At 38.1% G+C, this 72089-nt stretch overlaps 1 protein-coding gene and 1 long non-coding RNA gene across 4 annotated transcripts; both read left to right on the top strand.

The window, feature by feature from the left end:
* Positions 1–46808: 46808 nt before the first annotated feature.
* FTSZ1-1 (homolog of bacterial cytokinesis Z-ring protein FTSZ 1-1) lies at positions 46809–51961 on the top strand. Of its 2 annotated transcripts, none has more exons than XM_086556953.1 (6): positions 46809–47178; positions 47919–48018; positions 48124–48353; positions 48729–48896; positions 49171–49404; positions 51492–51961. In XM_086556953.1, exons 1-6 carry the CDS (start codon positions 46951–46953, stop codon positions 51759–51761), a joined length of 1230 nt encoding a protein of 409 aa, XP_086413079.1. In that variant the 5' UTR covers positions 46809–46950; the 3' UTR covers positions 51762–51961. The 2 variants fall into 2 exon arrangements, with proteins under 2 accessions (XP_086413079.1, XP_086413080.1); XM_086556954.1 differs by lacking the exon at positions 51492–51961 and adding an exon at positions 49646–49933 and having other exon boundaries at positions 46820–47178.
* Positions 51962–66188: 14227 nt separating this feature from the next.
* Positions 66189–68112, top strand: LOC147503715 (uncharacterized). Of its 2 annotated transcripts, none has more exons than XR_015220242.1 (3): positions 66189–66469; positions 66545–66676; positions 66779–68112. It is a non-coding gene; the product is annotated as an uncharacterized LOC147503715 (long non-coding RNA). The 2 variants fall into 2 exon arrangements; XR_015220243.1 differs by having other exon boundaries at positions 66262–66469; positions 66548–66676.
* The last annotated feature ends 3977 nt before the right edge of the window (positions 68113–72089 follow it).

The following is a 72089-nucleotide window of genomic DNA, read 5'->3' as shown; positions in this document are numbered from 1 at the left end:
ATATGTTAGTTAGAATTATTGCTTGTTAAGAGTTTCACTCTAGTAGGTTAGTTGATTTGTCATGAGAATGGATTGAACTTCCTCACATGCTAATTATTAGTTGGCAGAGATTGCCATGAATAATTAGGGATCAAATACTTAATCTTAATTGGTTAAGATTGCAATAATCCACACTAGCATATTAGGAATAAATCAAAGTGGAATCAAATCCCCCTAATTTCTTCTCCATATTTTATTCAAGTCATATTCAATTGTTTAGTTAAATTAGTATAAGTAAATTCATATATTTAGTTTCATAGTATAAATTCACCTCTATAAATATTACTCTCACCATTGTTTTCTTATGTTTGATTAATTGGATTCTATTATGTCTTGGTAGTTTAGGAGTGGAACAATTCCGTACTCTATATATTGCATGAATATACATGTGAGAGTAGGAAATAAATAATTGATACCGTAAGAATAAAGTTAGAGTAATCTAGTTGAGTTTTTATGGGTTATCAATAATCAAATCATCTAAAGATACACATGTATGCTATGAACTATGTTATGAAATGCAATGGCAAGTCCATTTCTGAAACTTTAAGAATAACGTCCTTAAGTAGGTCCTCACAATTTGTCAAGACAAAAATACTCTGATTTTTCCACTCAAATTAGCTCACTCTAGTGTGTAGCGAACACATGTTTTTTCACAATCTCAATGACGTCCAAAGGAGCCAAGGTAGATCAATCACATCTACCACTTACTATCATACCAAATTAATCTTAATTAAGGTAGAGGTCTTTTATTAGGTGATATGGGTCTGAGGTGATGGTTTTAAGAAGAAATGGAATGGATATTCAAATAAAGAAGTCTGAGATAATAAGGTTTTTAATTACATATAACTAGAGAAAACCTTGTTCTTACTTTACTTCAACACTTAGTTTCCATCTTTAGCCTTTTTATTTTGGCTTTTTGACTCCTTTTATTCTATTTTTTTTAAGTTTTTATTCTATTTTTATTTTTCTTTTTATTTTTCTTTTCTTTTCTTTTCTTTGGATGGAAACTTCTTTTCTTTTTCTTTTCTGAAGCAATTAACTAATTTTGGTTTTCCACAGGTCTTTCTCTTTATTTTCTTTACTCATCCTATTTCTCAGACTCATTCAAGATAGGTAGGCTTATTATTATTTTTATTGGTTTAAAAGATGGGTAAAAGATTTGTGGTTATGAAAAGGCTAATGAAAGGCTTAGTGGGGCGACTAGTGGATAATTACTTATAGGTATGAATTTTTAGCTATATCGATCCAAAGAGGGCCTAAATTCTCGCTTAGGATATGGTATGGTGATCAAGCAAGTGGATGTGTGATTTCTCTACTCAGATTATATGTCTCATTTGTGTCATCACTCAAATACTCACTCATATAAGGCTTTTAGGCTAGAATCTCACAGGATATATAAAATTTAGGCTAACCTAGTTCTCAGAAAAATACTGTCAAATACACTTATACATGCTCATGCAAGATGTTAATGAAAAGATGTAATAACTATTACCTACGTATTAACCTAAGTTTCTAATAACTACCCTTAATTCTATTGCTACTTGAGATTTTTAGACTAATATCATCATGGAAAATGAAATAATACCATTATCCTAAGTGCATAGTATAAACTATTTTTATGCTTTTTCTATTTTTATACGTAATATATAACCTAATATGTGCTTAAACATTTACAGCGTGTTTCTATACCACCCCCAAACAGAATCATGTTTTGTCCTCAAAGTATGGAATGAAAATAAAAGATAGAGAGTACCATAGAAATGTGCTAGTAAATGGGAGCACATGTAAAAGAAAGTTAAACGATACAAATATAAAGAAATAAATTGCAGACGCAACTCCTATATGAGTTCCATCTATTATGGAGATAACAGGAAATAAATATCGCTTGGGACATAAGCGGACACTAACATGAAATTATAAATATTAAAATATATAGTTGAGGTAATCAGGCATTATCCTCTGTTTTCTCCTCACATGTGAAATGAGGCTCCTTTAAGTCTTGACTATCCATGACCACTTTCCATGCCTTCATCCTATTTTCATCTACCCTAGCCAACCTATTTAGTGTAATTTGGTCGGACGGGGTATATGGGTACTAGGCCAAACCATAGCACGTAAAGAACGGACTATAGCATTGGTCGTGCGCATTGTATCAGCCTTGACCCAATCGGTGAAATGTGTACAAAATTCCGAGAAAAAGAAGGTCATTATACAAGTGACTGTTACTGGCATAAGAAGGTAATGATGCCTTACAGTCTGTGCTCTGGCAAGACCAGCCACTATGGTTTTGGATATATCATAATACCAACGCCCCTCTGCTAAAGCAATGAAGGCGTTGCATGCGTGGGAATCCGCAAATTTGAAGTGCCAATCTCGTAGGACATTAAGCTTAAAGAAAAGCATAGTAAGGCCCGTATTAAGGTCCATGCTTCCTAAGGATACATTAAGTTGGTCTTGGTGTTCTACTTGGAATATACCCGCACCATAGGTCTCGTGGAAGTTTACCCAGTCATAATGGTTGTCATTATTAGCTATATAATCAATGTGGGTATGTTGGGCAGCAGTTGGTATTCCTAATGAAAAAGCAATTAAGTACTTAGTCAATTCAAAGGGTTTGTTATCTAACATCACTCTAAGAGCTTGTTCTCCATGGGAGTGTGTAAAGAATTCAACATGCTCATAAAAATATTTAGTAAGGGTAGGAGAATAAGTTTGATCAGGTCTTACTAGTAGGGTTTCCCATTCGTGCTCCACTACCATATCATCAAAGTATGTACCGTACTTATCATTGAGAAATAGGTCCTCAAAAGACTGTTCCGATATAATTTTTGGAGTAGACATAGTAAACAAGTAATGAACTTAAGTACTGGATGTTAGAGAAGAAAAACCTGGAAATCCGAGCCTGGAAGCTTGCGGTGGGGGCATGCGCACGCTTGAAATATACCTTCAGAGGGCACGGTGCGCAATTAAGAATGCTGATACCAAATTTATATGAGCGCGGTGCGCGCTTAGTTTGCTGTTGGGTAGGGAATTTAGGTATGGAAAAGCATGCTTAGAGATTATTTTTATAGTGTTTGGTTTCTAAGTCTAAGGCCGAATGGTTGCTAAATAAAAAGATGTGAAAAAACATATTTTTAGAATAGTTTCCTACACATAAATTCTATTTTAGTTTTTGGAATTTCTATATATGATTAGCTTTTGAAATCCCCTGAAATTTTGATATTCCACAAAATTTAAAATTCCTAATTACATTATGGATCCCAACTGAATAAAACAATGCCCATGGGTTGCATAAAATGGGTTATTAGATTAGCTTCTAAAATTCAATGAAACTTTGAAATTTTTCGAAATATCAGGTACCTAATTACATTGTGGATCCCAATTAATTTAAACAAGGCCCAAAGTTTCATATATTTTTTGCCAAAAACTTATAAAAATGTGATTAAGGCATGCAATTTCATACGTGCACATACATTGTGATAAATTAAAATATACCACCCCCAAACAATTTGAGAGGAGGGGTTCAGCTGATGTCACTCGGCTTTGAAGTGCTACTAAGGTTCTTGCCTAGCCACTGTGTCACAGCCAGCTGGTTAATCCTAAGTGACTGTTGCCTAGCACTGTGAGAACGATCGTTGTAACAACCCTCGAGCAGCGTCTCTAGCATCAACTTATGCACACCATCAAAATGGGATCTCTGTAAGGTCAGGGTGACCTGTTTCGCGGGTATCCCAGTGATGGATGCTAGCAAATCGTGCGTCACATCCATTTGAACTCCGACCAAATCCACAAATATCCTCCCTTAAGGGAGTATCCTCTTATTCCGATAAAATCTCAACACCAAATCCTCATGGTAGTACTCATCAGTAGAATACCACATTCTATCCCACCCTCTAGCATGCATCTCAGTACCGTAGAATGGCTGGAATATCTCCACATTAAATGCGAATTCCGGCATGATTTTTGCTGGTCGGGCCATTGTTTGGTTGAAGTTTGAATACGGGTTGGGGTATAAGTAGGGGATGATTAGGGGAAAGTGTTGTAAAAAAACTTGTTAAGGTTTGTTTCGATGAAGGCGCGTGGCGCGCTTGGATTTAGGTTTGGATAGGCACGGGTCGTGCTGGGATTAATTTAGGTCAGATCTAATTTTGTTGGGGAAGATGAAGTGAATGGATCGGTGCGCAAGGTTAAATAGGATGGTCGGTGAGGTGTAAATATTGTGGGTTGGGTGGAAAATGAATTTTGGCCCAAGCCCAAATATTTTCTAAAATACCCATCCTGTCCTGCTGCCTCGTAAACTTAAAACTAAGATTCCTGATTCGTTAGCGGTCCAATTTTTGCGAATGAGCTATGAAAATGATCAACATGAAGAATAGTATCTAATGATCTAGGAAAAACTCAAATCTAACCGTGGGTGACATATGAAATGGTGGAAGAACACCTCAAAATGCGTAAATGGAATAAGTTATGTGGGTGAAAAAAATTCTAGAAGAAATTGCATCACACGAATCTATACGATTAAAAGGTAGCAGAAACAAAGGTAGGAAGTTGAGAGAACAAGGTGGGGTGATTACCTACCCCCCAAACAAAATTTTGGAATAGGATGAAAAAAATTTGTTGTGGTAGAGAATGAAAACTTGATTAAAAGAAACTTGATTGAAAGGAACTTGATTGAACTTGAAATAAGAACTTGAAATCAAACTTGATTGAATAACTTGAAGAACAATAATGGAAAATGCAAATAAAGCAAATAAAAGAAAATAAAAAGGCTTTTAATTAAATGACTTAATGTAAATTTGGGTTACACTACTCCTAACAAACCAAATGGTTTGGACCCTAAAACATTGGATATCTAATTCTCTACATCTCTTTGCTTTATATAGGACACCATTTACAATTATACCCTTCCTTGGAAACAATCTTATGGGCTTTTGACCTAAGCCCACACAATATAAGTCTTGATTTTAGCTTTAGGTCCCTGAGTCCGTAGCTTTTATCATTGAATCCTTGAGTCTTTGACTTTTACAGTTGATTTGACTTTCGACTTTGACTTTCTGGCACTTTTGCTCCTAAGCTGGAATCTTCTCAAGCAGTGTAAATATCCATCCTTTTTGTGCTAAAATGCACATATTAGGAATATGCGTCCTAAATGGCATGTATCCTGCAAACGGTAGCAAAGGCTATAAGTTGTATGTTCATTAAGCATAAGAAAGGCATATTTGAAGCATTGTAAATATAATAAAACGCAAATTTGGGGACTGATCACTGCCCCAAGTTGAATTTGGTTTTCCAGGCCGCGGAGGGCTTATCCCTCCCCGCTGTCTTTGGCAGCTGTGAAGCTGGTTAAGGACAACTCAGTTTGCCCCCAAATTGGATCAAATTAGATTTGGAGCTCTTCGTCCGCGAAGAGCTCATCCCCCCCCCCCCCCCATCGGTCTTTGTGGTTGGGGGCAGCTCAGTTTGGCCCCAAGGTGAATTTGGACCTCATCGTCCACTAAAGGTTCCTCCCCCCCCGGATGTCTTTGTGGTTGGGCGTAGCTCAATTTGATCCCCAGGTGAATTCGGACCTCATCGTCCATGAAGGGCTCATCCCAACTGTCTTCATGGTTGGGGGCAGCTCAATTTGCCCACAAGTTGAATTCGGACCTTATCATCCACGAAGGGCTCATCCCACCCGCTATCTTTGTGGTTGGGGGCAGCTCAGTTTGCCCCCAAGTTGAATTTGGGTCTCATCATCCGCAAAGGGCTCACCCCTCACCCCCCGTTGTCTTTGTGGTTGGGGGCAGCTCAGTTTGCCCCCAATTTGAATTCGGACCTCATCGTTCACGAAGGGCTCTCCCCTCCTGTGTCTTTGTGGTTGGGGGCGGGGTCGATTGCCCCAAGTTGAATTTGGATCTCATTATCCGTGAAGGGTTCATCCCCCCTGCTATCTTTGTGGTTGGGGATAGGTCAGTTTGCCCTCAAGTTGAATTCGGATCTTATCATCCGCGAAGGGCTCATCCCCCCTTGTCTTTGTGGTTAGGGACAGGTCAGTTTGCCCCCAAGTTGAATTCGGACCTCATTGTCCATGAAGGGCTCATCCACCCCGCTGTCTTTGTGGTTGGGGGCAACTCAATTTGCCCCCAAGTTGAATTTGGACCTCATCGTCCGCGAAGGGCTCATCCCCCATTTGTCTTTGTGGTTGGGGCAGCTCATTTTGCCCCCAAGTTGAATTCGGAGCTCATCATCTGCGAAGGGCTCATCCCCGCCGCTGTCTATGTGGTTGGAGGTAGCTTAGTTTGCCCCCAAGTTGAATTCGGACCTCATCGTCCGCGAAGGGCTCATTCCACTGTCTTTGTGGTTGGTGGCAGGTCAGTTTGCCCCTAAGTTCCAAGTTGAATTTGGACTTCATCGTTCGTGAAGGGCTCATCCCCCCCCCCTGCGCTGTATTTCTCTTCATCCATTCACAAACAAACAATCGTAAATCAACTAGAAGAAGTTTGCTATCTCTTTCATTGACATAATATGTGATTCAAAACATCACTACAAAGCTCGATTTACAATCTCATGAAACAACTGTACTTTCCTTTAATTGACAAGTTATACAAAGAGTCACTCATGGAACTTCTTCAACATTATGATGTTCCATGGTCTCCCGATGTCCTCTCCTATTGGCGTCTGCAACCTGTAGGTCCCGGAAGTCCCAGCTTCTACCACGGTATATGGTCCCTCCCAGTTGGGACCCAATTTTCCATCTGTCTTCTTCTTGGTGGTCGTGGTCACCCATCGAAGAACTCGATCACCAACATTGAATTTCCACGGCTTTACGCATTTATTATATTGTCTCTGTAACCTCCTGTGGTACTCTTCTAGCCTAACACGCGCGGTGTCTTTCCTTTCCTCTGTAAGGTTCAGATCCCTGGCTAATATTGTCTCATTAACTTCTCCTTTAACAGCTTTAGTTCTTGTTGTTGAAACTACCATCTCCAACGGAATCACTGCCTCCACTCCATAGGCCATTGCAAAAGGCGACTCTCCGGTAGATGTTCGCGGGGTCGTGCGGTATGCCCACAGTACATGGTTTAATTCCTCCGCCCAAGATCCCTTGCATTCCTCCAACTTTTTCTTTAAATGATCCATTATGGTTTTGTTCGAGGACTCCGCCTGTCCATTCCCCTCGGGATTGTAAGGGGCCGAGAAACCTTGCTTCACTTTGAACACTTGGAGAAATGCTTGCACCTTCCCCCCTATAAACTGAGTATCGTTATCCGCGATGATGGTATGTGGCAGCCTGAACCTGCATATAATATTCTCCCACAGGAATTTCCTCACCTGTTCCTCCTTAACCTGTTGTAGAGCCACGTCTTCAACCCATTTTGTAAAATAATCTGTCGCGGCTAGCATAAACCTCCTTTTGCCGCTCGCCATAGGCAGGGGTCCGACGATATCCAGTGCCCACATGGCGAATGGCCATGGGCTAAAGACCTTGTGCAGGGGTTATGCTGGTACATGGATTAGCGGTGAGAAGCTCTGACATTTCCTACACCTCTTGGCATATTCGGTTGCATCTCTCTTCATGTGAGGCTAAAAGTACCCCTGTGATAGCAGTCGGTGAGTCGTCGCTCTCCCGGCCGAATGGCTTCCACAATCTCCTTCATGGATTTCTCCCAATACCTCTTGCACCTGCTGTGGCCCCAGACATTTTAGCATCGGTCTGCTGACACTTTGCCGGTATAAGTCCCCATCCAGCAAGGTGTATCTTTGTGACACCTGCCTCTTTTCTTGCTTGTTCTCTACCTCTATTCCTGACAGGAAACTCTTGATGGGTTCCATCCACCCTAGCTCTTACTCAGTGGTTAGCCACACCCCTTCTTCCTCTATGGTACTTGGCTTGCTCAATACCCTGACTTCAATAGATCTTCCCTCGGTCCCAGGGAGTATTGCAACCACATATGCCAATGCATCGGCGTGTCTATTCTCTCCGCAGCCTAGATGAGCAAAATTGATTTTCGCGAATTTGCTGGCCTTTCCCCGCAATACCTCCATATACCTCACCATCCTAGGGCATCGAACCACAAACCCTCCATTAACCTGACATATTACCAAGTTAGAATCAGAATAAACTATCAGCTCACTCACACCTAGATCATTAGCCAAATCCAACCCTGCTATCACTGCTTCATATTCAGATTCATTATTCGAAGCAGCGAACCCCAGCTTTATTAACTGCTCCAGGCGAGTATTCTCTGGTGTGACCAACACTATACCAATTCCATTTCCTGTATCGGTAGCAGACCCATCTGCAAAGACTCTCCATCCATTCTGCATGTCCCAAGGGTCCAAAGGGTCGTGGTTTTGGTCACCTTCCTATTCCATAATCATCTCCTCCCCCCAGGTGGGGTCCTCAGTAAGAAACTCAGCCATAGCTTGTGCCTTCTATGCGGTCCTGATTTGATACTCAATGTCATAAGAGCTCAGTATCACGGCCCATTTCAACATTCTCCCTGATTTCTCTACCTTCAAGGCCTGTTTAAGTGGCAGGTTGGTCACCACCACCACCGAGTGAGCATCAAAATAAGCTTTCAATTTCAACGCAGAGAAAATCAAAGCTAAGGCAAACTTCTCGATTCTACTGTATCTTGTTTTGGTGTCCAACATCGTCTTGCTCTGGAAGTAAACCGGCCTCTCTGTCTTGTCTACTACCCTTATTAACACTAAGCTGATTGCGTACTCCGATACCCCCAAATACAAATATAGTTTTTCCCTTTACCCTGGGTGCAATAGGATCGGGGCCTTTCCCAAATAATCTTTTAACTCTTGGAAAGCCCTTTCACATTCTGCAGTCCACTGAAAATCAGTTGTCTTTCTGAAGAGAAGGTACAAAGGTTAGCACTTGTCTGACGACTTAGATATGAATCTATTGAGAGTTGCGACCCCCCAGCCAATCTATGAACCTCTTTCACATTCTGCAGAGACTACATTTCCAGCAATGCCCTAATCTGATTCAGGTTCGCTTCTATTCCGCGGTATGTGACAATGTATCCCAAAAACTTTCCAGACGTCACCCCAAATGTACACTTCTCTGGGTTTAGCATCAGCTTATGTCTCCGCAGTATAGAGAATGTTTCATTCAGCCCCGCCAAATGTTCTTCCTCGGTCATACTCTTTTCTACCATGTCTTCTATGTAGATTTCCATTCCTTTTCTCTCGAACATCTTCTCCCCCACTCTCTAAAACATTGCCCCGACATTTTTCAGTCCGAAAGACATTCTGGTGTAGCAGTACGTCCCCCCTTCCACTATGAATGCGGTCTTCTCTTGGTCGGGACCGTACATCACCACCTGATTGTATCCCATCGAAGCATCCATGAATGAGAAGATCTTGAATTCAGCGGTTCGGTCTACTAATTCATCTATCTGCGGCATGGGGTAGCAATATTTCGGGCACTTCTTGTTGACGTCTGTGAAATCAACGCACATTCTTACTTTCCCATTTTTTTTTAGGACTGCAACTACATTTGAGAGCCATTCAGTAAACTTACATTCATGGATCATCCCAGCATCTTTCAAGTTCTAGATTGTCTGCATTCGTGTAAATAGTACTAACTCTTATATATCTGCGACATGCGAACTCTGGATCTAATCCCGCCAAGTCCTCGATTGTCTATGTAAACACGTTGTTGTTTTTTGTTAAGAAGGATGATAAGAGCCCAAAACTGTAGTTTTAACCCCTTAATAATATTATATTTAGATCAATTATGTGTATAATAAATAAGAGTTAGTACTGTTTACGTGCTTTTCTGTATTTCAGTTATTTGAGTCAAATATGTAAAGAAATACGTCACTTTTGCAAGAGAAAGGAGCAAAGGTTGGTTGCTAAGAAGTTCTATGGTTAAAGCCCAAGTTTCAAGGAGAAAAAATCTTTTAAAAGCCTAGTCAAAACTGAAAAGTCAAAGTCAACGCGGGTAGAAAAATAGCAGGAAAGTCAACATAACTTCTGCAAGCTGTATCTTTGGACTCATACCTCAGAATTGGGCCTATTATATGTCAAAACGACCGGCTCGGAAATAGATTTCTAATGGTTCAAGCCTTGACCCAATCCAGAGTAGCAAAAGTGGAAAAAATGTATATTTAAGTAATTTTGTGCAGAGAAACCCTTTTTGGACATATGTAATTAGGTTTTGGGCTTGATTTCATGGCCCAAAACATGGCTCGAAAGCCCATGCACAAAATTGTAACCTAACCCTCTCCTATATAAAGAGGGTTAAGGCTAAAATAAAACTTGGCTACTCCCACTTTAGTTTAATATAGTTTAGGGTTCTCTCTCTCTCCCTTTTTAGTTTAGTTTAGTTTTAGTTAATTAGTTTAGTTTGTAGCCTCTATTAGATTAATAAAAGTCAAGTAATTGTTTTTTATTATGTCTTCTTCTTATTCTTTTATTAATGATAGTCTAATGACTTCTAGCTAAACCTCCATTAGAGGGGTTTGATGAAGCTTGATGAAGACTTGATATGTGAGTTAGAATTATTGCTTGTTAAGAGTTTCACTCTAGTAGGTTAGTTGATTCGTCATGAGAATGGGTTGAACTTCCTCACATGCTAATTATTAGTTGACAGAGATTGCCATGAATAATTAGGGATCAAATACTTAATCTTAATTGGTTAGGATTACAATAATCTACACTAGTATATTAGGAATAAATCAAAGTGGAATCAAATCCTCCTAATTTATTCTCCATATTTATATCTTAGTATTGAATTGCCATAGTATAAATTAGAACATTTTAATTAGTATTCAATCACCATATTAGTATATTTTCATTTCATTACTCTCATCGATTTTGTTAGAATTAATTAAACTAGGAAATCTTAACGTCTAAATGATTAAGAGTGGAATGAATTCTCTACTCCATATATTTCATGATAACTGATAAACGTAAAAAGAATAAAGTTTACCTACGAAATGAACGATAAAACTCAAAACGTAAGTAAACTAAAACTCATTACGTGCCTAATTTATCAAAGAATTCTACTCTCAATCCTATGAGATATAGTGGAGTAGATGATTCGTTCCACTCCTAGTCCTTCCGCATGCTGTGTTTTCTACGTATAAATAATCTTAACTAAAGTCTAATGAGAGATTTACGAAATGATAACTAGACTACGATGCAACTACCCACAAGATGCAACTAATTAACTATTTGAACAACTATGGGAATGCTAAACGTCGATTCTATGATAAGGAGTTAGAGGGGATTGATTCCACCTTAACTCGACTTAATCCTACTAACAAAGAATCGTAAGTAATCCGAATTGAACTGCCAGAGAGAACAACTGTTACTCCTAATTCCTAATTACACATGGCATTTCTACCAATTCATAACTAGCATGTGAACGATTACACCCATTCTCATGGTGAACTAATCATTTCTAGAGTGGAAAGGAAATTATGACGACTCTACTATAATCGGAATCAAGCTTTCATCAAGGCTTCTCAACCCCCTTTAATGGAGGTTTAGCCGAGAATCATCACGCTATCATTCCAAATCAAATTCGAATAAGACATGATATAAAGATTTGAACTTTACTTGTTTAAACTCAATTCAAAACTACTCATGCAATAATTGAATTAAACTAATAATGACAATTAAGTAAATCTAAGGATTTAAGCTAATAAATAAATGAAAATGAAACTAGATTATCAAGAACACTATTTTATTAATCTAATGAATAATAAAACAATGATTCAAATACTAAATTAATAATCTACTTTGTTCTAAAGTAATTAATTAAACATGAAACTAGATTTAAAACAAGATATGAAAAACTAATTAATTAACTAATTGAATTCTAAAACTAAGTTCTAAAACTAATTAATGGAGGCAAACTAATCTAGGTCTAACTATCTACCATTAACAAAGAGTCAAGCTCTTGTTTTTATACTTTCAGATCCAAAAATCGTGCATGAGCTTGGAGCCATGTTTTGAGCCAGAGAATCAGGCCCAAAACCCAATTCTTTCAGTCTAAAAAGGTCTCTTCAGCTGCAGTTGGCTTGAATAGAATTTTTGTCCACTTCTACTCCTCTGATTGAGTTAAGTCTTAGACCATTGGAAATCTCTTTCCGAGCCGGTCGTTTTGACATAAGGTAGGCCCAATTCCGAGGTCTGAGTCCAAAGATACGGCTTTCGGAAGTTCTGCTGACTTTGTGTGCTGTTTCTGCCTGCGTCGACTTTTCAGCTTTTGACCGGGCTTTAGAAAGCCTTTGTCTTCTTGAATCTTGGCCTTTAATCACAGAACTCCTTAGCAACCGACCTTTGCTCATTTATCTCGCTAAAGTGGCACATTTCTGCACATAATGGACTATGAAGCCTGAAATGCATAAAAACACGTAATCAATATTAACTCTTAATTATTACTCACATAATTGGTCTAAAAGTATGATGGTTAAGGGGTTAAAACTACAGTTTTGGGCTCTTATCAAACCACCCCCAAACAGCATTTTGCTTGTCCTCAAGCAAAGATGAGAAATTAGAATAAGTGACCAAAAATGGAGTTCTATCTACAACAAGGCCTTAAACCACTAGGAATTCCCTAGTGGACGAGTTATAGCCTCGTGAGAGTTTTCCAGTGAAGGTACTCACAAACTTCATCTATACTACAACGACTAAGAAATAAAACTATTGTTTCCTTATTTATGCTCTAAATTAACTATACCTCTCACTAGCAATGCATATAGAGTAATCAAGTCGAAACCTAAGCTAATATATGCATAATAATCAATCATCTACAATAAATATATATACAATGAGTAATACTATGAAATGCCTAGCAGGTTCGTTTCTGAAACTCGAGATAGCGTCCTTAAGTAGGTTCTCACAATAATAGTCAAGATACAACACTCTGATTTTTCCACTCAAGTTTCGCTACTCTAGTGTGCAATGGGCACACTTTACCTTACAATCTCAATGACAACAAGGAAGCCGGAGTCGATCAAACACATCTGCCACTTACTATCACACTAACCTATTCCTAATTGAGCTAGAGGTCTTTATTAGGTGTTGCGGGGATTAGGAGATGGTTTAAGAAAGAAGAAAATGGATATTCAAAAAGGACAAGTCTGAGATAATAGAGTCTTCATATTATGTAACTAGAGAAAACCTTGTTATTTATTTTTGCTTCTACACTTTGTTTCCATCCTTAGCCATATTTTTTTCTTTTTCTTTGGCTTTTGACTCTTTTTATTCTATTTTTTTGGAGTTTTTATTTTATTACTATTTTTATTTTTCTTTTCTTTGGATGGAAACTTCTTTTCTTTATTTTTTTATTTTTTTATTTTGTTTTGTTTTTGTAACAGGGTAAAGGATTTGTAGTTTATGAAAGGCTAAAGAAAGGCTCAGAGGGGCGACTAGCCCAAAATAATTCATAGGTTTGAATTTCTAGCTATATCGATCCAAAGAGGACCTAAATTCTCGCTTAGGATATGGTTTAGTGATCAAGCAAGTGGACGTGTAATTTCTCTATCCGGATTTTACTTCTCCCTTGTGTCATTTCTCAAATGTTTCGCTCATATAAGGCTTTAGGCTATATTCTCACAGGATTTGTAGAATAAGTACTTTAGCCTAGATTTCAGAAACGTACTGCTAACAATCATAGATACTCATGTAATATATTTATAGATAGATGTAAAGATTATTACCTACATATTACCCTAAGTTTCTAAAAATTATTCTAATGCAAAAGCTACGTGAGACTTCTAGATTATTAAGAGCATAGAGAAGGAAAACAATACCAATATTCCTAAGTGTATAGCATGAACTTATTTATTTATATTTTTGAAATTTTGAAATTTTAACTAGAAAACAAATGCATATTATACATATCTATATCCTAACAGATGCCTTAATTACACGTGTTTCTATGCCCCCAAACAAGAAGCATGTTTTGTCCTCAAAGCATTTAAATAAAGAGGGTAGAAAAATACCATGGAAACGCGTGAAATTCTGGAACATCTGCAAAACAAGGTTAAAACATACTAATATAAAAACTTACACAACTCTATAAGAGTTCCACCCATTATGGGGTTAACAAGAATCAAATTGCTTGGGACATAAGCAGACACTAACTAGAATTAAAACTTACCTTATCTCCCGCTCTATTCATTATCATCCTCATCCTCTTCTTCTATAAAGAAGTGAGGTTCCTTCGCGTCCTGCCATGCCATGATAATTTGTCAGGCTTCCCGCCATTTATCATCTATTATTGCTAACCTATTAAAGCCACTTGGTCCGGACGGGGTGTAGGGTGCAACCTGATGAGGTTGTATCCTCCACCTTTGCCAAGTCATTGCACGGAAATATCGAATAATACTATTGGTGGGTCGCACAGTGTCGACCGTAATCCAATCCGTGAAACGTGTACAAAAAATAGGAAAGAAACATAGCATAATACGGGAAATTAGAACAGTCATAAGAAGGTACTTATGCCTCATGCTATGGGCTCGTGCTAAACTAGACATCAAGGTTCTGGGAAGGCCATAGCACATACGTCCCGTGGCTAAAGCAAGGAAGACGCTGCAAGTGGCATCATTCACAGAAGAAAAACACCATTCCCCTAAAATGTTTAGCATGATCGAAAACACAACAATTCCAATGTTCATGGACAGGCTACCAAAAGCGACGTTATAGTCCCCTTGGTCCTCGATACGGAAAATGCCTGCCCCATTCGACTCATGCAAAAACTCATAAGTGTAGACATGGGGTCTTGTATTTCAGCGGGCATAGCAAATCCAAGAATAAATGCTAGCAAGAACCTGGTAATTTCCATTAGTTCATCATCAATGTTGATGGAGAACACTTGTTCTCCATCTGGTCTCTCAAAGAAAATGCAGTTATCGTAAAAAATAAGATGCTAGTGTTGGAGAATAAAGTTCGGCCAGGTCTTACCATAAGCGGTTCCCAGCCTCACGTATGTGATCGCCTCATAAAACCAAGCACCATAAGTAGTGCTTTGGAACAAATCTTCAAAAGACTGTTACGTATTATTGTAGGAGATGTCATCTCAAAACGATGCTCTAGAACAGCTACAAATGATCCGGGAACAACCCGCATAAAACCGAAATTTTTGTGTTTTACGGAGGTCGGTATGCAGTGCGCTTCCACTTAGGCGCTTGAGTGCGCTCGATGATTTTTGAGTTCCGATGGGCGAAGTCGCTCACCTTGGGAAGCGCAGTCGCGCTCGTGCAAAATTTCGACAAATGAGTAGGGCGCTGAAAAGCGGTCCTCTCAAGAAAATGAGCGCCCGAGGTGCCGATGATTGAAAAATGAGGCTAAAGCGTGGGAAACGTGGGAGTGAAAGGTGAGTGATGGAAGTTAGGTGTAGTGTGGGTTGTGAGTGTAGAATAAATGAAGTTTATATAGGTTTTAAGTTGCTAAAACGGATCGAAGTTGCAAAAAGTTTTTACTGGTTAGTTTCGGAAATACTAAAATTTCCAAACCCAAAACGGAAACAACTCATATTCTTGATTCTAAAACAACCCTAGTATCTTTTAGGTTGAATTTAGGATAGAACCTACCTATTTTATCGAGATTTCATCCTAACCAATATTTATTCATAGATATGCCTAATCGGCCATATTCTCACCCCGACTCAAATAACTTCTAAAAATGAGGGTCATATAAAAATCATCTTTGAAATAGATAACACCACCCCCAAACAATTTGGGAAGGTGGGATCAATATTAAACAACCACGCGACAATGAAAATAACCGCATTATATTAAATTTTTCATTCGAAGTACATTTCACTACAAAATTCAAATTACGGAATTAAAACTTACATTAAAATAACTAACAATAATAAAACTACAAATAAAAATCATCAAGCTATACTATCCCTAAACACGTCGGTACTGGTAGCGGAGGGTACACGCTCAGGAGATGGCTCTTGAGCTCCCGATGGGCCAGCACCATTCGTCTTTCGGCGACGACGCTCGTGCCTCGATGATGTGTCCTCAGAAGGAGAATCCCTGTGAGGTGGGAAGCGTGCAAGCATATCGGCCCGAAACTGGCGCTGAGCTTCTAGCTTAGTCCTCATCTGTTCCCACCACTCATCCTCTCATTGGGTACGGATCTCGAAGTTATGGTGGATACTAGCATGTCGAGTCCGGAGGTCTTCGCAGATAGTATTGAGTGAACGCATGCCACGATGAATCACAGCCATGCGTTCTGCATCTGACCAACACCTCTCCAAAGCATCAGCATCAAAACAAGTCAAGTCCTCCTCATCCTCCGAGTCATTCTCATTTCCACCATCCTCCTCGTCCTCTACCCTATCCTCAGGCAACCTCCAAACTCGTTGGATACAATCCTTATAAATACGAGGATTTCGGTGTAGGGTGAGGTAAATCCTATCAGACGTCGGAGTCGCTCTCAACTTCAGCATGATCTTGGTTATCAAAACAGGGAGAGGTGCAATAGACTTCCCTACTCTCCTAATCTTGTTAAGCCAAAACTCTAAGATACAGAACTCGTACTTCTGCTCCTGGAGTATCCATAGAATGTGGAGGCAGTTCAGACCGATGTCGCTGACCTTCTCCTTCCCTAGGATGTTCCGACCAATCCATTGAGCTGCAGCCAGCTGGTTGGTTCTGAGGGATGCCTGGCGAACACAATGCGAGCTCGCATTGTAGTTCCCTTCGGTAACAGTTGCGTTCATCAACGGCTCTACCCCATTATATTGGGACTCCTATAACGTGGCATCCAGATGGATTCTAGGCGGAATGCTTAGAATCTCAGCCAACAACTCAGAAGTAACTTCCTTCCTCCTCTTTGCCACCGTAACAAAAATTCTACTCCCCTCCAACTCCCTCGTGTTGTAAAACCGTCGGACTAAGTCTTCGTGGTAAAAAGCTTCGGTCGAGTACCACAAGCTATTCCAATCTCTACTAATCATTTCGTCACCGTAAAACGGCGCGAAGTGGTCGCCAGTAAATGCTTGCTCCGGCAAAATTCGACGTTGTTGAGCCATTGGAGTGTTTGGAATGTAGTGGGGAAGCAATGAGGGATAACCTCACAAAAAAAAAACGATGGTGGTGGTGGTGTGGTGGCGCGGCAGCTTGAATTTTTTTATTTTCTGGTGGTTTTTGATGATTTAAATTGGTGGAGGTGGTGGTGGTACGGTTTTGAGAAGATTTGGAGTGGATTTTTGATGGTTGGCGTGGGTTAGTTTGGTTTTCTTTTTAATTTTATTTTTTAGGTTTTGAATTTTTTGTTTTGTTTGTAAATGGCGGTTTGAGAAGATGAAGAACGCGACTGTTGGTGCGAAGGTAAGGGAGCTTGAGTCTTGGCGGCGCAGTCTTGTCTGGGTTGGGCCCAAGCCTAATTCGAATTTTTCGATTTTTAGCACGACTTCAAACTAATATTGCCGCTTCGTTACCGGTCTAATTTTTGCGAATGAGATATGGAAATGATCAGGAGAGAATTTCCAATCCAATGATCCATAAAACACTTTCTTCCGACTGTGGATGACATATAAGATAGTGGAAAATGCCTCGAAGTGCGTGCATAACGTACGTTATGCGAACGAATGAACTCTAAATTTATAGATTATGTCAACCCGAATCGAAATACAATTAAATGGCCTAAACAACTCTAATTGGACATAAAACATTCGAGGACGGAAACACGAACACCCCACCCCCAAACAAATTTTTTTTACAACAGAGTTTAGAAAAAAAAAAAAAAAAGTGGGTCTTTTAAAGTCAGATTTCCGAGACTTCCTAGATTACTATGTTTATTATTTAATATTTTTTTTACTTTTATAAGGAAAAACAATAAGCAACAGGGACATAATTCACCCCATAGAGAAACATGACTCAAAAATCCGAGAAAACATGGAAGAGTGGAAAACATGAATTATGTTAAACGTGGACTTAGGATCCGGTACTTACAGCCAAATACTCCATAGGGAGGGCCCGGTTACCTTAATGGTGCACTCACCAATATATGGAAATGAAAGGAAATGCACCAAATATAAAAAATTGAGTCATTTATAGTCAGATACTCGAGACTTTATCTAAATATATATATGAACATACAGTTTATCATATATTAACAACCGAAATAGTTGAGGACCATTCCATAAATAAATATCACATAAAACATATCCAAACACAATCAAGCACCAAGATTTCCTATGACGCAACCTAGTGAACTGAAAGCGAAGTCGGATAGACCTATAATGTAACCTAGCATGCACCTTCTTTTTCATCTTTGAACGAGAGGGTGTCCTAGTGAATAAGTGTGGAAAAGTGAATGGTTGTGGAAGATATGGTGGATATGGATAAGTTGTAGAAGGAAAGCATGTAAACAATGAAGATGTGGGTTTAGCACAAAACTCATTCATGGTGTAGGTAGGGACTGTCTCAAGTCTGAAAATGAAGGTGTCAAATGGTTTGTCCTTCTGAAGTATTTGTTTACTAGGTGGATTTAAAAAATTATGAAGCAGGGAGAAACAAAAGGATCGAAAGTGCAAACTCGAGATTCCTTTGAAAGGGTGGAAGGAGGGGAGTCGAGGTGGGGCGTTATGCAAAGTAGTTTTTGATAGGGTGAATCATCACCGCTCTAAGAAACTCATCGAATTCCTCATCTAGATTGGTCATATCCACATTACTATGGTAGTCCTCTATATCTTTGAGAAAGTCATCTATCTCGGCCCTCATCCATAATATGTGTATCGACTAGTGTAGGGATGAAAATGTTGGTGTCTGAACTTCCAAAGGAAAGAAATTTGAGCATATGATTATCAGGGAACGTGTTGTTGAAATAATGTCGAGCGAAGCTCTCGATCATGCTAACCTCTACATCCATAAACGAATCGGGTAAATGTGTCTTTATTTTAAAAACATTTACTTCAACAGCAAGATGGCCAAAAGACATGGACATTGAACCATCGCGGCAATTAATGAGCGCATTGGCAGTTGCCAGGAAAGGACGCCCTAAGATGATTGGGACAGAGTCGTTAGCGACTTCTGTATCGAGGATGACAAAATCAGCAGGATAGTAGAAATCCTGAACTTTGACCGGTACATTTTTACCACACCCTTAGGATACTTAATAGACCGATCAGCTAATTGCAACGTCATTTTAGTGGGTTGCATCTCGTTTAGACCTATTTGTCTATACAAATAAAATGGGAGTAAGTTAACACTAACCCCTAGGTCTAATAACGCGGTCGTCGTATAGGAATCTCCTAAGATGCATTGTACAATAGGACAACCAGAGTCCTTGTACTTAATAATTCCATTATGTTCAGATAGAGTTGGGAATTGTTCTGTTAAAAAGGCGTCTTTTGGTATATTGGTCTTACACCTAGTAGTACACAACTTCTTAAGAAACTTAGCATGGTGTGGTAGCTTTTTAATAGCTTCGAGGAAAGGAAGGTTTATAGTTAGATTCTTGAAAACGTCCCTAATCTCCTCATAATTTGTATCCCTAGTTAACATGGCTAATTTTTGTGGAAACGGTGGTTTCTCTCTATATTTAGCAATGGTATCACCTGGATGTTTAACCTTGGCTTTCTGTTTCTTAGGTTGTGTTGTAACTGGTACCTCTACAGTGGTAGGCTCTTCAGTTTCTATTTTGGTATCTAGTAAAATAGCAGGTGTAGGGGATACTGGTGGGGTAACTATAAGCATAGTTACTTTGTTATCAACCACTCTGCCAGAACGGAGAGTGGTGATGGCATTTAGCTCACCTACATTTTCATATTCATTACTAGTATTATTGGTTACCTCGAAGGCTGTGTTTGTTGTTTTAGGATTAGGTATTGCGTGACCTGGAAACACACCTCTGGGTTGGGCTTTATCTTAGGCCAACTGTTGGCTTAAATTATTAACGGATTGTAGAAGTTGTTGGTTAGATTGAGCCATGGTTTGGAAAAGTTTTTGGCTCACTTGTATGAAAGTGTCAAGACGATCCGGTTGTGTGGGTGTAGTAGTCACGAAAGTGGTGGATCGAACTATCTCGCGTGAATTATTTATGGGCGGATTTGGATAGTTATTATTTACCGGAACGATACCTCTATTAGCGTTATAATTATTATAACTACCTTGACCTTGTGCTTGACCTTGTCGAGGTTGCACTTGGGTGTTATAATTATTATAATTACCCTGACCCTGTCCTTGTCGTGGTGGAGCTTGGATAAAACTGTGTGTTGGCCTAACATATTGATTATTGTACCCTGGAGGTGTGACGTGTTGGGTATTTCTCCAACTGAAGTTGGGATTTTGTCTCCAAGGGGCGTTAGGTTCACTATTAATGGAACAAGCTTGTTCATAGGCTATAGGACAGTGGAAGTCGGGATGCTCAGGGCTCCAACAGAAACTACATGGATTTGAATTTATATTCATGACGGGGATAGGCTTTTGTTGAACAAAAATGGCCTCTACCTTTTTAGTGAGTGATTCGATTAGAGTTTTAAGCTCGGGATCATGTTTAATTTCAAACATACCGGCGGACTTAACTGTATTAGAAGAACTAGCGGAGCGGTGGATATCGTCACTACCCCCAGTTGTTATTTCGCTTAGTTTGATCCTCTAAAAATTTATAAGCCTCAGAGGCTCCTTTGCTTAAGAAACTACCCCCATTCATTATGTCAAGGGCTTCTTTATGGTGGTGTAGAAGTCCTTTGAAAAAGGCACGAACTAACGTGTCTTTCGCTAGGTTATGATGTGGACACCCTATAAGGAGATCGGTGAAACGATTCCAAGCCTCTGAAAATGATTCATGAGGATTTTGTCGAAAGAAATGAATCTTGGAAAGCATCTCATCCGTCTTTAGGGGTGGGTAAAAATGTTCCATAAAAAGCTGAACAAGTTTAGCCCACGAGTCCACAGAATTAGGCGCTTGGGCAGTTAACCAAGACGCCGCCTTATCGGCTAAGGTGAAAGGGAATACCTTCAGTTTAATTTGTTCCACACCAACCGTAGGATGGTGGAATGTTGTTATGACTTGTTTAATCCTACGCATGTGCTGATAAGGTTTTTCATGGTCTAAACCATGAAAAACAGGTAACAAATTAAAAATATTTAGGGGGATTCGAAATCCCTAATCGGTCTCCGCTAGAACGATGCAAGATTTGGGGCTATCGCTCAAGGCTTTGTAGAAGTTAGAAAAAGGAGTCTCTCCTTCTTCAGGCATTATATCAGGTGGTGTGTGTGAAATAGTAGCTAGAGGTGTAGTGGGTGGTATACTAGATAGACTTGTTTGTTGACGTTGTTGTGTAATTACGTTCGTGTTTTGTTCGACCGGACCTTAATCTCATACAAGGCTAAGACCAAACTTAGCTAAACACGTCAACACTCCAAACAATTCTGATATACTAGTATAAACCTCTAACAGGAGATGTGAGGTGTGGAAGAAAGGAATACTTGATTGCGTCCTTGCTTCGCTTATGAATAACGTCTTGTTTACGCGTGTTCAGTGTATATAACAAGTTAGAACACTGAAAAACTTGAAAAATCGACGTTCGAATCAAACCTGTGGAAATCCGGCAAAATTCAGCTCAGGGCGCGGGTCGCACTCACTTTGGGCGCGTGTCGTGCTCAGCTTAAACTTCGAGTTACAGTGTTTGAGCGCTGGTCGCACTCGGTTTGGGCACGAGTCGTGCTTAGCTTCCAGTAACTTGAGCGCAGGTCGCGCTCCTTTGGGGCGCAGGTGAGCTCCGTGCAAATTTTTTTTTTTTTTTGTTCGAGGAAGTTTAATGCTGAAAAAGACAACCATAGTTAGAATCGAACTAGGGTGGGTGGGTGAAATGGGACTTTAAGAAGAGTACTTATGCTACGAAAACAATGCGAAAGTGAAACTAAGATGGCAGCGGCGCCATTTGATAAAACATAAAAAGATAAAAGTTTACCTACGAAATGAACGATAAAACTCAAAACGTAAGTAAACTAAAACTTATTACGTGCCTAATTCATCAAAGATTTCTACTCTCAATCCTATGAGATACAGTGGAGTAGATGATTCGTTCCACTCTTAGTCCTTCCGCATGCTGTGTTTTCTACTTATAAATAATCTTAACTAAAGTCTAATGAGAGATTTACGAAATGATAACTAGACTACGATGCAACTACCCACAAGATGCAACTAGTCGACTATTTGAACAACTATGGGAATGCTACGTCGATTCTATGATAAGGAGTTAGAGGGGGATTGATTCCACCTTAACTCGACTTAATCCTACTAACAAAGAATCGTCAGTAATCCGAATTAAATCGCCCAGTGAGAACAATGCAGTTACTCCTAATCCATAATTACACATGGCATTTCTACCAATTCATAACTAGCATGTGAACGATTACACCCATTCTCATGGTGAACTAATCATTTCTAGAGTGGAAAGGAAATTATGGCGACTCTACGATAATCGAATCAAGCTTTCATCAAGGCTTCTCAACCCTCTAATGGAGGTTTAGCGAGAGAATCATCACGCTTATCATTCCAAATCAAATTCGAACAAGACATGATATAAAGATTTTAACTTTACTTGTTTAAACTCAATTCAAAACTACTCATGCAATAATTGAATTAAACTAATAATGACAATTAAGTAAATCTAAGGATTTAAGCTAATAAATAAATGAAAATGAAACTAGATTATCAAGAACACTATTTTATTAATCTAATGAATAATAAAACAATGATTCAAATACTAAATTAATAATCTACTTTGTTCTAAAGTAATTAATTAAACATGAAACTAGATTTAAAACAAGATATGAAAAACTAATTAATTAACTAATTGAAATTCTAAAACTAAGTTCTGAAACTAATTAATGGAGGCTAACTAATCTAGGTCTAACTATCTACCATTAACAAAGAGTCAAGTTCTTGTTTTTATACTTTCAGATCCAAAAATCGTGCATGGGCTTGGAGCCATGTTTTGGGCCAGAGAATCAGGCCCAAAACCCAATTCTTTCAGTCCAAAAAGGCCTCTTCAGCTGCAGTTGGCTTCAATAAACTTTTCGTCCATTTCTGCTCCTCTGATTGGGTCAAGGCTTAGACCATTGGAGGGCTCTTTCCGAGTCGGTCGTTTTGACATAAGGTAGGCCCAATCTCGAGGTCTGAGTCCAAAGATACGGCTTTCGGAAGTTCTGCTGACTTTGTGTGCTGTTTCTGCCCGTGTCGACTTTTCAGCTTTTGACCGGGCTTTAGAAAGGCTTTGTCTTCTTGAATCTTGGCCTTTAATCATAGAACTCCTTAGTAACCGACCTTTGCTCCTTTATCTCGCTAAAGTGGCACATTTCTGCACATAATGGACTTTGAAGCCTAAAATGTATAAAAACACGTAATCAGTATTAACTCTTAATTATTACTCACATAATTGGTCTAAAAGTATGATGGTTAAGGGGTTAAAACTACAGTTTTGGGCTCTTATTAATAACCGAGAGTAAAACTTTGATAGTTTAGAGTAAATTCGAATGTTTACTGCTGTTTAAGTTTAATTAGTTAAGTAGGAGTAAACCATAGTTTTTACATTTATCAAATGGCGCCGCTGCCATCTTAAACTCATTCAGGACAAGAATTCAATTGGTTGAATCCAAGGGGCAATCCCCCATTTTCAACCCACCCACCCTTTTAATTTTTCTTTCTTATTTCTTGCGTTTTCAGTACTTTTCACTATTTTAGGCACAGGGGCGCACGCCCTCCATTTTGCCTTGTTCAGAGCGCACCCACCTTCTCTTGTGTTTGCATTTTCACTGTGAAGAACACTGCAGCAAAAGTATTTGTAAATTTCAAAAAATTCTGAAAATTTACAGGCATAATCGTTAAGGTGTTGTTGATTTATTGGAATATTTTGAGATTTTTCCAAGTTATTTTACCTAGCAAACTAATACCATCTTTACAGTGCTACATTTCAGCTTCCAAACCGTAAGTTTCGGGAAATACTGACGAGTAAGGTTACTTATCCAGTTCCAAAAATTCTAAGATGTTTACAGGAGTATCTATCATAACTCAGGAGTTTACAGTAAAAAGTTTAAGTGTTTTTTATTTGTTTTAACCACCTAACTAGTGTATTGTTTCTAGTGTATTTCTGCAGTTTTGCAATACTTAATATCTAGAACAACAACCGATAAGGAGAATTTGTAGTACTCCAATTGCTCTAAATTTGTTACAAGAATACACATGATCTGTCAGGATTCTCCAATAAAAGTTTGGCGATTTTTGGCTCTATTTTGATTGGTTAACCATTCGGTTGTTTGTGTTGTGTCCGAAAACTGTTTTACAAACTTTGCAGGGCAGTAGAAGGACTTTCATAACTTTTTTTGATCTGAAATTTTACAAGCGACTTACTAAACGTCTTTGTAAACTACTGTAAAATTTTCAAATTTTTTGGAGCGTGCACCCGTTCCCTATTAACCCTATCATTTGAGCGCGCCCGCCCTTAAAATACTGGATATCGTGTCAGGTAAGAGCGTGCCCGCACCTTTATAAGCCTGTTTCCAAGCGCGCCTGCGCCCCTTTTGAATGAAGCCTAATTTTCCTAGGTGAGTCACCAACTCTTGTTTTGTTTATATTTTTATATATATTTAGTGTTTCCATCTTTTTAAATACACTAGGATTGCGTATACAAGACGTTATTCATACGCATAGCAAGGAGGCATTCGGGTACTCTTTCTTTCACTCTTCGTCTCTTCTGTCAAAGGAGTTTTAATTCTAGTACATCAGGTTGTTGTTTGATTGTTGTTCATATTTCTTACATATTGGACTTAACCTTGTATAAGATTAAGGTCTGGTAAGAAATAAACCATCTAGCGTTATATATCGTAAACGTCAATGCACAAGCCTATCTAGAAATTTATAGTTTGAGTTTTGTTTGCATATAATTGTCATTTCTAAAATATATATTCTTTTTAATGAATATATATATATATTAAAACCATTATGGCATACCAATATGTAGACGAACAATCATGTGATTCTTATACACACTATTCACCATGTTCATGTTGTGGTAATCCTTACCATTAGGCTTCTCATTGCCCATCATATCAAGAGTTTGAGCCTATTATAGGATATAATAATAATTATGAAAACCCTTCACCATGTTCATGTTGTGGTAGTCCTTACCATTGGGCTTCTCATTGCCTATCATATCAAGAGTCTGAGCCTACTATAGGTAATAATAATTGTGAGCCTCAATTTTCAAATTTTTATAGTGAACCATACAATCAAGAGTTTTCTAGTTATCCAAACAGTACATGGAGTCAACCAGTGTCGTCTACTTCTAGTTCCGTAATTTGTGTGTACAACAAACCAAACACTTTTCCGTGCACAATTTGTTCAGATCCAAATCACACCGCCCATTCATGTCCCATATTTATTAAGCCTCAACCTAACCTATCACAGTACGATATCACCCAGAGTTACTCAAACACCAATAACTATGACTATCAAACACCATACCAACCATACCCTTCCCCCATGCCAGAAATCACCCACCCATCTAGTGCGCCACCCAAACTTCCCAACAAATGACTAACGCACAACAAACATTTATGGAACAAATAGCCAACCATGAAAAAATGTTTCGAGAACAAATTGCCAAAACCTAAACTATGCTTCAGAATCTAGCCCAAATGTTTTTCGTGATCCCCTCACCTAACACAGAACTTTCAACCTTGCCAGAGATCGACCCACAAGTAGAACAACCTATTCCCATAGCCACACCATTCGACCTAGTTACGACCTACCCTGAATTTTATGAATCATTACATTCCCATGACCCTCCCATTAACCATTATGTTGACTCCACACCCCACCTGGATGAGAAAATTCTGGAAGACGACTCTTTAGGACTTGTTGTGGATGACCACTCAAATTTGAGGGATGCCTCCGAGGAACCTCCCACTAATCCATCTGAAGATGAATATAATGATGACACATTAGAAGATATTTATAAAGATGTGACAGAGGAAAATTTTGATAACTATTAGCATTCTCTTAATATGGACCCTTCTGTTGAGCATGTCCAGGCCTTTGTGTTTGCTAACCGCACTCAGCTAGATGATTCCTCGACGCATTAGAATGATGCCATTGAGAATACTTATAGTGTTTTAGAGGAAGAGGGTGAGAAAGTAGAGATTAACAATTCTAATCTAAGGTATGAACAAAGTAATATGCAGGAGTTAAACGATGTAACTTCTTTAGCGCAATGTGAATCTAAATTTAGTTTGGCAGCTGAGAAAACAACAATGGAAGAAATAGATGAACTTCTTAAAGATAAAGCCACGAACCACAACTTTATGGATTCAGCTAAGCTAGATGAAGATTTCTATGATTTCTTAAGAGCATGTGAGGATCCACCAACTGATGAACCACAAACTAACCACCATCCACCTGAGTTACCACCACCTAAAATTCAACCATCTACCACAACTAAGCCATCCATTCACCCACCATTTTAGACGAACCTCGAATTTGCACTTGAGCCAATTGCCTCAGAGACCCTCTATAATTTTTTCAACCTTTACGGTGAAGAGTATTTGCCTAACACACAATCCCATGAGTACATCATTCCTGTAGTTGAGAGTCAAGCTTTGACCGAGTGCAGTGAGAAACCTAAGTTGTCTTCTTTTTCCTCATCTGAGCTTCATGAAAGACATCAGGATCCAAACTTTATTCCTTTCTCACCTAAAGTATCTCTAATTCATCTTTTGGGTCATTCTAACTCTTTAACACATCTACAATATGATGGTTTGCATATGTTCTTTGATGGGATGCATAAGTTTTCTTTTATTCTTCTACATGATTGCTTTTAATTATACAACTCCATTCTGTTTGGGGGTGCATATAGTATCATATTTTTATGGCTAGACCCCCAACTTTTTTAACTATTAGTTTATAGTTGACCATGCATCATCCATTTTGTGCCACCCTAATTTATTTCTTGTTTTGGGGTATGCACAATCTAGGGGAATCTAACTTAAAACGACCCCACATTAAGTCTAGGGGAATCTTACTTAAAACAACCCACATCAAGTCTCCGGAATCTGACTTTAAAACGACCCCACATCAAGTCTCGGGAATCGTACTTTAAAAGACCCACGTGTTTAAACAAATTTTCTAACCATGTTTTCAAAAATTTATTTGGGGTTGGGGCGGGTGGTCTTTCCATTCTTGATCACTCAACTTCCTATTCTTATTCCATTCTCGAAACGTGGCTAGTTTATTTTGTATTATTATTGTGTTAAGACTTGTTTTCTTGTTTTTCGTAGATTTTGATTCCGAATTGTTTAGTTAAGTAGTTAATATTTGAATTCTGTAATTGTTTTTTTTAAATTTGAAGTTGTTTTAGTTTTCGGCATATGCTATATTTTGTATCGTGAATCCCACCCTTCCAACTTGTTTGGGGATAGAATTATTTATTTAGCAATGCCTCTAGTCATATCCATGTATTTTTGTTGAAATATTATTGCTTGCTTGATAATGATTGGATTATGTAAGAATGTTGCTAAATTGGTGTCGCTAGAATTAGCAAGTGTTGTTTGGTGCACCCTCAAGGAGTCATAATTAGATGATTGCTATTTTAATTCCAGCCAAAAAGCTATTGGTTTGGTTTTGGAGCATGCCTCTTGTCTAGTTCTATTTTGGATTTAGAAATGTCTTTTTCCATCATGTTGCCTTAACTAGTTGGGAAACTTGTGGAACTTATAAACTAGTCCTCTATAAATACAGGGTTCACTCTCAACTTCACATCACACTTCTCACTTTGCATCTTTCACTTTACCTTTGATTTTCACTTCATATCACTCATCATACACGGAGTGCGCACGCCCTCTGTTTTGCTTATACTAAGAGCTTGCGCGCCCTGAAAACACTGGACCTCTCGTCAGGCAAGAGCGCACCTGTGCCCTCATACATGCAAAATTGAGTGCGCCGGCCCTCAAAACACTGGAAGTCGAGTCAGGCAAGAGCGCGACCGCGCCCTCCCACAGGCAATCTTGAGTGCGCCTGCGCCCTTCACCTCCACAGCCACTTCTAGTTCTGATTTTTTGTAGGTTCTTCCAAGGTTGTTTCTAGCAGTTCTAGAGTGTGTTTGTTTGATATGAAGACTCCTCGAATCATACCGAAACAGTCTTTAGAGGATTTGTTCGCAAGCAACACCTATGGGTCTTGGTTCCGCGACTTGATCATAACGGCGGGATGGCAGCCTCTAATGGTAAGCTTTAATAAACTTTATTCTCCTGCACTTACTTCATATTTCTATGACCATTGTAAGTTTTTCTATCGCATGGATGGAGAACAAGTGTTCTCCGTCACCATTGAGGATGAAACAATAGATATAACCAAGATCTTATTGGCGTTTGTTGTTGGGCTTTCTATGCCTGCTGAGATTCAAGACTCATTGGGCTATTTGGTTGATAATTTCTATGTCTACAACTACGAGTTTTTACATGAGACCTATGGGGCAGGAATTTTCCGTGTAGATGACCAAGGGCAATATAACGTAGCCCTTGGTAGCTTGTCCCTTAACGTGGGCACGGTGATGTTTTTTATCATGCTAAACATATTAGGGGAATGGCGTTTTTCTTCTGCGAATGACGCCACTTGTGATGTTTTTCTTGCTCTAGCTGAGGGACGTATGCTCTATGACTTTCCCCAGACTTTAGTGTCTAGTTTATCCCGAGCCCATAGTATGAGGCATAAGTATCTTCTTATGTCTGTCTTAGTTTGTCGTATCATGCTATATTTCTTTCCTGAGTTTTGTGCCCGTTTCACGGATTGGGTTGAGGTTGACATTGTGAGACCCACCAACTGCATTATTCGCTCTTTCCATGTAATGACTTAGTCGTGGTGGAGGCTACAACCTAATTGGGTTGCCCCTTACACCCTATCCGACCAAGTGGCGCTTAACCGGTTAGTGATTGTAGATGATAAATGGCGTGAGGCCTGGCAAATTATCATGGCATGGCAGGATGCCAATGAACCTCAATTCTTTATTGAGGAGGAGGAAAACGATTAAATGCTGGATATGAGGTAAGTTTTAATTTTTGTTCGTGTTTGCTTATGTCCCAAGCAATTTAATTTTTGTTAACCCTATAACGGTTGGAACTCATATAGAGTTGCGTCTGTTTTTATTTATCTATATTATTATGTTATAAATTTGTTTTGCAGGTGTTCTTCAATTTTCATGAGTTTCCATGGTATTTTCTACCCTTCTTATTTTAATACTTTGAGGACATAACATGTTCTTATTTGGTGGTGGCATAGAAACACGCGTAAATTAAGGCACCTATTAGGATAATACATGTATAATATGCACTTGTTTTATAGTAAAAAATTCAAAATTCAAAAATATAAATAAAAAGTTTATACTATACACTTAGGAATATTGGTATTGTGTCCTTCTCTATAATGATAATAGTCTAGAAATTACGTTAGCTCTTATATTAAAATAGTTTTTAGAAATTTAGGTTAATATGTAGGTAATAATCATTGCATCTTTCTATAAATATATTCAATGAGTATCTATGATTGTTTGGCAGTAAATTTCTGAAATCTAGGTTAGAGTACTTATTCTACAAATCCTGTGAGAATATAGCCTAAAGCCTTATATGAGTGAAATATTTGAGAAATGACACAAGGGAGAAGTAAATTTCGAATAGAGAAATCACACGTCCACTTGCTTGATCACTATACCATATCCTAATTGAGAATTTAGGCCCTCTTTTATACAAAACAAAATAAAAATAAAAATCAACCTACCCATTTTTTAATAAGTCTGAGAATAGAGATGAAATGAAGAATAGAAAAGAGAAAGACCTGTGAAACCAAGAATTTGTTAGTTGCTTCAAATAAGAAAAGGAAATTTTCATCCAAAGAAAAGAAAATAAAATAAAAAGTTAGAACTCCAAAAACATAATCAAAGGAGTCAAAAGCCAAAAGAAAAAGGAAAAAATGACTAAGGATGGAAACAAAGCGTTGAAGCAAAGTAAGAACAAAGTTTTCTCTAGTTACATATTTTGAAGACTCTATTATCTCAGACTTGTTTTTTTTATAGTATTCATTTCCTTCATTCTTAAACCATCTTCTAATCCCCGCAACACCTAATAAATACATCTAGCTCAATTAGGAATAGGTTAATGTGATAGTAAGTAGCAGATGTGTTTGATCGACTTCGGCTTCCATGTGTGTCATTGAGATTGTAAGGTAAAGTGTGCCCACTGCACACTTGAAGTGAGCAAAACTTGAGTGGAAAAATCAGAGTGGTTTTTGTCTTGACATATATGTGAGGACCTACTTAAGGACGATATTCCAAAGTTTCAAAAACGGACCTGTTATTGCATTTCATAGCATAGTTCATTATATACATGTTTATTCGTAGATGATTGATTATTATGCACGTATTAGCTTAGATTTCCAATTGATTATTCTGTATTCATTGCTAATGAGATGCATATAGATATCTGAGAATAAATAAGGAAACAGACATTTTTATTTCTTATTCATTATAATATAAATAAAGTTTGTGAGTACCTTCTCTGGAAAACCTCTCACGAGGCTATAACTCATCCACTAGGGAATTCCTAGTGGTTTAAGGCCTTATTGCATATGGTCAATGCAATTGCACTCAGCAAAACAAGATTAGTTAGAACTCCATTTTTGGTCACTTATTTTTAATTTCTCATATTTGCTTGAGGACAAGCAAAATGCTATTTGGGGGTGGTTTGATAAGAGCCCAAAACTGTAGTTTTAACCCCTTAATAATATTACATTTAGATCAATTATGTGTATAATAAATAAGAGTTAGTATTGTTTACGTATTTTTGTGTATTTCAGTTCTTGGAGTCAAATATGTGAAGAAATATGTCACTTTTGTAAGATAAAATAGCGAAGGTTGGTTGCTAAGAAGTTCTATGGTTATAGCCCAAGTTTCAAGGAGAAAAAGCTTTTTTAAAGCCTAGTCAAAGCTGAAAAATCAAAGTCAACACGGGTAGAAAAAGAGCAAGAAAGTTAACAGAACTTCCACAAGTCGTATCTTTAGACTCAAACCTCAGAATTAGGCCTAGTATATGTCAAAACTACAGGCTCTGAAAGAGATTTCTAATGGTCCAAGCCTTAACCTAATCAGAGCAGTAAAAGTGGACGAAAAGGGTGTCGAAGTAATTTCGCACAGAGAAACGCTTTTTGGACATATGTAATTAGGTTTTGGGCTTGATTTCATGGCCCAAAACATGGCTCCAAACCCCATGCACAAAATTGTAACCTAACCCTCTCCTATATAAAGAGGGTTAAGGCTAAAACAAAACTTAGCTACTCCCACTTTAGTTTAATATAGTTTAGGGTTCTCTTTCTCTCTCCCTTTTTAGTTTAGTTTAGTTTGTAGCCTCCATTAGATTAATAAAAGTCAAGTAATTGTTCTTCATTATGTCTTCTTCTTATTCTTCTATTAATGATAGTCTAATGACTTCTAGCCTCCATTTGCTCTTTTATCTCACAAAAGTGACATATTGAAGGAGACATTTAAAGAAGGTTAAGGCTAAACAAAACTTGGCTACTCCCATCTTTAGTCTAGTTTTAAATTAGGGTTCTCCCTCTCTCCTTTTTTAGTTTAGTTTAGTTTTAGTTAATTAGTTTAGTTTGTAGACTCCATTAAATTATAAAAGTCAAGTTATTGTTCTTCATTATGTTTTCTTCTTATTCTTATATTAATGATAGTCTAATAACTTCTGTCTAAACCTCCATTAGAGGGGTTTGATGAAGTTTGATGAAGACTTGATATGTTAGTTAGAATTATTTCTTGTTAAGAGTTTCACTCTAGTAGGTTAGTTGATTTGCCATGAGAATGGGTTGAACTTCCTCACATGCTAATTATTAGTTGGCAGAGATTGTCATGAATAATTAGGGATCAAATACTTAATCTTAATTAGTTAGGATTGCAATAATCTACACTAGCATATTAGGAATAAATCAAAGTGGAATCAAATCCCCCTAATTTCTTCTCCATATTTTATTCACGTCATATTCAATTGCTTAGTTAAATTAGTATAAGTTAGATTCATATATTTAGTTTCATAGTATAAATTCACCTCTGTAAATATTACTCTCACCATTGTTTTCTTGTGTTTGATTAGTTGAATTTTATTTATGTCTTGGTAGTTTAGGAGTAGAACGATTCCGTACTCTTTATATTATTTCATTATATGTGAGAGTAGGAAATAAATAATTGATACCGTAAAAATAATGTTAGAGTAATCTAGTTAAGTTTTGGTTTATCAAAGGCAATCAAACTCACTTTCCAATACTCTGACAAACTTGCCCCCACATTCACAAACTTCTCCTCCTCTGCTAGTCCTATATTTACCACCTCAATCTCATCCATCATTTTGGCCCTGACAGTAGCTCCTTCTCATCGACCGCGGCCTGTAATTGCTATGCTAGAGTGTCACCCTTTCCCAGCGCATCCGTCTCTAGTGCGCGGACTAAACTTTTGACTGTCACCTGGTGGATGTTTTGTGCCATGACTTAATCACCCCTTATCTCATACATTCCCCCATTAGTTGGGAAGCGGATCACTTGATAATAAGTGAATGGGATTGCCTTCATATCATGAATCCATTTTCTTCCCAAGATTGCATTATATTGCGAGTTTGTGTCTACTATCATAAAATGCGTGAAGACAGGCACCAGTCCTGCAGTCACCGGCAGAACTAATTCCCCTAACAGCTTCTTCATGCTGCCGTTGAAGTTGAACAAGTTAGCTTGAGGGGGTTTCATCTATTTCCTTTCAATGCACATCTCTTCCATCGCGCCCTTGAATAGCAAATCCACTGAGCTTCTGCAGTCTATCAACACCCTCTTCACCATGTAATTACCCATCGCTATTGTGATTATCAGCGCATTCTCGTGAGGAGAGATTACTGATTCCAGATCCTTTCGGGTGAACTCTATCTTGTCATTTCCCCTGGCGGCTCCTGGAACTGGCCGCGGAATACTCAGAACCTCATTTATCTGCTGCAGGCTGGCTGTCCTCCTCACTTTGTCTCTGTGGGCGTTCCTCCCTAGTGTTTCTCCACTAAAAATGACTTTGATTGTACCAAGGATCCTGGCCGCGGCCGGAACCCTTTCGACCGGCTGCACTTCCTTGATAAACTCCTTCAACTTCCCTCTTTATATCATTCTTTCCACTAACCATTGCAAAACGAAGCAGTCATTGGTGGCATGATTCCTGACCTGATGATATGCACAAAACAGCTTTCCCTCTATTTCTCTAGGCGTATTCCACGGACCTTCATAATATTGTTGTCCTTTGATTAACGGCAATATTTCCTCCAACGACTTGTTCAGTGGTGCTTGCTCTATTTTGCGGTATGGTTTTCTCTCCCGGAAGTCTCTCCTGGCTTGATCCCTACCTCTTTATGCTTTCTATGCAGTGTCTCCCCCCTGTAGGTTCCCCCCTCTCTTGCTGCAGTTCTTTCTCTATCTCTTCGATCCTCCATCCCCACGACTTGCACTAACTTATCAAACTTCTTGTGTTCTTTGTTATTTCTCTACAATATGTCCTCGTATCTTATGTACCACTCCACCTTCGGATACAATGCGTGTAATGTAGTAACTTCGATCTTAGACACGGACTCGTGGACTCTAGTTCCCTACTTCAATCCATGCTGGAACGCTATGGCCATGGTGTGCTCATCCAGATTTTCCACTCGTAGTGTCTCTTCCTTAAATCTACACAAAAACTCCCTAAGTGTCTCGGTGGACTTTTGCTTGACATTAAAGAGATCCGCGATGTCGACCACCCTCCTTTTTTTATAGATGAAGTGATCCATGAATGCCTGCTCCAGCTCCTCAAACTTTTCTATACTCCGCGACTCCAGCCGAAAATACCAGTCCAACGCTCCCCTTTTCAAACTAGCGGGAAACATCATACAGCGGAGCCATCATACTTTCTCTCTTGCCACAGCGGCATCTGCTGCCTAAAGTGATGCAAGTGGTCCGCCGGATCTCCCTTCCCGTCATATCTCTTTACCGTGGTTGCGTGAACCTCTTAGGTACTTCTGAATTCCAGATTGAATCAGCGAGTGGGTTCTGATTAAGACTTGCCACCACCTTCTTCGCTGCACCTTGGTTTTCCTTTTCCGCCGCGCGGTTTACCTCTCTGTCCCTTTTGATCATTGCTTGGACTACTTCCAACATGATGCCTCTTGGGTTGTTTGCTTCAGGTCCATGAGGAGGTTCCTTGTCCTGACCCTCCACTTCACAACTCTTGGGTTCTTCTGTTTCCGCTCCCCCCTGAGTGGTTTCTCTTTCTCTCCTCAGTTCATCATTCTCCTCTCTAAGCCTCCCTACCTCCTCTTGAAGCAATCTGGTAACTTTCGCCACCATATCCTCGACCTCCTCCTCTTCCATCTCTTCACATACTCTCAATACTCACTATTTCTTTCTCAATGGCTTCAACCCTCACCTTTTTGGGTCTCCCTCTTCCTCTCTTAGCTACAGTAGCCATACTCTAAACTTTTATCACTAGATCGTGGGCCAACTCGTCCCCACATATGGCGCCAAATTTGTGAACGACTATTACACCTCGTAAACTTCCTAGTCTCTTACAATTCCTCTCCTCTCTTTTCTTTCTTTTTTCCTCCTTTCCTTCCTTCCTTCTTTTCTTTCTTATAGTCACCTCTCTTCTCCTTTTGTTCGTTGATCATCTATCCCATCCCTCGATCGCTACATGTCCACCTGTCGCTTTAGTGTTCCGCGGCTTGCTACAGTGCTTCGTGTTCCCATCTCCTTATTCTACTTTCCTCCGGGTCACAGGAACCCATCTGGTCCCATGTCCTTCTAGACACACATCTCCTTAGGGTTTCGCAGACTAGATCCCATGCTCCCGGTTCTTCATCCCTTAGTCTACCCTGGGCCAGAAAAAGTGTCATCTCGTAGGTCATAAATTAGGCCAATACAAAGACCACAAAGATCGAGGGGTACACAACCAATTGAGAAAGTTGATTAATCATACATGTAATTAAGTTTAATTCGTTGCCCGTATAACCGATCCAAGGACTTGATTATCGAAAAAAAAAAAAAATCCAAGGACTTGACTAGTTAACAATACTTCTTTGGATCATTCTTAAAAAAATCATCAGAAATTTATATCCCACGTGTGCATCAATGATTTTGTAAACAACAAAGTCAACAAACAGATTTCAGCTTCTTCTTGGGAGAAATGTGAGCTGTATAATTTTGAAAAAGAAGGGACATCTGACACGGTCTGCTAAACAAATTAGAAACAAACAATGGAAGATCCGGAAAAAAAATTGAGAGCAAAAAAGAAAGAAAAATGGCCTGCATTAACAGCTATCTTTTGAAGGAAATGGTTACATTATTTCTTGACCAATGTCATATCCATTTTTCACGAAGTTATAGTTTTATAAGAAAATTGGTTTCATTATATGCATGTATATATTGTGGTATGGGTAGAGGACCTCCTGAGATCTCAAGTACACTTTCCATTGGAAGTTGACTGAACAATGAACATCCACTTCGCAGCGAAAATTTGTAATGCAGAAACATATCAACCATGTCACAGCGCCGTTAGAGTTGCAATAATGGCACATAAGATGACCAAAACATTAGGAGTTTAGTCATCGGAACAGTCTTATATTTGAGAGTAAGTATTTCCCACATGGCAGCGTCTATCTTGTTTTGTTTACCTTGGACACACGTCCTTTTGGTGCAATTGAATTTTACCCCCAAACCGACACAAGTACTTAGGGTGCAGTCGTTGAACAGTTGAACAGCCACACACAGGACTTTATTTTTTTCGATAAACCGCACACAGGACTTTGGAGTCTTGTCTCGGTGAGTCAGTGGCACTGTGGCACTGATAAATTTAGCGTTTGAAAGAGAGTAAAAATTGGTTCGTTTGTTCTTCACATGTGAAGCTTAATAAAGTGGCCAACAAAAGAGCATATATATCATTTGACGAAAGAAACCACCCTGAACTTCAACTTCAAACGACAGTGGAATTCAATATGTTCTTCACGTACATTAATTCCACGGAGTGAAAAGGAACTGGTGTCATTCACAGTAGTGGTATCAATGTATCATCCCACTGGTGTTATTTTCGAGCGCTTTCATCTCACTTCAATATATCTTGTATCTAGATTGTTTGCAGTAGTGGCTAGCTGTAAGATTTTCCTAGATATCATTCACTAGATTTTAGCATCTCCACAAACGGAAAATTCAATATTGAATCATCATAAATTAGAGAATTTAGATGACTAGGTCCACAAAGATCGAAGTAAGCAAAATTGAACTAGTGCATCAAAAAATGACTTGCTGATTTGACTTGGTTGGCTACAAATTTTGCTCTCCAAGCCTAAACACCAGATTCTTTCTCAGATATTTACATCAAACTAAAGATTAAAATATATGAAGTCTAAAATAAAAGGAATCTATGATGGGATAATGTTGGTCATGAAAATGAAATTCTTCTGTAACAAGACAAAAATCATTCTAATAGATTTTCTAATGTGCACTATGTGGCCAGTCTTATTGTAGTTGGATTTAACATAATAATTCAAACAGTTAGAGATTATATCAACATCATTGATGCAACCTGTTTTACAAGTAGTTAATGTAAGTATGTAACCATCCAAACTTCTTTCAGATAGAACATGTCAATATATATATACATTAATTACATGAAACAAAATTTGTATTAACACCAACATTTTTCATTCAAATGTGTATGATATGATGAGATCTAAGAAGCAACTAAATGCAAAGTGTAGAGCAACCTTTTAGTAAAAACATTACGAAATGGAAAGAGAGAGAGACCTGGAAACCAGCAAAGTTTTATTACAATTCTACACCTTGAAAGTCTTTTTTCAAGGCAGTTTACATATATCTTCAGCTAAATATTTTTTCCTTTATCCCACCAATCTCAGTAACAAAATTATACAGAATAGTTATGTAAGACAGATACAATCTAAAACGAAAGAAAAACAAGAAGATGAAAAGAAAAGAGAAAATGCCTGGCTTCCCCATGTACGCCACTACCAAACCTTGGAATGTTTCATCAAATACCAAATCATTAATATGGCGAAAGAATCAAAAGAAAGCTTCATATATATTTTCTTGATCTTTCTTCTTGATATATATTGATCTCTCTCTTCTTCTTTTTCTTCATGCTAGCTAGTTTGTTGCTCTTGGATGGTGTTGAGAAGTATGAGTGTGGTATACAGGTAAGAGAGGAGAAATGCAGGAGCTGAGGTTTTAATGAAGAGAAACAAAGACAGAAGGCCGGGTTGAGTATAAAAAAAGGTAATGAGAGGGACCAAGAAGCGTTATGTAAGGGTGAAGGGGGGAAGGGTGTTCCCAAGAAGATGACGATGGTTTGGTTATAATTTTTGTATCAAAGCCTTTAATTTCTCTGAGTGGGCCATTACAGGCCTCTTTTATGTCTCACATTAGAGAGCCTTCTCTTTGTCTTAACCATTTGCAGTAAGAATTTAAGTGTTCTAATTGAGCTCGTTAGTTCTCTGCCACAAATCATGTTTGTTGGTGCTTGTAGTGTAATCACAATATCAATCCACATATTGATTCGGTACTATTGCACGCCCTATGACACTTTTGCTGTTGGAAAAGTGTAATGCAGAGTGTGTCTGAGCCATAGGTATAGGACTAAGGCAGTATGGATGCTAAATCGATAAAAATATTCATGGACGAGGATAATTTTTTTTCTAACGAAAAATAGATGCATCTATCTACATGAGACTAGCTAGCTTGAGAGTCACTGGTAAAACGGTTTCAATTGTGGAGCTATCAAAATTATGCTCAACCATGAATTTCTATACCATAACCTTTAGGTGAAAAGTTTTCTAAACTTCAAAAGTGGAGCTATCAAAATTAGGTTCGGACCCCTCAGATTTTTTGTTTATGATATGTATTAATGTATATATGTCCTTTTATGGATCAAGCCACAGTCTACATTTCTATACATTCCATATACGCGTGGTAAACTGGGGACTTTGAGAGCAGGCCGAAGGATCTATATGTATTGACTAATTAGTATTATCCATGAAACAGAATAAATTGAGGAGTAATCTACACTCTACAGTCAAGCAGCCAAGCAGGTCTGGAATCAGCTAATATTTATATATTGCGTTCTCCTTAGTTTCAAATATTTCTAGAGATCATACTGCCCGGATTAGAACAATTAGTAGTACTCCCACTATGAACAAATCACTGAGTCAATGTGATACAATCATAAATAGATATATCCATATATTTATTAAGCACATGCACAATGGTTAGTTTTCTATATACATGTACTGTATGTTTTTATGGACTTTTAAGTCTAGCCTCTAGCGTATCATTAATTCATTAAAGCTAGATTTCATTTGAATTTTAGAGAATGGACAGATGAATCCTAAGCTAATATAAATTTGATCATTGGATCAAATACATGGTTAGCAGTTGGATAACTTGATTTCAAACTCCATCATTTTCTACATATCAAAGAAAATAACGCAAAGGCACAATTTTATCAAAATCCACTTGATCTCAATATGCCAATATGTCCCATGTGCCCAGTACGTAAAACGCTAATTTTTCAACATGGAGATTATTTGGTCGTTTATTTGCTTTTTCAAACAATTGAATAAAGTAGACGTGTGAAATGATCAAAATGTCCTCAAAGCAATCAAAACTCCAGATTGGTTCAAAAGTCCCGACATGATTCCCAACAACGTAAAAACAAATCCCAAGGACAACAAATTTCAGCAGTCAAACAGGTCCTCAGGAAATTTCTGGAATCCCAATCAGGAATCAAATTCTAAACGATGAAAAGTTTGACCAAATTACAAGGTGAGATGGGGTAGGGTAGTTTGAAGAATTTTCTGTTATATATGTATGGCCCATTCTCCATATATTTTCCACCATCCACTTATAAAAACCACTTGAAAAACTTGTTGATCCTGAGTCGTGATCCAATAACTGTGCTTTTTACATAGAGAATATATCCTCTATTCCTGTGGCTTAGGCCATTCACACTTGACAGGCAACTTCCTTTAGAAGAATATTGTTTAATGTTCAGTGAATGAACAAAAAAATGAAGGACATGCTGAATTGAGCAAATTTAACCTTCCACATCCTTACATTTTCGATGTTGCCAACTAGGGTGCTAACGGGTCGATTTTGGGTCGGGTCTTAGCAGTTTCGATTTGGGTTTTATTATTTACAGTTTTATCGGTTTCGGTTTTCAATGGTTTTAGTATGAGAATTATAGAACTTAGCCCAAAACCATAAAAATTCATGGGTTTTTATCGGTTTCGGTTCTAATTCGGGTCTTTATTATTTATTATGATTATTAAACAATTGCAATCATTTAAATACTAAAACTTACATTATTTTTATTTTTATTTTTTTATTTTCCTATACGATAATATTATATATATAATTAGTGATGTATCAACAATCATATTTACATCAATTTATGAATATGTATCAATCATACACGTTAAAATATTTACTATTCATGTGATAATTTAAACATTTGATATAGAAATTAAAATAATCAAATATCTAACCTTATAATTTTGATTTTTTTTACGTACATACACATATATTTGTTTCCTTGTATTAACTTGATCGTGTACACGTGCAATCACATATATTTGTTACATTGATATATTTTACGTGCATACACATATATTTGTACACGTGTATTAACTTGCATTTTAAATTGAACATGCGAGTACATGCATCTTACAATTACATCTCATCACTAATTTTTAACATGAACACTATATATTGGTTTATAATAAGTGCGTGTACCACAATATATCAAGCATGTGTATCCTATTTAAATATACACGTGCATAAGTTAATAAATATAAAACGTATTAGTTAATTCATAATATACACATTGATATTATTATGGGGAATTTTGAGTTAACCCCCCACAGATGAGTAGCGGTTTGACTAAACCCCCCATTTTTAAAATCATTTGAGTTTGCCCCCCACTCCGTCAATTTTGTGTGTAACAGACGTTGGTATTTTAGCTATTGACCATTTTACCCTTATGAAATATTGCCACCCACATTTAACACGTTAAACCTAGCTTTGCGAAAACCCCCCAAACGTTGCCATTATTTAATTCTTGCACTCTCTCTCTCGTATTTTACATAATACCCATTTTGCCCTTATGAAATAGCCGTTGAGTTTTATATAAATCTCATCACCTCCTCACCCCTCACCTCCTCGACGGCTCGACCCTTTAGTCTGCAATCAACACAAATCTCATCTCATTTTTATGGGCGGTGGCACTTACGAGGTTAGCAACACAAATCAACCATCTCAGGTTCTATTATTACACTTAATCTTCTTCCTGACCTTCTTCTTCTTCTGCTTCTTCTTCTTCTTCTTCGTTGACTGTTTACTTAAACATTGGGGGGTTTATGCAAATAACATATTGACGTTTGGGGGGTCTACACTAACTAATATTAAACCTCAACCTTAATTTGTTTTGTTCTGTTTTCAGATTGCAATGTCATCATCAAAAGCAATCAACTATGGGTCTTGTTTTGTTTTGTGGGGATGCGGGCCTTTGGAAGGTTGATTGTCGTTGGCTTGATTATCCCCTGTGTTTTAGGATGTCCGGATACTATGAGGGTTATTTGGAGTGGTCAAGAACACACTAAAGGATTGAGATTCCTCAGATGTAATAGTGCACCAAGATGCAACGGTTACAAATGGATAGATGTACCAACTAAAGCAAAAGGGAAGGCTGTGGAAGTGGAAGTGGAAAGGAGTGAAGTGAAGAACAAAGAGAAGTCTAAAGAGGAGGGGAAACTTAAGTTGTGTATTGATGGTGTTATTAAGATGAATATTGAAGGCAGTGTGTCTGATGTAACTGAACTTGTGAGGAAATTAGCATTTTAATGTAATGGATATATTCAAGTCTATATTTAATTCTGACATAGTGTTCAAGTCTACATTTAAGTCTGACATGTTAATATGATAAAAAATGCATAACAGCAAACATGCCTTAAAATGATCAAAACACAGCACTTAAGAAGTCTTACAACAAATCCATAACACAACACTTAAGCATACATAACACTTCTCTAACACTTAATAGAATAACAAATCAAGTACATTTTACATAGCACTTGACTCAGGTCTGACACAACAAATCAAGTACATTTTATACAAATCATTAAGTCTTACAGCAAATCATTGAAGTCTTACACATAACACTTAACTTAACCTCAGTCTTACAACAAATCCATAACACAACACTTACAAAACCCCATAAAAAACATAGCATTAATGTAGTCAAGACTCTGCCTGTGAAGAAGCTTGAGAGGATGTTGTACCCTTCCTGGACCTCTTTCTTGGAGGTGGCATTGGTGGCATTGCGGGTATGTTCGGCTGGCCTCAATGGAGCAACACTTTCTTGAGTTTGAATAGGTTGGTGGCTAGGTTGTGGACCTTGTGAACTTCCAAATAAAAGTTCGGATGGATGATCTTGATTAGAAACATTTCCCCCTCCTCCTACCCCTAGCACCTCCTCCTCTGCCTCTTCCTCTTCTACCCCCATCCTCACTTGCAGTCCCCTCTTGGCTCCCATCGTAGCATTTCTCCCCCCTACCCCTACTCCCCGCTTCTACCACCTCTACTTCCTCTCCCACTTGCGGGCGGTTGACTCCCATCTTCACTTGCGGTCCACTTGGCTCTCATCCTCACCACTTGTACCCCTACCCCTACCTCTAACACCTCGCCTCTACCTTTGGCGGCAAATCACCTTCAACAACTTGACTCCCATATTCACTTTGTAGGCAGTTGGCTCTCATCCTCACCACTTGTACCCCTACCCTACCACCACCTCTGCCTACCTACCTCTTGGCGGCAAATCACCTTCAACAACTTGACTCCCATCTTGTGCATTGATTGGTGCGAGAAGAAAGGGGTTTGGGAGTGGCCTTGTTCTTGGTCTCGGGCCTTCCTCTTCCTCTATGAAATTTCTGGCGGCAAAATTGGTGCAATGGCAGTGCTTCAGATTGACATTATCTCCCACCTGACCTCCTTGACAACCTCGGCATTATGCCCATAAACTTGGCACCTTGAACACCTTACCGTTAGATTCATCTGCACCTCTTCTTCTATTCACCCTTGGCCCGCCAGTTGTCTTTGTCGATTGGTGGATAGATATACTCTTCTTGAGTAGGCATTTACAAAACTACTACTATCGGATAACATACTACAACTATAATACCAAACATGAAATGGAGTGCAACTATACTTACAATAGGCCATTCATCTTCATGCAAGTAAGGTACAATGTGACCAGCACAAGCTCTTTTGTAAGTTGCTGCAGAGAAATAAGGGCTACAATACCTAAAACAACACAAATGGAGGTATAATGATTCACAGAAAAGGCGAAATGATTCACATAAATGACTCACACGAAGAAGAAGATAGAAATGACCCCTTCACAGAAAGACAGACATAAATGATTCACAAAAAAGACATAAATGATTCCACAGTATAGCAGAAATTATTCACAAAAATGATTCATAGAAAGACAGGACATAAATGATTTTTAAAATGGGGGTTTAGTCAAAAACGCTTATCCAACTTTGGGGGTTTAGTCAAAAACGCTACCAAACTTTGGGGGTTTAGTCAAAACGCTACCAAACTTTTGGGGGTTAAGTCAAAATTCCCTTTAACAAAAAGAGAAAAGACAGACGTGAAAAGGATTCACGTAAAGACGTAAATGATTCACGAAAGAGAAATTCAATGATCTTACTCAATCCATTGTTGCCTCCTTGGTTTAATGACGGCTTACAAAGATGAAGGCAAGGAATGCCGGTGACTTGCCATTCATGACAATCACATGTGTGTGTCTCTTTAAGTCCACATTCCACCATTTTCCGGTAAAGACATTAGTCACTAAAATGTGCCTTCAATTCTTTGAACCACTCACATTCAAATTTCCAATTTTCTTTGCTAAGGTCAATAATAATATCCTTAACCCTTGGCACTAAATCATTATCATTCCATAGCTCACATTTCTCTTTCTGTCATATAATAACTTCATTTGCAAGATCATCACTTGTGAAATCATTTTGACAATGGGTTTGTCCCTAGCCATCAATATATGACTATTCCATGCTTCTGAAAAGTTGTTAGACAAATGATCGGACTTACACACTTCATCAAAGTATGATCTTGCCCACAACCTTGGGTCTTCAATCCCATCGATAGTCTTTTGCTCCACTGTCAAGCTTTTCCAGCTCATCCATCAGTTTTGTAAACTCTGACTCTGAATATGTTTTGGCAGCACTCCAGGCTTCAAGCTCAACTCCTCTGTACTTAGTTTTCATGTTCTTGACCATGTATGCGAAACAATACCCGGTTACAACAACCGGGGAAAACGGTTATGCTAATTGCAGAACCACGATCCTTTACGCTCTGTCGGAGATAATAGTCAACTTCGAGGGTGCCTATTTAAGTGTGGTGCCATCTTCTCTAGAAAATCAGTCCATGTCTCTCAGTATTTTCAGCAATACACAAATAAAAAAGCAACAGGGGAACAATCCATTGTTACCATCCAATGCAATAATAGATAGGCGGACACCTCCATGCTTCCCCTTCAAGAAACAACCATCGAAGTCCTATCATAGGCCTCTGACCTTGCACAAAAATATCTAGACTAGCCTTGAATGCACACACAGTCGTAAAAGTATGGAAATTTTCATGTCTAGAGTGCTTTGCAACACTTCACGGGTTAGCTTGCAAAAAGCCTACACAACTCGTAATTTTGCATAAGAAGTATCATAACAACCATGGATCTTCTCCATTGCCATGTTCTTTGCATGCCAAGCTTGCCAATACTTAATCCTAACCTGATACTTATCCATCATTTCTACCATAACATCATTAGGTGTGTGTACCCTATAATGAAGCCTCATTTCTTTTCTCAAGTCCTGGTTGCTATCCACCTGATTTGCCATTAGATTCTTGTCTTCCCTATCGGACTCACATGTATGTGTGTTTACCAACTTCCTACACTTCATTGTATGTTTATTTGGTAACACCCTCACATAAATCATCCAGGGACGACCATCAGACCTTGCATTTCCATTCAATCTTATTACTATCATTTCTTGTGTATTCAAGAACAAACTTATTACTAATAGCATAAAGTCGACATAATCCCTACACTCATACCTATCCTTCCAAAGATCGCCCCAACCTCCAACTTCAAAGATTGTGGAACCCCAACCCTCCTTCATCGGTTGGTATGTTGTATGTTTTTCCAAGACCTCATTTATCCTACCAACATCCCTTTCATCTACAACATTATCATTTCCTCTCAAGTTTTCTTCAACCAACTGTTCTCTTCTTCACTATCACTCTCTCATCGTGCATCGGTATGTATTCTTCATCCGATGAGAACTCACTATGGTAAGCCTTCTTCGCATCAATTTGATCCACATTTAATCTACCCTTCTCAGATGTCTCCACCAGTTTGGGTTTCATCTACATATGAAATTAAAACCAATGTAATTAGACACTGTAATAGAAAAAGGTTACATATGAAATTAAAACCAATCTAATTAATATACCATTATCAGTGGTCACATTAGCAGTACCAGCAGCATGGTCATCCACTCCAAAGTTTAGAAAATCCAAGTTGAAGTAGTCATCAACAACTTCATCTAATGAATAAGGGGTAATGAGATATGTAAGAAGAATAAATGAAAAATAAGCTCAGAAGTAAACCCAATAAATGAAGATGTACCTGCAACTTGAGAAGAAGAGGCTTGGGAAGTATAGTTTGCCTTACTTTTCTTTTGACTCTGTTTAGAGCTGCTTTGGGACTTAGAGCTTTCTGGTCTTCCTTCAGTAAACCAACTAGTTTGGGTTTCCACCTCACCCAAATGGTCCCCTCCAAGTGATTCACCACTTAAAGTCTGGGGCTGAGACCCACTACCATCAATATTGTACTCTAAAAGTTTTCTACCTTTACATGAACCACTTGTTAAGTCCACAATCCTATTAACTTCTTCCACAGTTGGCCACTCATCGAGATCAAATTCAATCCCCTTCTTATATTGTTTCCCTCCTACAATTACAACATCATCATCACTTACTTCTTCCTCATCGTCACTTACTTCTTCCTCATCAGCACTACTACTCGACAATTCCTCAACCTCAGTAATTTTCACATACAAATTAGTATATCCACTTCTATCGGCTTTTGCATAAACCCACATATACTTCAAATCATCATCGGAAACTAGTCTGCCTTAGATTTCCTCGTTCATTCCAATTAATCTCCAATATAGGATTACAGGTTAAGTCTAAATTTTAAAACCCAAAACCAAAATATTCGGAAAACTTTTTTTTGTGATCCACTCAACTAATTTCGCCATGTTTGCCTTCTCGCCATCAATTAACTCTCAGATTTAGTTCATGCCCCCTAACCCAAAATATATACACATTCGCCTAACACCATCCCTAGTAGCTTCTCTCCATTCACTATTAATATGCAATTTAAGAACTCGATACCTTAAAGCAGCCATTTTCTCTGAAACTACAACATACAACAAAATGAGAATTAGTAATCTCCACATACAGAGATCGAGAGAATCAAGAGATCGAGAGAAAGACTTACCAAAGAGATCGAGAAATGAGAATTAGTAATCAAGAGATGAGAATTAGTAATCTCCACATACTCGATACAAAGAGAGAGAAAGACTGTGAGTACAAAAAATGAAACAAAAATGTAATCTCCACATACAGAGATCGAGAGAATCAAGAGAGAGAGAGAGAGAGAGAGAGTTAGATTAGGGCAATATTTGGGTGGTTTTCCCAAATGGGTATTACATTTTAATGTGGCGGAAACCCAACATAAGGGCAAAATGGGTATTATGTAAAATCGAGGGAGAGAGAGAGTGCAAGAATTAAATAATGGCAACGCGTTTGGGGGTTTTCGCAAAGGTGGAGAAAGCTAGGTTTAACGTGTTAAATGTGGGTGGCAATATTTCATAAGGGTAAAATGGTCAATATCTAAAATACCAACGTCATTACGGAAACATAATAAAATTGAGTGAAATGTGGGGGCAAACTCAAATGATTTTAAAAATGGGGGGTTTAGTCAAACCGCTACTCATCTGTGGGGGGTTAACTCAAAATTCCCCTATTATTATTAACAATCTATGATACACTTATTTAACGTATAATTATAAAATATACATTTAACAACACACATTCACTATTATGCTATATATATTTAATAGATTTTTACACGTAAAAAATATATTTTATATTATGATGTATGAGTTTGATTATCTTAAATGTAATATAATATTAAATTTTATATATCGAAATGATAATAATCTGTTTTGATGGAAACAGAGGCAATAGAAAAGAATGGGTTCGGTACCCAAAACTGGTTTTTACTATTCGGTTTAATGGTTTCTCAGAAGAATTCTTTATCCGGAAGTTCATGGTGGGTTTTAATGACCCATTTTAAATAAGTCTAAATTTTTAAAACCCAAAACCAAAATATTCGGTTTCGGTTTCAGTTCGGTTTCGGGTAATCGGGTACCCATTGGCACCCCTATTGCCAACTTTCAACTTCTAAAATTATGTCGTTCAAGAAAAAATATAACACTGAACTCGGGCTTTTATTGGGCTGGATTTCAATTTGAGTTTAAGCCCATCTTACACGATTCGTGCCAACCGGACAAACAAGTGCACAACCAATCTCCAAGACTCCATGGTCCACCCAATCATCTAAAAAACTCCCCTCCATTCAATTTCAAAGTTTTCTAAAACCCTAAACCCTTCCTCAAAATATCACACGAAGGAATTTTTTGTTTCCCATTTTACCCTTTTTTTTCAAAAAAACAAATGGCTACACTTAACTTAACAAACCCAACCCATTTTAATCCAATGAAGCAATTTAAGGGTGACATTTCTACAATGGGCTTTGCTCAAAAAGCTTCTAGAAGAAGATTAAAGGGTGGTATTAGCTGTTCATTCTCATTTGCACCTATGGAGTCAGCTAAGATTAAAGTTATTGGTGTTGGTGGTGGTGGTAATAATGCTGTTAATCGAATGATTGGTAGCGGATTGCATGTATGTTTTTTCGGTTCTTCACATTACACATTTCTCATTTGTCTTGATTTTTTTTTGTAATTTTGGTGTTATAATGTAGGTTGGGTTTCTTGGTTTTAGTCTAATCGTTATACCATAGTTGTTAAGGTGACAGCTAGATTTCTAAGGGGTACTGTTGATTGTGCCACGAGATGCCCCCAGAGTTTAATATAAGTTTGAGGATTGTGTTTGGTATGGATCTGGAGTCACAATCGATGAATGTGCATTCGGCATTGTCTCAGTGCAAACATGGTTAGTACCAAAGGATATTTTAGAATATAATAGGTTCTGTAAACAGTTGTGGTACAGCCGTGTTGAAAATCTTATTGTAGCTATTAAGGATTATATCTGATTCTTTGTGTATTAGATATGAGTGCAAATGCACATATCTTATATTTGTTATAAGTATCAACTTCTGGAATGAGATTCTGGTTTGATTTACCCTTATCTGGTTTAGAAATGCATGTTTTTTTAGCATTAGGCTTCTCTATGGGTATCTGTTTGTTGCAGAGAATTTAGGAAGTTCATTGGAGATGAATAACATGTTGTATCGTTTATTATAATGAGTCATGACAATATACATTGTGGACCGCCACTTGATCGGTGTTTTTGAAAAATCCTCTGCTTGATCCAAACTCATTTGACGGGATAGATGTTCATTATTTGGTTTCTAATTACAATTAAGAGATCATAATGTAAGTGTTGTGTTGTTTTGATGTTAGGGTGTTGAGTTCTATGCTATAAACACAGACTCTCAGGCACTATTACAGTCTTCTGCAGAAAATCCACTTCAAATTGGAGAGCTTTTGACTCGTGGACTAGGTTTGACACTCTTAATTTTAATTCCTAAGAACTCAAATTTCTACATATATTACCAAATGTAATTTTGTTATACCATAACTAAGCTGTATGACTTCGATTTGGCAGGTACTGGTGGTAACCCGCTACTTGGGGAGCAGGCCGCAGAGGAATCAAAAGAAGCCATTGCTACTGCACTCAAGGGCTCGGACCTTGTGTTTATAACAGCTGGTATGGGTGGTGGAACAGGTTCTGGTGCAGCGCCTGTGGTTGCCCAGATTGCGAAAGAAGCAGGTTATTTGACCGTTGGTGTTGTTACCTATCCCTTCAGCTTTGAAGGCCGTAAAAGATCTCTTCAGGCAGGTGCCTTGATAATATTTATATATCTATATAAATCTATACTTAACCAATAAAAAGGGAGAGAACGAGGTGACAAGTTTTATTCTACCTATGATTGTGTAAATTCAAAAAGGGATCACAATTCAGACACTTTTGTTATGTCAAATTGTCAATCATGAAGTGGAAATACAAAATTACTGTTTTATGGCTTTATCTACCGAAAAAAGGGTGGTTAGAGCCATTTGTGATATTGTCATTAACATCTAAAGTATCTTTGGTAGATAGCTTCCCACTTTAAACATTGTTAGTACAGTTATACTATTGCAATTCAAAGTTCTGCTACTCTACTTTCTTCTTATGCTTTGAAATTGCGCTTGGTTTTGTCTTCTTTTCAGGCATTGGAGGCAATTGACAAATTGCAGAAAAATGTTGACACCCTTATAGTAATCCCCAATGACCGTTTACTGGATATCGCTGATGATCAGACACCCCTTCAGGATGCTTTCCTTCTTGCTGATGACGTTCTACGCCAAGGGGTGCAAGGAATTTCTGATATCATCACGGTTAGTGGTGTGCCAAACACATTGGTTCTTCACTACAGCTTTTGGGTTTAAAATGCTTTTTATGCAAGAGTTGACGAGTTGTCTATTTATTTTACTTGTTGTTGTGATGGATAGTCACGTGATATTGGCGTGTATCTTGTAAGTGTGCAAAATTAGTGGCCAACTGAAGACTTTATTCTTCATTTTAGTGTATAGGTATACTTTTCAACAGTCTGGCAGTAGCTTATTGTTCTTTCATCTACTCTTTAAAGTACATGGCTTCTGTATTTTGCAGATTCCTGGACTGGTGAATGTGGATTTTGCAGATGTCAGGGCAGTCATGAAGGACTCTGGAACTGCAATGCTTGGGGTTGGGGTTTCTTCCAGCAAGAACCGTGCAGAAGAGGCAGCTGAGCAAGCAACTTTGGCGCCTCTGATTGGATCATCTATCGAGTCTGCTACAGGTGTCGTATATAACATCACAGGAGGGAAGGACATAACTTTGCAAGAAGTAAACAGAGTTTCACAGGTACTCAATAAACCGTTTCCCCACTCATTTGCTGAGGCTGGCATATATCTTGACTTTGTATTAATTTCACTTTTAAAGTGCTAAAATCTGTTGCTTAATGTAAACTTCATGTTTTCATATTGCATTGATTCAGGATAACAAGAACACCTAATTCCTCCATACTTAAAAGGATTTGCCAATTTGGACTATTTTTTTCTTTTGGCTTTTCTTTGTTAATTTTTCTTCTTTTTCCTTTTTCTAGGTGGGGTACTTGGGTGTGTCTGGATTTTAATCCTTAAAGGTGTCAAGACTTGGAAGGTTGGGTCCTTCCCACCTTCACCAGGGAAAAGGGAATTTAAGGGGTTAGGAAATAAAGTTCTAAAACTATAAAATATAATCAAATAAAAGAAGTAATAACTTTTTCTACTATTCCTGGTGCTGATGTAATATTTGCTCTGTTATATCAAATTATTGATGAAAGATCTTTTATAGTTTTATGACTGTATGACTTTATCCATATCGTAAAAAAAAAGTCTATTTGAAATCTAAATAGTTTATGACTTTATCCCATTACTATTCTTAGTTGTGATACGATTGCGGAACTATCAATTGATACTATCTAAATCTGCGTCAGTGGATAATGTCGTATTCTGTTTTTCATACATCAGTTACTTCCGTTGTCCTGATTGATTATCACCCTGCTAGACCACACTCAAAAACTAAATGCTCAATAGGACCATGGAACTTCTGATCATATGCTTGCTTCCTGTAAATTCATTCTATTGATTGTGCATTTATTTTTTGGAAAAATAGCCAAATAGGGTAACGAACTAACCCCTTAATTTCAATTGAGGCAACAAATGTTTTTTTTCGTCAATTAAGGTAACCAACTTATAGGATTGGTCAATAAGGGTAATCTGCCGACCAGCCCGGCCTAGCCCAAATTCGCATAGGTGGCATTGATTTTCACACGCGTAATTGATTTTTATTACAACTAAATACAAATAATGAGTAAAGAAATTTTAAGTACACATAAGATAATTTAGCACGTGACATCCCATTCGTGTTTCCATTGCTACTTGTTAAAAACCCAACAAACAATATTTTATTTCTTTCTTCCCTTTATTTTTCTCTCTTCTGGACTATTTAACCCAACTTGATTTCCACTCGATGTGGCATCAAGTAAGTAAATATTGTTATTCCATAGAACATTGCTTTAATATTAATGGAGTATTGGGGATTCGTTATAAAATTAGGGTTATAATATTGGGGATTAGGGTTCTGCTTCTTTTTGGTATTTGCTTCAAATACTATATGATACAATTGTTTGATGTAATAAAACAATATTGTTATAGTTGATTATTTTATTATTCATGATTGTCATGCTTATTTTATAATTCGTGATTGTCCTACTATATAATATCCGTGATTGTTAGTACTTAATATAGTATTTGTTTCAATTGTTTGTGCTTCGTACAATATTCGTGATTGTCTTGATATACAAAGTTAAGGAATGTCCATGTCAATAATATAACCCTAATTTTATAACAAATCCCTAATATTACGTTTATATAAATCAATGTTCAATGGAATAACAATATTTTACTTACTTGATGCCAAATCTAGTGGAAATCGAGTTGGGTTAAACAGTCGAGAAGAGAGAAATTAAAGGGAAGAAAGAAGGTAAGATATTGTTTGTTGGGTTTTCAACAAGTATAGTAGCAAAGGAAACACTAATGGGATGTCACGTGCTAAATTATCAGAGGTGTACTTCAAATTTCTTTACTCATCATTTGTATTTACTTGTAATAAAAATCAATTACACGTGTGAAAACCAATGCCACGTGTGCGAATTTGGGATGACAGATTAACCTTATTGACCAATCCTATAGGGGTTAGTTTGTTACCCTAGTTGGCTATTTGTCAATCGGCCTGTGTGATTACCGTTGATTACTTTACTACATTATTTGATAAGAACTGTTTATTAGAAAGCCATAGCCCGTATGTTTCTTCTTTGCCTTCCAAATCTAATGTATGTGGTTATTCTTTCTAATTTTCATTCTCAGGGATTTTCCTTATGTTTACACTCAAGTGTGCAATGTTTGCAGGTTGTTACTAGTTTGGCAGATCCCTCTGCTAACATAATATTTGGTGCGGTTGTGGATGACCGATATACTGGTGAAATCCATGTGACGATCATTGCAACTGGCTTCTCACAATCCTTTCAGAAAATGCTCCTCACAGACCCAAAAGCCGCTAAGCTGGTGGAAAAAATAGCATCAACACAAGAAAACAAAGGACTCCCACTTCCCTTGAAGACGCCTACTCCGTTCCCTGTGCCTTCTTGGTCTCCCACAAGAAAGCTCTTCTTTAGCTAGTCTGACCTCCATCTTTTTCTCTTTCTTTCTCCTTATTGTAATGTTCTCAATTCTTGCATCAAATATTTACTTATTTTCTGTCTACTCTTCTCTCTAAGGCCAGGGGCTGTAATTATTAAGTTTCATGATATCAACTGAACAGACCAACTAATTTTTCCTCGTTCTTTCTTACAATAGTAAATGCGTATTTGATTGATGCCCCTCATGCTCCCTAAGGTAAGCTTTCTTACCATTTGTTGATGCCCGTTGTTATCTTTCTGGAATTGTTATTTATAAGGTTTGTGGCAATTAAGTAGATTGGCACACCCTTCCAATCTCAGTTCCTTCGCAGTAAACAGTCATGGTGCCATACCATATAACAGCAGTACATTTTCTTATCCAAATAACTGCAATCTCATGTTTACGCAAATTACAGCAATAATATTTCATTTAGTATTATCATTGATGAACCTAAGCAATTCCTTCTAATTAGAATGTCGGGCGACGTTGAACATGGTCAAGTCATCTCTTATTCAGTATGCAGTCATTCCGAACATCCCTTTTCTTTTATCCAACTCAAGTCTTTCTTGATGAAAAGGCAAACAACCACTGGATCAACGAAATACAGTTATGTAAGAGCAATAACTGTTACAGTCCCTATAGCAGTTTACAGCTGGGTTGATCTAGTACACATCCAAATTGCAAAGATGGTCATATTGACAGAACTAGATTGTTTGTCTAAAAAGCAGATTCCAACAACTTCCGTCAAATCTAAATTCCTGAAAGGAGAAGTGCACGCATCTTAATGTCTACTATGAACATGATTTGATCGATTACGTGGTTACAAAGTTACCCCATTGACAACGCTATAGTTATATTATATTATTGTACCGAACTACCAGCAGCTTCTCCGTATTGGCTCTCTTTCAATTTTCAAACGAGGCAAAGTTAAAATATTTTGAGATTTGTAATAGTCTTGTCTCAGCAACGGTTCTTTGTAAGACCATCAGAGCTACCAAATTTCACAAACCAAAAGTTTGCGATCAACTTTGTCTATAACTTCCTCCTCTCTCCTTTTGCAGTTTTGCATCCTCTGACCGTCCATGGACCAGGAGCAAAATCCCAAGTGGGAATGCAAGTCTTTGTGTAGCTAGAGCTACCTGTCTCAGGAGCAGACCAAGTCTTGGTCCCTCATGGCTGACTGGCTGACTTGTTTGGTATAGATGGCTCCCTAACCTCGGCATATGCCGCTCAGTGTGTACGTTATTGCTCCAGTGTGGCATTAGTCAGCAATGAAAAGGAGGTGGTCAAATGGGTCACAGAAAGATTACTTTCTGGTGAGAATACTACAAGAAGTTTTAGCTATGATATCATCATTGATCACATTGGATACAAGTCCTATATGGCTACAATCACTTGTCGTTTGTCATCATTCCTGTGGAAGGCCGTAAACAGGAGGAGTTGGCTTCTCGTCAAGAGTCTATTCTGAAAGGCATGGCTAAAAGTATCCGAGAAGCTCACCAATATCATCAGTAAAGCTGGTTTTACTGTATTATTTTTATGTTCCTGTCTCTTCCTGTTGTGACCGGCACAAAGCATAAACAAGTATTCAATAACAAGATCAACCACAAAAGTGTGACCTTTAATCAAGACAAGTGTTCTTAACAATGTCCCCCAATATCTCTTCAACTAACAAGGCATAAACAAGTAAAGAGATGTAACAAAGAACACACACCACAAGACAATGATTTAAGGTGGTTCGGCAATATCCCTATATCCACACAACGAGATCAATGATTTCATTAGATGAACAAAAAGATTACAAGAGGAGCTATTTTTTGTTTTTTTTTGTTGGTAAGCGAGGTTTTTAACAAGGTCCCCTACCCTTTTCCATTAAAAATAGTGTTGTGAATAATTAACTGCGGAAACAACGTTACCCACACCAAACGGATCAATCCTACACAAAGATTGATCTTTCTCAATAGACAAGACTTCAACACCCTCCAAGCAATATCCCAACACTTCTCAATATCAAATAACAAGCATATGAAATAAAACAATCAATGTAAAAGAAGAACAAACCACAAGACGAGATATATCGTGGTTCGGCAATTTGCCTACTTCCACACTGCGAGTTCCAAGCTTTACTAGATGTCCGGAGTAACTGATTACAAGTCTCTCTCAATTCACTCACAAAGAATGAACACTCAACTCACAAAGAATTGTTCTCTTGTAATCACTCTCTTTCTTGGTTTTGGAAAAGTTAGGTTTTCCAAAAAACTGATTTTGTTTTTATACTAAAAACAAAAAATCGCGATTCTTGAAGCGAGGCCCATAAAAAAAAAAAGGCTGGCCGCTGGCTGGCTGGCGGCGTTAAAGCCTGGAGGCGGGCTACGTTATTAAAGCCATGAGCTGGCGCTTTTTGAGCGCTGGGCGCTAAATCATCTGGAGTGAGAGCGAAGTCGCGCCACTCGGCCTGGCAAGGCCCGACCGTGAGAAACAGAAATTTTTCTACATTCTCCACCTCGGTGAGGTTTTAACACATAAAACCAAGCCCGAACACATCCAAGAAGATCACATCCAAGAGGGAACACCTCCAAAGAAGGAAGACTCGAAATAACCGCCTCGGCGGCTATGCCCACAATGGGCTCTTTCAAACATGTAGGATTTGGAGCAAGTCCAAAGCGGTGTTGGAACTTAACTCCGGTGACAACTTTACAAGATATCGGCCGGGGTTGTCATGGGTGTCTACTTTCTCAAGTGCTACATCACCATCCTCAACGACATCCCGTATAAAGTGATATCGGACATCAATATGCTTGGTCCGACCATGATGAACTTGGTTCTTCGCCAAATGAATAGCACTCTGACTATCACAATACACAGCAACACTGTTCTGCTCAATACCCAAATCATCTAGAAGACCACCGAAGCCATAGTGCCTCTTTCATCGCCCGCCATCGCCATATATACTCGCCTCGTAGTAGATAGAGCAATCAGAGCTCTGTAGCATAGACCTCCAACTAACGGTGCACCATGCATCATAAACACATAACCAAGTGGTCGATCGTCGTCTATCTAGATCACCGCATAATCAGAATCCACAAAACCCACCGACATAACAAGTGCCTCCACCATAAGCTAATCCCACATCCAAAGTACCCTTCAAGTACCTTAGTACCCATTTCATCGCCTCCCAATGCCGCTTCCCGTGATTTGCCATATACCGCGCCTCAACACTTTTGCGTGGAAATGTCCGGGTGTGCACACCATAGCATACATCAAACTACCCACGGCACTTGCATAAGGAACATTAGCCATATGCTTTTGTTCCTCCACCGAACTAGGAGAGAACTTAGCCGAAAAGCCTAAAATGCCCAGCTAAAGGAGTAGAAACCGACTTTGCATTCTCCATACCAAATCGAGAAATTACTTTCTGAATGTATTTCTTCTGAGATACAACTATCCGTCGCTTCTTCCTATCTCTGTCAATCTCCATGCCCAGTATCTTCTTGGCTCCACCTAAGTCTTTCATCTCAAACTCAGAGCTAAGTTGAGATTTCAACTTGTCTATCTCCACCATGCTTTTGGAAGCAATAAGCATGTCATCCACATAAAGCAGGAGATAGATGAAGTCATTACCACGAAGCCTTCTAAAGTAGACACAGCAGTCATACTTACTTCGGGTGTACTCATGTTGCATCATGAATGTGTCAAAGCGCTTGTACCATTGCCTGGGCGATTGCTTTAACCCATACAGTGACCGATTCAATTTGCATACATAATCTTCTTTCTCAGCAACGACAAACCCTTCAGGTTGTCTCATATAGATCTCTTCTTCCAAGTCCCCATGCAAGAAAGAAAGCAGTTTTCACATCAAGTTGCTCTAACTCCCAGTTGAAGTGAGCAACTAAACTTAATAACACACAAATGGACGTATGTTTGACCACCGGGAAAATACCTCATTGTCAAGTCAACTCCTTCCTTCGTGAAAAACCCTTTGCTACCACTCTTGCCTTGTACCCAAGATCTTTGTCGGTTCGGGAAGGACCTCTTTCTTCTTCGAACACCCATTTATCGCCGATAGTCCTTTTGCCCTTTGGCAATAAAACTAGGTCCCATGTGTGATTTTTATCAAGAGATTCCATCTCTCGCTTGCATAGCTACCAACCAATCTCAGTAATGAGCATCTCTAATGCGGCTTCCTTGAAGCTATCCGCTCATCATCTTCGATATTCAGTGCATATGCCACTAAATCCACGATCATAGTGTTTCACGGCTTACCGTGCCCATACTTGTGCACTTCTTTAACTTGTCTCGTGGCCTAGGGTCAGCCACTACAAGTTCGCGGATGCTCTTGCTCTTCTTCCTGTCTTTGTGTGGTTCCATGATTTGGTACCTCATCATGATCTAACCGGTCATCTCTGCAGATCGACAACTCAAGCTCAAGTAAGCTTGAAACTATAGACTCACCATTCGCGGCTACTTCCGGAAACTCTTGAAGATAACACGGAAGTCTCATCAAAAGTAACATCTCTGGCGACCCGGGGAACTTGTGGGCTTCTAGACACCACAATCTGTATCCCTTTACCCCATTTTGCGAGAAGCCTAAGAATATGGCCTTCTTAGCTCTAGGATCTAGCTTTTGCCGTCCCTCACATGGTAGTAAGTCGTCGATCCAAACACTCGCAAGATACTATAATCATTTGGGTTACGACCACACCTCATAAGGTGTCCCGCAATCTATAGCTGGTAATGCTTGGTGACCTATTATGCGGTAACACGCCATGGACACCGTGATCGCCCAATACTCTTTGCCTGGGGACCGGCATTAGACAATAAACATCTTGCTCTTTCAAGCAAAGTTCTATTCATCCATTCCATTCCATTGCGTGGCGTCCCCTCGATCGATTAACCGGCAATTCCCAAGCGCCCGCGGGAACTCTTGGAAAGGTCCATAGGTATACTCGATTACCATTGTCGGACCGTAATGTCTTTACCTTCCTATCGTGCGATTCTCAACCCTTGCCTTCCACTTCTTAAATGTCTCAAACACTTCATCTTTCGATTTCATCATATACACCCACACATAGCGAAGTATGATCATCAATGAATGAGACATAATAGCGGTTACCTCCCTTGGAAGCCACCACGGAGGGTCCCCAAACATCCGTATGCACATAATCAAGGATGCCTGTTTGTCGTGGTGCTTGCTTGACTTGAACTTGACTCTGCCTTTGCTTCCCATAGACGCAATGCTCGAGAACCCCATACTTGGCTTCTTCAAGTTCTTTAAGAACCCGCAGCACAACTCGGACAAACCCTTTTCACTCATATGCCCTAAACGATATGCCACATCTTAGTGCACTCGGAATCATTACTACATGCACCCGCTTGCTACATCGCTTTATCACGCATTTACTACCAATCAGAGTATACAAGGTTCCATATTTTTGACCCTTCATAACAATTAAAGAGCCATTAACAATATTTAGGACTCCACCTTCGCCCACAAACTTGTGGCCTTTGGAATCCAAGGTACCAAGAGAAATAAGACTTTTCTTTAGCTCAGGAACATGTCTCACATCGGTTAGAGTCCTCACTACACCATCATACATCTTGACCCGTATAGTTCCAATTCCTACCGTCTTACAAGCAACGTCATTACCCATTAAAACAGAACCACCATCAATGCTCTCATAAGAAGTAAACCACTTTCTATTCGGGCACATATGATAGGAACATCCGGAATCAAGAATCCACCTCTCGGTCATATAGTCTTGTGTGGACACACAAAGACTGAACTCATCCTCTTCAGAGCCTGAAGCATAATTTGCCTCAAATTTTGCCTTACCTTTCTTCTGACCATCTCTCTTGTTCTCTTTCTTCGGGTGGGGACAATTACTTGCGTAATGTCCTTTTTCATTGCAATTGTAGACGTACATGTTTTAAAGGCTTCTTTGACTTGGACCTAGAATTATCATTACTTGAATAATTTGTTCGATCGAATTCCTCTTGCCACTAGCCCCCGACTTGCATCAATGCTATTCTCTACACGTGTCTTCTTCATTAACTCATAAGACAGAAGAGCACTCTGAACTTCGTCAAGATCGACGACTTCTCTGTTCATGAATGTAGTCATTAGATGCTCATAGCTTTTCGGCAAGGAGAATATTAAACATGCCGCTTGATCCTCATCATCCATCTTCATACCAACATTCAAATAATCCGCTAGACGTCGACGGAACTCACTCACGTGCTCTTGCATCGTTGAACCATCGACCATCATGTACCGATAAAGACGCTTCTTAAGGTACATCTTGTTAAATCATGCTCTTGGTCATATACATAGACTCTAGTTTGAGCCAAATACCGCGGTATTTTCTCCCATCACACTATACATGACCTCATTAGCAAGACATAACCGGATTGATGAACAAGCCCCAAGATCGAACTCTTCCCAATCATCATTACTCATACTTTCGCCGCCTTAGATTTAATCCCCTTCAAAGCCTTCAGGCAAACCTTGTTGGATGAGGATGTCCTTTACTTGGACTTGCCAAATCCCAAAGTTATTCTTCCCATTAAACTTCTACTTCAAACCTTGCGTTTGACATCTTGGGAGCCATCTTTCAAGTTACACACAATAACCCAAAAGAAACAGTTTCACCTCGGAATTTAATCGAACACCTTGTCTACACAAATTTTTAGTACTAAACTCAAAATCCTAGGTCGTATACCTACGCTCCGATACCAATTGTTGTGAATAATTAACTGCGGAAACAACGTTACCCACACCAAACGGATCAATCCTACACAAAGATTGATCTTTCTCAATAGACAAGACTTCAACACCCTCCAAGCAATATCCCAACACTTCTCAATATCAAATAACAAGCATATGAAATAAAACAATCAATGTAAAAGAAGAACAAACCACAAGACGAGATATATCGTGGTTCGCATTTTACTTCTACTTCACATCGCGAAGTTCCAAGCTTTACTAGATGTCGGAGTGGCGATTACAAGTCTCTCTCAATTCACTCACAAAGAATGAACACTCAACTCACAAAGAATTGTTCTCTTGTAATCACTCTCTTTCTTGGTTTTGGAAAAAGTTAGGTTTTCCAAAAAACTGATTTTGTTTTTATACCAAAAAACCAAAAATTGCGGTCACCAGAAGCGAGGCCCAAAAAAAACTGGCCTGGCGCCTCTACTCGAAAGCACGGGCGTATTAAAGCCATAAAGCTGGCGCTTTTTTCTTTGCGCTGGCGCTTAAATCATCGGAGTAGTGAGCGAAGTCGCAGCATTTCGGCTCGGCGGGCGCCTCGACCGTGGAGAAAAATTAAATTTTCTACAAATAGATCAAATCTTGTTCATTACATTCTCACATACTCTCTCCCTAGTGCATCTTCATAAGAGGAGCTATTTGATTGTACACAACAATCAACTCTCAATCACTTACAAAGAATCCTCTCTAAAATCTCTCTCTTTTCTTCTCACTCATTAACTTAACTTTGGGTCAAAACCCTAACTTCTTTTATATAGTTGTTAATCAGGAGTGACTCACACTCGAGAAAGAGTGGGTCACTCCTTGAAAGTTTCTGTTTTTCAACATTTTCCACCTCGATGAAGTTTTAACACATAAAACCGAGCCAAACACTATCCACACTATCCAGCAAGAAACCACATCTCGAAATCGTTGTCAATTGCCCTGAAGGACCTTGCCCACAAAGAGCCATACTCACAAAGAGTCTTGCCCACAAAGAGTTATGCCCACAAAGAGCTGTGTCGTGCCCACAAAGCGCTATGCTCACAAAGAGTTGTGTCATGCCCACAAAGAGCTATGTTCACAGAAAGTCATGCTCACAAAGAGCAATAATGCCCACAAAGGGCCATGCCTATGAAAGGCATAAATCAACAATGCAAGAAGTGGAGTACCTCCAACCAATGTTGAAACTCAACTCCATATAGAACCTTCTACAACCCAAAGCCCTCTTGCCCTTAGGCAAAAAAACAAATTCCTAAGTACAAAACTTGTCATGAGCCTCCACCATTTCATGCACATCCACCGACCAATCTTTGCAATGACCATCTCTAACAACTTCTTTGAAGGCATTTGGCTCATCACCCTTAATATTCAGTGTGTATGCAACTAAGTCTGGTCGACCATAATGCTTCACTGGCTTATCATGCCCATATTTCGTAACTTGTTTCACACTTCTCTCTGGCTTTGATCTAGGCAAAGCTTGCTGCTCAGGTTGTTGTAGTTTTACTTCTTGTTGAATAGTTCTTTCAATAAGAACCTTGCTTTCTATAGTATCCTCTGATGCTTCCATCTTAACCACTTGAGAATCTATAGAATCACCACTATCTCTAGCCTTCTTCGATCTGCTAAAATGTAGCACCGAAGTCTCATCGAAGGTAACCTCACTGCTGACCAGGAACTTGTGGTTCTCAAGATACCGCAATCTGTATCCCTTTCCTCCCTTTGCATCTTTCATGTGGTAGTAAGCACTAGATCCAAACATGCGCAAAGTATCATAATCAGTTGGTTTTCTTGTCCACACCTCATAAGATGTTTTGCAGTCTATCGTCGGAATTGGTGATCTATTGTACAAGTAACTCACCATGGCCACTGCATCTACCCATAACTCTTTGCCAAGATTGGCAATGGAAAGCAAACACCTAGCTTTCTCAAGTAATGTGCGATTCATTCTTTCTGCTAACCCATTCTGTTGCGACGTGCCCCTCACTGTCCAGTGTCTAGCAATACCCTGTTGTGCACAGAACTCCTTGAAAGGACCATAGGTATACTCAGTACCATTATCAGACCTCAAAGTCTTCACCTTTTTTTCTGTGTGATTTTTAACCATTGCTTTCCACTTTTTATACCCAAATCTCTCTCTTTTCTTCTCACTCATTAGCTTAACTTTGGGTCAAAACCCTAACTTCTTTTATAAAGTTATTAACCGGGAGTGACTTACACTCGAGAAAAAGTGGGTCACTCCTTGAAAGTTCCCGTTTTTCAACACTTACACACATGCTTTACATATTAGTTCATGACTTGATGTCGTGTGCTTGCATGTAGTCAGCACTCGATAGTGGTTCATCTTTGGAGTTGGGCATTCTGCCCCATAGAAATGTGGCCCAATAAAAACTCAATTCAATACAAACACACACTTAGAGCCCACACTCAGAACCAGCTTACTTACGTACCTACAATAAAGCCTATGCTAAAAGCCCAAAAGGTTCACACTTAGTGCCTATGCTCAGACCTAATTTGACCATACCTACCACAATGCAAATTCTATATATTTGATATTCAATTAAACACGTGTCTTCACTTGGACGAGGAGGTCATTTGAACAATTCAAACAACTTCCACAACTTTGTCCACCTTTAAGATTCGTTCGCAAAAGTTCCATCAACTTCATATCATGTGACGATTCTCCATCAAGCTCTCTAACTTCATCCCACGATTGGAATATTGGAGAACGAGGAAGTAACTATTACCAATCCTACCTATAAAATCCAACAGTTGTCAATCTCCAGAATTAAGCATCGAGACTTGATCCCAAATCAATACAACATTTAGGTATGTAGGCAACTTCAAACCAAAGTACAGTCTCAACTCTCCCCAACAACCATCCCCTTTGCAATCTCCTTTGAAAAGATCACTTCCGACCCAACTAGTGTGTTTTGGCAAATCTTGCAGAAACATATTTGGCACCGTCTGTGCTCCTACCCTCAACCACAAAAAAATTACGTCAATGACTTCATGAAGAACAAACAACGGTGAAAATTCTCCTCCTGCTGCTAAAGTTCAGCACTCAACTTTTGCAAATGAGAATTCACTTTCCAAGTTTGATGGTTCTCAACCATCTACGACTGAGAGGGTGGGTATTTGATAAACGTAAAAACAGTAGATTCTCTAACTTATTTTTACGTTATCAATTATTATTTCCTACTCTCACATATATATTCACGTAATATATAGAGTACAAAATTGTTCCACTCTTAAATCTCTAGACTTAAATGAATTCAACTAATCAAAACACAAGGAAACAAAGGTGAGAGCAATATTTATGGATGTGAATTTATACTACGAAACTAAACTTATGAATTTAATTTATACTAATTTATCTAAGCAATGAAATATGACTTGAATAAAATATAGAGAAGAATAGAAAGAGTTGGAATCCACTTTGATTAATTCCTAACATGTTAGCATAGAGTTGTTTAGAAAACCTTAGTCTTTATATTTTCACACAAGGTGCAAACATAAAGACTAGACTTTTAATGGTCCCTAATCATTTATGGTATCTATAGTCATAACTAATTAATTGAGAGAAAGTCTATTCCCATTCTCAAGGCAAACTCACTATTCTCTAGTCTATGTTAACTTTTCTTATTTCTAAGTAGAGAAAAACCTAGACTTGAAGCTCTTAAACAAATACGCTATTCTAACAAATCAAGTCCTCATCAAAGTTTCATTTATACCCCCTCTAATGGAGGTTTAGCTATGATTCATTAGACTATCATGCAAATAAGAAGAAGAAGAAGACATAGTAATAAAAATAACTCGTATGAAACTATGAACTTGAAGTGTTTTAATGGTGGATTAGGCTAATAACATAAACCCTAAAACTATTCAAAACTAGAGAGAGAGAGAGAGAGAGAGAGAGAGTTTAGCCTTAATTCTCTTTATATAGGAGAGGATTAGGTTGTCAATTTTATGCATAGGCTTTGGAGCTATGTTTTGATCCACTATATCAAGCCTGAAACCTAAATACTTAAGTCCAAAAGGGTTATCTCTGTTGGAATTTACTGCAACACCCTTTTGTCCACTTTTACTGCTCTAATTAGGTTGCGTCCTAGACCATTATAAATCTCTTTCCGAGCCGGTCGTTTTGACATATAATAGGCCCAATTCCGAGGTCTGAGTCCAAAAATACAGCCTGCTGAAGTTTTGTTGACTTTTCTGGTTTTTTTTCTGCTCGAGCTGACTTTGACTTTCTAGCTTTGACTAAGCTTTAAAAGGCTTTTTCTCCTCGAAACTTGGGCTTTAACCATACCACTTCTCTAGCAACCAATTTGACTCATTTTTCTTGCAAAAGTGACGTATTTCTTCACATAATTGATTCAAAGACCTGAAATAGACAAAAACACGTAAACAATACTAACTCTTATTTATTATAAACATACTTGGTCTAAATGTAATACTATTAAAGGGTTAAAACTATAATTTGGGCTCTTATCAAACCACCCCCAAATAACATTTTGCTTGTCTTCAAGCAAATATGAGAAATTAAAATAAGTGGCTAAAAATGGAGTTCTAACTAGTCTCGTTTCGCTGAGTGCAATTGCATTGACTATATGCAATAAGGCCTTAAACCACTAGGAATTTCCTAATGGACGAGTTATAGCCTCGTAAGAGTTTTCCAGATAAGGTACTCACAGACTTCATTTATACTACAACGACTACGCAATAAAAATAATTGTCCCTTAATTTATCTCAGATATCTATACATCTCATTGGCATTTAAACAAAAATCATCAATCTAAATCCTAAATTAATACATACATAATAATCAAATCATCTTAAGATAAACAACTATATAATTAACTATGTTATAAAATGCATTAGCATGTCTTTTTATGAAACTTTTGGGTAGCGTGCCTAAGTAGGTTCTCACAAGGAATGTGTCAAGACACATAACATTCTAATGTTTCAACTCAAGTTTGTTAACCCTAGTGTGTTGTGGGCACACGTTTCCTCACAATCTCAATGACGAAACCGTGGTCGATCAAACACATGTACCGCTTACTATCATACCAACCTATTCCTAATTGAGCTAGAGGTTTTTATTAGGTGATACGGGGCATATGTGTTGGTTAAAGAATGAAGGAAATAGATATTCAAAAAGACAAGTCTGAGAAAATAGGGTCTTCATATTATGTAATTAGAGAAAACCTTGTTCTTACTTTTCTTCTACACTTTGTTCCATACTTAGTCATTTATTTTGGCTTTTGACTCCTTTTGACTCCTTTTGATTTTTGATTTTTGATTTTGATTTTGGAGTTCTACTTTATTTTTCTTTTATATTTTGGAACTAATTTACAACTTTTCTTTTCTTTTACCTTTTTTTTTAAAGCAACTAACTAATTTTTTTGTTTACACAGATTTTTCTTTTTTCTCTTCTTCACTCATCCTATTTCTTAGACTTATCTAGATAGGTAGGCTGATTTTATTTTATTTTTATTTTGTTTTATTGGGTAAAGGATTTGTGGTTTGTGAAGAGGCTAAAGAAAGGCTCAGTGGGGCGAGTAACGGATAATAAATTTCATATAAGTGTGAATTTATGGTTATATTGATCCGAAGAGGGCCCAAATTCTCGCTATGGTGTAGTGATCAAGTAAGTGAATATGTGATTTCTCTACTCGGATTTGACTTCTCCCTTGTGTCATCACTAAGATATTAATTTATATGAGTTTTTTGGCTAGATGCTCACAGGATATGTATTAAGTACTCTAACCTAGGTCTCAGAAAAATACTGCCAAATACAATCATAGATGCTTATGCAAGATGTTCATGAAAAGATGCAATAACTATTATCTACATATTAATCTAAGTTTCAAAAATTAAATCCTAATTCAAGTACTACGTGAGATTTCTAGACTAATATTATCATGGAGAAGGGAACAATACCATTATCACTAAGTGCATTGTATAAACTATATTTATGATTTTAAAACTTTTATAAAAAAAAATGTGTAATTTACATCCTAAAAGTGCCTATTTTTTTTGCAGATATTTCTATCCCACCCCCAAACAGTCTAACGCTTTGCCTTCAAAATGTAAAGAGATAAAAAAAAGAATTTACCATAGAAATGTGGCAAAAAATTGGCAGTACTTGTAACAGAAATATTATAAAGATAATATGATAACATGAAGCACAATTAAATTATTACGTACAAAACTGTAGCGAACTCTGCTGGAGTAAACATGACAGACAAAGGGTGACAAAAAGTTTTGAAATGAAATACCAAAATACGTCACCCCCAAACAACATTTGAAAACTCTTTTTAAGTTTGAAATTTTTTGTGGCCTATGCTCCATAAAGGTGGTATTGTATAAAAACTTGGGTCTTTTAAAGTCAGATTTCCTAGACTTACTAATACATGTTATGTTTTAATTAATTATTATTATTATTATTTTTTAACTTTGATATGTTTGATTTTTGGAAAAACAAAATTATGAGAAAGAAATAAAAATGAAACTCACTCTATAGAGAAACACTATTCAAACAACGAGAAAAAGTGCAAGAGATGAATGCATGAGTCACATGAAACGTGGACTAAGGATCCGACACTTACAACCACTCACTCTAAAAGGAGGGTCCGATTACCTTAATAGTGCACTCCCATAATATAAGATCGGAATGGAGCACACCAAAAAGTACAATGAGTATTTTATAGTCAGATACTCGAGACTTTATCTAATATATATATATATATATATATACGAGCAGGTTATGTTTACTACACTTTTTATACCATGTCCCACAGCTTTATGTACAACATTAATTATAACCTAATTTTTTGTGGATGTGTTCAACTAACCTTGAAGATCATCTCTACAAAATTCTAACTAATTTGATAATGTTTAACTATGTCAAAAGATGATTGCAAAATCGTAAAATCTGAGCCGTTTAAAAAAAATCAAAATTGAGAATGGTTTTTAACTAGGTTAGAGATTTCTAAATGAGACGAATTTTTGTGGAGATGTTATCAATGGTTAGTAGATCATATACACAAATTATTAGCACTTAACTCATCTTGTAGCGGGGTGTGGTATAAGCTATGGTATAAAAAGTATGGTAAACAGATATATATATATACGGGCTGACTAGGTAGACAGCAAAATTTCGGACAGCATCCAAACAGCAAAATTTTGGCCGTTGGATCAGAACAAATCAGATCAAGATTAAACTGTTGGATCACGTTTAAATAAAAAAAAATCAAAACACCCAAATATATCTAAGACAAAAATACTAAAACATACAACATACAATATACTATCCAAAAAATGCACATTGATACAACATACTACTTCTTGTACCAATTTATGCAATATACTAAATGAATTTGGCCAATTGATACAACCAACACTATTAAGGTGAAATTAGAGTGCCGGAGTGAGGACATAGCAGGTGAAAAAAAACCCTAAATTGAAATTGACAAGCAATTTAAGATCACTTCAACATCAATTGAAGTAAGTTTTCACCTTTTCATCATATTCAAATCTTATTTTACCTATTCTTTACAATTGTGTGTTTCAATTTAGAGTTTTTTTAAATTTAGGGTTTTTTTTTCACTTGACACGCCCTCACTCTACCACTGTAATTTGGCCTGAATAGTGTTGGTTGTATCAATTGGCGAAATTCATTTAGTACATTGTGTAAATTGGTACAAAAAATAGTACATTGTCTTACCAAAAAATAGTACATTGTATAAAGTGCATTTTTCGAATACGTTGTACCTCCTAGTATTTTTGTGTATATCTAAACACCTCTCACGAAGGGTTTTCTCTCTCCAATTTTCTCTTAATCCAAACCAAACACCTCCAAATTCAACACCAAAACACCCCCAAATTCAAACCGAAAAGCTAGATTTGCCCTTCTCCCTTCTCCAAATTGAGAAAATCAAACACAAATAGGAAGAAGGTATGTATTTTGTTAATGAAATGGGTTCGGTTTCTCTGTTTCTACTAACTTTTAAGCTTTGTTTTGCTTATGTAGTAGAATATATGCTTTTGTGAGTTTTGAACAAGTTGGTATAATGGCTGAAGAGAATAAGAACAAGAAGTTTGATAGTGATAGTGAGTATCAAACTTCTTGGTGTGTCGTGGGTGAGAGTGCTCTATTTGGCTGGTGAGTTGATAAATTTTGTTCATGTGTGTCGTGGGTCGAATGTTTTATATTGTTATTTGTTTGGACTTTGGACTTACATTTTTAATGTTTGATTGTTTCTAGCCTACTGTGACTGAGGAAATTCAGTCACCTATGGGGGTGGCTTCAGTTGAGTTTATTGATCCAAGAGAGCCTGTGAGGGTTAGTGTCTAGAAATTTTTATACTTTGTACTATATAGTTTTGGTGTTGAACTTAAGGGTGACGAGTTTAGGTATCGACACATAATTATCGTTATTTGGATATTTTTGGTACTGTGTGTTATGGAATTTAGCTCAAACGGTAGAGCACTTGGGAATGCTAGTGGATCTCCTCTACATCTTAAGAGATGGTGGTTCGAGTCCACCAATATCCATTAGTGCTAGTGGGTTGTTGCGGATGCAATGTGATGATTGTGTTGTTAACATTAGGATTATATGATAAGTGTTAAGTTTTGCATCATATTGCATATTTTATTGCAGGATGGTAGTTTATGTCCATATTTTACTTGAAGAAAATTTATTTTTCTTTCACGTTTAATGAGTAGTTAATTTGCTTTCAGAGTAAGTCGTATACTTGTATTATTAAGTTCTGCTGATAGTACAATTTCTGGGGCTCTAAGTTTGGTTGGTGTGTTAAGTTTCTAGGGAAATGTTGGTTAGTTAGCTTTCACTTGAAATTTTATAGGATGGGTTTTCAAATAATGAATTGAAACAAATTTTATATGAGGCAGCATAGCTCTGCCCTTTGCAATGAATCCATTTTGGTGGCTTTTAGCATTATCAATACTCTCATTTGGGGAGTTCTCAAATGGGGATTCAAGACCTGCTGTTGTTAGGAGCTATTTTCACCCTTGGTACAATCAATGGACAAGTTTCAAAAATCGCTATGGAAGCTGCTGTTAATGATGTAAATTATGATCCCAGTTTTCTTGGTGGAAGCAAGCTAAATATTACAGTTCATGACTCCAACTTCAGTGGATTTCTCAGTATAATTGGAGGTAATTTGGTTTGAGTAACTCTTTGTCTTCTCTCTGTTGGTTTCTCCTACGGGAAAATATGGTATTGGACTGAATATAGTAATAGAGCAGGTTCCCTTCAGGGAGTTCCAGTAAACCTTGGGATATGTGGTCTTTATATTGTTTGTTGTAATGTTCTGGGAGTTCCAAGATGGCTCACTTCTGAAAAATGGCTATCAAACTTTGTCGACGAGTGCTTGTCTCCTCTACATTTGTTATCTGCTTCTTCTTTAATGTATAAGAGAGAAATTGAGTGTTGTTTAATCCAAGGAATGAGACTTTCCATGTGAAGCAGTGTAGACTGCAGAGAATACTCTTTATTGTATGCGTTTTAGAAGGGACTAGAACATTTTTATTAACTCAATATATATATACGGATGTGAAGCAGAAGTTCTACCATGCTACTTAGAGCCAACCTACCTGTGAAATTTCTGTGCAAGGTGCCTTGAATTTAACTTTCGTTTTTTCATAAAACTTAAAGTTCAGCATGTGAAAATTGTAATGGGAAATGGTAGTGGAGAGGACAAGAATTTCGATCACCCAAGTATGAATTGCTCGTTCACACAAAACCATCACATTGATGGTCACGTTTCTAGATTGAATGGTTTGTCACGAGTGGAATACATTGGCATATATATGTCCTTAAATCCTTAATGCAAACTTGGCAAGAACATCCAAATATGGTAAGAACTAGTTCAGGAATTCTACTTCCCACAAATACTTATCAATCATCATGGCTCTGATTATAAATTATCTCGAACTAAAATGTGGTTCAAGCTATATTTTATTGTACTTATGATCGCTCTGACATTGAGATAATACGATCGCTTATGTACAAGAAAGGCTGAGGGTTTTCCATTTTGGTTATATAACTGGTCTAGTCCAAGAAGAGTAATATATGCATACTGCTCTTAATTCACTTATTTGTTACAGACTAGGAGGATGACGACCTCTCCTTACATGGTACATCGGTCGGTTGTAAAATCAAAATCCAATGCACAAGGAAACAAAATTTAGTTGGGCAAAGAATTATCATATCGATATTCCATAGTTGATGATTTTTGAGACCTCTTTATTTAGAATGTTTCTTTCTTGCTTTGCCTCGGATGCAAGATTGGATACCTGCCAATTGAAAGAGTAAGCAAGTTTAATTGCCCAAACAACTCACCTGTGAGCGGGAATCTAGATGCTTCTCTGCCTGGAAGTTCCCCAACTATATCCTTTAAGCCTGATACCACACACAATATTTGTTGAGGTACATAAAATTAACACTTTTCAAGTTCACTTTGTAAGGTAGATTATATATACGTTAACCTCTTGCTTTTCCTTCAATTTTATAAGCTGAACAAATAACATCTTGAATCTGCTTCCCTGTCTGTCTGCAACTCAAATGTTAATAGAAGAGAATGAGATATAACTTTTGTATGAGCTTTTGTTATTAGAGGATCTCGGTGGATTCGAACCACCATCATTTTTGGACATCTCCAAACTGCTCTGCCATTTGAGCTAAAATCCACTATCGTCGATTTGAATGTTTGCTCAACAAATTATTTAAAAAACAACGTATCCCAACTTAGCAAATTAGTAAAAACTCAACAAAAATCACTTCTTCTGATTGTTCATTACCGATCCTGATGGCATTGATCAGAAGGTAAGGCAAAGTGAGTATAGGAACGCTATTTATAGATAAGAGTGCAACGAAAACCAAAATGACCCAAACCAAGACATGAACACGTTAAGAAAAATGATGAACCAGCATACACATATCACAAATAATATGGTAGAGTGCAAAAGTTTGACCAACACATTAACTCCTCGGTGTTCTAAGCAATCTGTCGCCAGTTGTGTGTGTGTGTTGGGGGGGGGGCCGGGGTTAATCCAGAATTCCAGAGCGTTCGAGGGTTACCATTTGTTGACCCTAGGAACTGGGAAATGTAATACTGCCCTAATGTAAATGAAAGAGAAACTTCACAGAATGAAAGCCTATCCTACCCCTCAGTTTCGTATTCCCAGTCAAGAATCAATCACTTATTAAGATATTCACTCATTCAAGCCTTTTCCTCTTCCTTTCTAGTTTTCATACTTACTTAGAGCATCTCTAGGTGGACGTATTCATGGTCGCATCCTTCAAATTTGAAAGAATGCCTAAGAATTTCCCAAAATACCATCTCTAGGTGGTCGTAGGAGTGTAAAAAAAAACCGTTGACCTATCATCCGTTAGGGTACCCGGTCTTCACCCGCCACCCAAACCCGCACCGACCCGAAAGCAAACCTACCCCGCCCCGCCACCGTTTTTACGCGGTCGGGCTATGGGTGTAGGTTCTATGCTCAAACCCGACCCGTCAAACCGCCCGACCCGCACCGTGTCAAAAGCCGTTGACCCAATCCCGTTGACCCGCACAATTTCAAGACTCTAACTCTAATATTTTTGTATTATGTTTATATATACTTTTTAACTTTTATAGAAATTTGGGAAATCGATATGAACACAAACTTATGAGTTCAAGATCAATTTCAAATATTCAAATTTGAACATTGGACATATATCAAAAGTTCAAATTCAATTTTCGATTTTTGAAGAAAATGAATCATTCGTCCTTATATTAATTTCGAATTCATTTAGTTTATATTTTATTGTTTTGTACTATATATCCTCGCTCCCATCTTCATTTTATCATGTTATGGAAAATAATCAATTTACAAATGATAAATCACGAGAAATAAGTTTCAAATTTACATATATGATTTTGGGTTCAAGTTAATTTTTTTTTTTTTGTTGTTGTTTATTTTTAATTGATTGATTCCATTTTTTTCTCTATGTTGTGAATTAGAAATATATTACTTGCAGAATTAGAAAGTTTTTTTTTGGTGAAATTGGGTTAAAATGATAATTTCCACCCGATCCGGATGACCCGCCCAAAACCCGCCCCGTAAGCTGACCCAACAGGTCGGGTGATGGTACTAAGACATGACACTTCAACCCGCCCTGCCCCGCCCCGTCGGGGACCACTGGATTTGTATCCCCTAGACCCGCCCCGCCCCGACCCATCACTATTTGACCCGCGGTTGACTCGGCCCGCCCCGTATTACATCCCTAGGTGGTCGTATCACCTGTTTGTTCGCATTTTTGTTCACAAATTTGGCAATTTGGATGGGGATGCGGCGCGATATTGGTAATGTCGCACGCCATTGTAAATGTCGCCCCACAATTCTTTTGACTTTGACCAGCACCACGCACGCCAGTTGCACTGTCGCGCGCCACTCCTAATGTTGCGTGCTCCAACGGAAAAAAAACGGGCAAAAAACGGCCGGATTTCTACATCCATATATCTACACTCATCTCCTTCTTCATTTTCACACACAACACTTTCAATGTCACAACCAAAACAAGGAAGGAGTCTAAGTTGGACAAATGAAGAAAATATTGCTCTTACTAAAGCGTGGATTGAGATTGGAGAAGATCCTATAATAGGTAATGATCAATCGGGACAAGTTTATTGGGAACGAATTATGGCTAGGATGAATCAAATTCAAGGTTTTGACCGCAACCATAAGTGGAAAGGAGTCTCACAACGTTGGTCGATTATTTTACCGTTCTTCAACAAATATCATGCTTTACTAAGAAAGCTTGAAGAACAACCTCCAAGCGGGTGGGGACGTGAAGACATTGTAAGATTCGTTTATACTTCGTTTTATATACTACTTGATATTGATTTTTTTTTTTTTTAATAAACGTAGCTTTCAGATGCGGCAACAATTTATGCGGCTACTACTGGGAAACCATGGATATGACAAGATTGTTATAATCTAGTAAAAAATACGTCAAAGTGGCAAAGAACTCAGTTACTCAACGAAACGCTTGCTTCAAGACCAAAGAAGAAAGCAAGATTCGGAGATGTTGAAGGTTTTGATTCTTCACCCTCAACCCTAACCCCTTCAACGCCTTACTCTACCTCTTCACCTTCACTGTACTCGGAATACGATCCTAACAGTACCGAAGGTTTTTTGGAGAGGTCGGTCGGTAGGAAGCAGAGCAAAGCTATTAAGAAAAACAAGAAAGTTGCTTCTACTGTCGAGGGTAATGTTGCATCCACTGCTAAAAATATGGATGCTTTTCTTGAAGCTTTTAAAGTAAGTCGAAGAAATTAAGAAGAGATTCTAAATGAGCAATTTCAAACTATGATGAAATTGAAGCAAGAGAAGACACAAAAAAAGTTCTTTTTGAAGCAAGAAAAACTCCGTGTTAGAGAGGAGGAAAATGAGACTAGGTTGTTGGCAATGTTATTCGACAAAGTCAATCCTCGTTTGCGAATGGTTTTAGAGCTAAAACAAGATGCAATTGTAGCTAAATATGAAAAGAGGGCTGGATCAAGTAGTAC

Source organism: Coptis chinensis, chromosome 4, assembly GCF_015680905.1.
Source record: "Coptis chinensis isolate HL-2020 chromosome 4, ASM1568090v1, whole genome shotgun sequence".
Taxonomy (NCBI): domain Eukaryota; kingdom Viridiplantae; phylum Streptophyta; class Magnoliopsida; order Ranunculales; family Ranunculaceae; genus Coptis; species Coptis chinensis.
This window is presented reverse-complemented; position numbering and strand designations above follow the sequence as displayed.

Bases quoted from the DNA above. Each gene is read 5' to 3' on its own strand.
- FTSZ1-1 (XM_086556953.1), top strand. From the start codon at position 46,951: ATGGCTACACTTAACTTAACAAACCCAACCCATTTTAATCCAATGAAG. The intron at 48,897-49,170 runs GTTAGTGGTGTG...TGTATTTTGCAG, and splicing joins GAATTTCTGATATCATCACG to ATTCCTGGACTGGTGAATGT. The intron at 49,405-51,491 runs GTACTCAATAAA...CAATGTTTGCAG, and splicing joins AAGTAAACAGAGTTTCACAG to GTTGTTACTAGTTTGGCAGA.